At 37.5% G+C, this 72,089-nt stretch overlaps 1 long non-coding RNA gene and 1 other non-coding gene across 2 annotated transcripts; both read right to left on the bottom strand.

Moving 5' to 3' along the window:
* Positions 1–5,343: 5,343 nt before the first annotated feature.
* TRNAC-ACA (transfer RNA cysteine (anticodon ACA)) lies at positions 5,344–5,415 on the bottom strand. Its single transcript has one exon. It is a non-coding gene; the product is annotated as a tRNA-Cys (tRNA).
* A 15,543-nt stretch (positions 5,416–20,958) lies between these two features.
* Positions 20,959–52,745, bottom strand: LOC129653852 (uncharacterized). The gene is made up of 2 exons (XR_008715239.1): positions 52,486–52,745; positions 20,959–21,579 (listed from the first exon to the last, which is right to left on the bottom strand). It is a non-coding gene; the product is annotated as an uncharacterized LOC129653852 (long non-coding RNA).
* Positions 52,746–72,089: the final 19,344 nt, after the last annotated feature.

Below are 72,089 nucleotides of genomic sequence, written 5' to 3'. Positions count from 1 at the left end.
TTTCAAACAAACTCCTTGGTGACAGGCACCATATTTTATCTCTATATCTCCAGGTTCTTTGATGAAGCCTGCCAAGTATCTCTTAAATTGATGAATGCATATATCAATAGATAAGAAAAATCACATCCATGTTAATAGAGAAAACCTTTTCAGTAGTAATATAATAGATACACATGCTAAGTTGCTCAGTCATGTCTGACTCTTTGTGACCCCATGGACTGTAGCTCACCAGGCTCCTCTATCCATGGAATTTTCCTGACAAGGATACTGGAGTAGGTTTCCTCTTGAAGGGGATCTTCCTGAACCAGGGATTAAACCTGCATCTCCTGAACTGCAGGTGCATTCTTTTACTGCTGAGCCACCAGGGAAGCCCAATAAGTACACAATGACCTGAAAGAAAAAAATAAAAAAGAAGTTAAGATTGCCTGTAGTTAGAGGAATCCAGTAGCTTTGGAGCCTCTACTCCTTTCTCAATTTTCTAATATGTTCCTAAATACAAAGTGGTGCAGGCCATTTTCTCTTTGGGAACTCTTAGAATCAAAAACACAAGCAGAAAAAATAAAATAAAAAACACGACAAAACAGATTATAAAATTTCTTGGTGTTTACACTCAATGCATTCATATATTTAGACAAAACATAAAAGAACAAGTAGAAATGTATAAAACAATATTTGCATAAGCATATAAAGTATAATATATATTTGGAAAAGGAAAAAAGATGACTTTAAAAATGTTGCTTTATTTTCAGGATAGTCCTTTCAATAAATGTTCCTGCTTGAAAAATTATATAGTAAGTATAATAAATATATATGAAACTTTAAAGTGAAACAAAAAGTGTAAAACTTTGTTGCAAATTCTGTGGTAAAATTTTATGAATAATAAATTACATATATTAACATGTATATTATAAATCAACTATAGTCTGCACAAGAAAATGATAGAATTTGTGGAAATATTAATTCATAGAAGACTATAAAAATGTTATTCTAAATTAATACATACATATAAATATATACAATGAAGATATTATTTTATTCTGAAAACATGTATCTCTGACTACATATATAATTCCCTTGGAAAGAGCATGAATAATCCACATTTTAAACCACTATAGTGGTTTAGTGCCCTGATCATAATGCAAGAGTAAACCACAAGACATACAGAATAAAATCAGAAGTAAGTTTAATATCCCTAAGATTTATAGCCCTGCCAGATGAGAATTATATGGAAATAATTCAGAATGAAATAAGCAGTTAAAAAAAAAAGAGAGACGATCTATTCTACAAGTGAAGCAATCTACAATGGTTTGAGACTCAAGTAGAATTATGAAGAAATCTATTAGCCAACATAAATCTGGAGCATCTAAAAGATAGTATTATTTGGAGTGTGGACTTGGAATTGAAACAAAGGAATTATAAATGCGAGCTCTGTGTATCACTTATTGTCTTGAAAAGAACCATCCAGATGTCAGTTCTTCAAAATCTCTGTTTGATGTGCAACCTCAGCTAGATTAAGAATGCAACCCAAAATTTCTCAGGAAAATAATTCTGAATTGCTTGAAATAATATTGTTTCCTTGGGGTGTAAAATGTTTAATATTAAATGGATTATAAAAAAATTAGAAATAATGGCTTCTATAGTTTTAATTTTACTATGTTAAACTTAAGAACAATTTGTGTGTGTATATATTTACATATATAAGATTTTAAATACCCCTATTTAACATAAAATTATACATTAGAGTACTTAATAGCTTAGCTTTAGTATTATAGTGAAAATATTTTAGTAAATAATGAAAGGTTTGACTTTAAAGGTTAAAAATGACTAAATTTGACAGTATTAATATAAAAATTATCACATTTATGTTTAATAAGTTTAATCTATTAGATTTATGACTCACTTAAGGGCTTCCCTGGTGGCTCAGAGGTTAAAGCGTCTGCCTCCAATGCGGGAGACACAGGCTCGATCCTTGAGTCAGGAAGATCCCCTGGAGAAGGAAATGGTAATCCACTGCAGTATTCTTGCCTGGAGAATCCCATGGACGGAGAAGCCTGGTAGGCTACAGTCCATGGAGTGGCAAAAAGTCGGACACAACTGAGCGACTTCACTTACTTACTTGAGTACTTGGAAAGATTTTATTTGATAAGTAGTTTAAGTACTTAGACTTCCCTGGTGGCTCAGACGGTAAAGCGTCTCCCTGCAGTGCAGGAGACCCGGGTTCAATCCCTGGGTAGGGAAGATCCCCTGGAGAAGGGAATGGCAACCAACTCCAGTATTCTTGCCCCGCCCCCAAAAAAAGGGGCTCAAAGAAATCAGAGCTTTCCTGGTAGCTCAGAGATTAAAGCATCTGTCTGCAATGCGGGAGACCTGGGTTCGATCCCTGGGTCTGGAAGATTCCCTGGAGAAGGAAATGGCAATCCACTATCCCATGGACAGAGGAGCCTAGCGGGCTACACTCCATGGGGGTCTCAAAGAGTTGGACACGAGTGACTGACTTCACTTCACCTCACTTAAGTACTTGAGAAAACTGACTATGTTAAATTTACAAAGGCAGCTTAAAATTTTAAGAGAACTTAAGCACTATAAATGCTGATAAAATAATTGTTAACATGTTATAGCTTTATTAAATATGATGACAACATTTGCAAGTAAAAACTGAAGCTTAATTTGCTGTATGTCTCAAGGAACTCACGCTGGGGCTCTGTGACAACCTAGAGTGTAGGATGGGGCGGGAAAGAGGTTCAGGAGGGAGGGACATATGTATAAATTTGGCTGATCCGTGTTGATCTACGGCAGAAATCAACACAAAATTGTAAATCAATTATCCTTCAACTAAAAATAAATTAAAAATACTGAAAGCTTATGGATTAAAAAGTTTTTAAATTTGAATATGAAGAAAGTATTAATTTCAAATGTTAAAGGACCTAATTTTTATTTTCCTTGTATAGAATCTACACTCAAGCACCAAAAATATCAAAAACAAAATAAAAATCTCCCAATGACAATAATAAATATGAGATTTGACAAACTTCATAAAATGTTCCAATTGTAGTCTTAAGATGCTTATGAATTTTTCTCATTCTGAGTACCAAATTCTTGACTATGATTTAATCAAGTTTTAATAAAATTACCTATATCTTACAATTTTTAACTTGGAGGACAGAACCTATAATCCAAAATCTGTGATGAAAACTATATGTGCTTCCCAATACACACCTTTTATGGCAGAATAGAAAGAAAAATAAACATTAAAAACACAGGGAATTCCTGGATGGTCCAGTAATATTTATTTAAATATTAACATTATTTAATATTTAAATAACAGGATTTGGTGATTTCACTGCTGTGACCTGGTTTCCATCACTGGTCATTGGGGAACTAAGATCCATTAAGCTGTAAATAATGTTGCCAAACAAAAAATGAGGTAAAAATACAATTATTGCTGAGTGTTATTCTAGGGAACAAGCTGTATTACCAGGTAAATGGTTGTTCATTAAGAAAGCACCTAGATGGGTACTGACATCAGCAAGACGACCAAAGAAGAAGTCCCTCTCTTGTACCCCATTTTCAATATCACTTAATATCATAAATTGTTAGGAAATGCAAATCAAAACCACAATGAGTTATCATATCAATCAAAAAGACAAGAGATAAGGGTTGATGAGGACAAATAGTTAAGGGAAAACTTATGCACCTTTGGTAAAAATGTAAATGGTAAACCACTTGGAAAACTGTATGATGATTCCTCAAAAAATTAAAAATAGAACTACCATTGAAGAGGAATCCACTCCAGTATCCTTGCCTGGAAAATCTTATGTACAGAAGAGCCTGGTGGGCTGCAGTCCATGGGGTCACAAAGAGTCGGGCATGACTGAGCAACTAACACTTACTTACTTATTAAAGAAGAAAAGTTAAGAGTTTACCTAACCTCCGTCTCCTTCTGCCTCTGTAACTCAGCTTGGCCCTTGCAAAGTCTAGATCACATAGGTCACATAGTCTCAGAAAGTGGGGACTTACAATACTAGGAACTGGAGTTTATCTCACTCACCCTTGTCCTGCTCTTTGCAGTCACCCAGCCCCTGCAATCCTGCTTAATCATGCCTGTCCAGGTCAGACATCCCCCTCCCCATGTTGACCATTGTTCCTGCACGTGAAACCCCTTGTTTAAACCAGCCTATTAGCAGCTAGTGTCACCCACTACAGTCTGTCTATAAAAACTCTGTAACCCCTTTGTTCGGGGCTCAGAGCTTGGAGTGTTAACTCCTCTGTGCCTGCCAGAGTAATAAACCTGAGTTCTCCAACTCTCCAAGTATGGTGCTTGGTTTCTCGAGTACTGGTTTCTGCAACACCATGTGATCCAGCAATTTCAAGTCTGTGTATATATCAAAGGAAATGAAATTACTAACACTATACATCTGTATCCTCATGTTCATTGAAGTATTATTCACAATAATCAAGACATGGAGACTACCTAAGTTTCCATCAACAAATTAAAGTGGTATACATATACAGTGGGACTTTATTTAGTCATAAAAAGAAGGAAATCCTACTATTTGCAACAAATGTATTATGAAATAAGTCAAAGGAAGATAAATACTGTGTGATCTCACTAACGTGGTTTTTTTCAAAGCCGAACTTGCAGAATTAGAGAGTAAGTAGAGTGCTGGTTTTCTGGGGCTGAGGCGGAAAGAAAATGGAGAGACATTGGTCAATGGGTAGAAACTTCCAATGATAATTTCTGGGGATCTAATGTACACCATGGAGCCTATAATTAATAATTTTGTATTATAGATGTGAGAGTTGATAGGAGAGTACATCTTAAATATTCTTGCTGGGGGGAAAAAAAAAACTAGCAGTTATGTGGCACGATGCATGTACTAACTAACCTTTGTGGTAATCATTTCACATCAAATCACTACATTGTGCCTTAAACTCACTCTATGTTATTATGTCAATTTTTTCTCAATAAAGCTTCAGGGGAGGGAGACAAAATACACCTAGATGGATTGCTTCTTATTTATACAAAGTGATTATTTGTATATTATTATTTATCCTGCTCTGTCTCCTACAATGTGTGAAAGGGACTAGTGGCAGCAGAAATCAACAAATTATTGAATATAGCAAATATCAGACATTTAGAGGATAAGGGATAAAGAAGGATTGATGGAGCGCCTCAGGTATGGCTGGGAGGAAGTGAAGTGAAGTGAAGTCGCTCAGTCGTGTCCAACTCTTTGCGACCCCATAGACAGTAGCCATAGACAGTAGCCAACCAGGCACCTCCATCCATGAGATTTTCCAGGCAAGAATACTGGAGTGGGTTGCCATTTCCTCTTTCAGGGGATCTTCCCAACCCAGGGATCGAACCTGGGTCTCCCGCATTGTAGGCAGACGCTTTACCGTCTGAGCCACCAGGGAAGTCCTAAGTAGCCATGAAGAAGTTATCTATGACAATGTTGGACAAGAGGCTTCCTAGGTGGCGCTGGTGGTATAGAATCCACCTGCCAATGCAGGAGCTGTAAGAGTAAGATCCCCTGGAGGTGGGCATGGCAACCCACTCCAGTATTCTCGCCTAGAGAATCCCATGGACAGACGAGCCTGGAGGGCTACAGTCCGTGGGGGATCACAAACAGCTGGACACGACTGAAGCAACTTAGCAAGACACAGCACAGGTTGCACAAGACACTGCAGCAGGTATGGCCAAGAGTCCAAAGGATTGAGTTGCTTGATGATTCAATTTTAAGTTATGACTTGTTCACCAAATTAGTCTAGTCAATGACTCTGAGGTCTGGAGGAAAGGGGAAATATTTTGTGCTTAGGTATATAAAAGTAGAGAGAAGAAAACAACCAAAAAGTATAAAATTGAGAATTCAGTGGAAAAAGGAATTTGATCATGATATTATAATATATTGCAATCCATGCAAGATATTGGGGAGGTTGGCTAGATTTTCCACAAGAAAAGGCATGAGAACTCAAGACAGTTTGTATTTAAAGACCAAATGGACAACAGATAACTGGAGGACTTAATGACATTCAGGTGACAAACACATGAATTACTTTTACATGTAATAAAATATAAAGGATATACACTGGACCCTTCCTCTTCACCAAAAAAGTGGTGAGAATACTTATTGAGTACATTCAAGAAAATTCCTGTACTGGCCCACACTGTAATTTCCCAGTCTGGTTCAGGCCCTTGATACATTTCTGCTGATAGCCTATGAAATCTGCCGTGGTCACATATCTGTCTTGAAAAATTGCCAGGGAAGAACTTCTGCTCACTCTCTCAAGCTATGTTCCCTGTGTGTAGATTTATAGTTCTCCCCTTGATTTGGCAACTGACTTTTACTCCTTTGTCTAGGTAACTCCTATTTCTGCTTGTTACCTAATTTCAGTGTTATCTGGGACTTTGGGTGCAAATACTCTATTAGAAAGCCTTCATCAAAGTGCTTTGATGAAGCCTATTTTCACTCCACTGAGAGATAGGGTAAAAGCATCATTTTTATGTTTCAGAGCCATATCTTCTTTGTGTTCCTTATGGCTTTCTCTTTGCCTTCTCCTCAGATGGTGGTGGTTTAGTCATTAAGTCATGTCTGAGTCTTTTTATGACCTCATGGATTGTAGCTCACCAGGCTCCTCTGCCCATGGGATTTCCTTGGCAAGAATATTAGAGTGGGTTGCCATTTCCTTTTCCAGGGGATTTTCCTGACCTGGGGATGGAACTCTTGTCTCCTGTATTGCAGGTAGATTCTTTTACCACTGAGCCACCAAGGCTTCCAGAGCTCTATAAATTTTTGCTTACATCATATTTGTAACTATAACTATAAACTCGGGGCAGAACTGGTCAAACTGAAAAACTGAACCCTCAAAAATACATAGAAATATTTGTCATAAATTTTCAGAATCATAATTTCTATAAATAAGAAGTGTAACAAGTAGGACCCTCTGTGGCCCTCCTGGGACAGACCCCTCCCCCTTATACTCAACGTTAGTTCCTCAATGTTAGCTCCTCTCTGAAGTGCCAAGATAACAGTATTTGATGCACATTTCCTGAGTTGTTTTACAGACGTTAAAACCCCCCACCAAATGGAAGGTGTTAACTACTTGATGACTTGATGACCATGAGCACATAGCCCCAGGCCTCCTGGAGCCTAAGGACTGATAATATCAACCCCTGTGACAATGCCTTTTTCCCTCACCATCAGCCAGTCAGAACTGTGCACAAGCGACCACAAACCCTGCCACCTTCTTGGCGTTTAAAAATGCTTTGCTGAACCAAAACCCTTTAGGAGCTCAAGGTTTTTTAGAGCCTGAAACGCCTGTCCCCGTGCTTGGCCCGAAGTAGACATTGCTGTGCTCTGAACTCCTGTGTTTCAGTTGTTTGGCCTCAGTGTCCTCACACTTGCACTAAGAAAAGCATTTTTAAATGTCCTCCATTCAGAAGCTTCTAGCTAGAAAGCAGCAGTCTGGAAGAGTCAGCCGTTTGTTTTCTAACCTTAACTACTCCCACCAAGTTGCCCTACTGCTGTGTGTCCATGCTGTGCTCAGTGGTGTCCGGCTCTTTGCAACCCCATGAACCTGTCAGGCCCCTCTGTCCACGGGATTTTCCAGGCAGGAATATTGGAGTGAGTTGCCATTTCCTCCTCCAGGTTACCTTCCTGACCCAGGATCAAACCTCCATCTCCAGCATCTCCTGCATTGGCAAGCAAATTCTTTACCACTGAGCCACCTGGGAGAAGAGGGCCAAGTCACCCTAACTCACAATCATTAGTATTTATCTTGCAGATGAAAAATGTGAGGCAAATCGGCAGGGTTCCCTATTAAAACCTGAGGCAAAAATAGAGAATGTCATTAGAATAAAAACTTCTACAGAAATGTATGAACTAGCAACTACTCTTTAATTGTTAAAAAAAAAAAATCTGGATTGTAAGAATAATCAGTTGTTGGTATCTTTCGCCTTTTGTATAAGAAATTCAACTAGCTGTGGAAAAAGGTGGAGATGACCTTGCAGGCTGAGTTATTATTGAGAAAGAATCACAGATGGAGGGAGAGCCCCTCCCCCTTCCTCATCCTCAGTAAACAAAAAACCAGCAGAATTTCTCTGGTGGAATGAAGTCTCTTGTTTAATTAGACTAACAGACTTCTTACTAGTATGGACTTTATTCCCCTTTCTGGAAGAACTTTAAGTTATTTCAAATAATTTAACAAATCACTTGCTGATTTAAATCAATTAAGAGAGTATATTTTTCTAAAGAATGAGCTTAAACCAGCTGTGTGAGAAGTATTGTCTTGCAAAAAGAACCTAAAGAATGGGAATACATTTTCCCCTCAGTTACTGACTCTAATCAAATCAAGTTCCTGTATCCAACACTCACAGTTATATGGTGATTAAAATACCTGTGGGTGCTGCCTTGATGATTTATCATTAGTTTTGGGGCTTTTCATGTCTTAGTAAAAGAAAGATTCCCAATGTCCTTTTTTCCCATGTAAAAAAATTATGAGTGGATGGAGTAATATTCGTATCTTTGTCTCTTCATCTACCTTGCACTATTTCCAGTTCCCATAGGTAAGAGATTTCATAAGTATAACATAATCGTAGTTTGTCCTGTTAGGTAGGTAGAATAGGGAAAAGGAGTCCAAAATGGAGGTGGCTAAAAGACAAGGAAGGGAAAAGCCCACGAAAATAGAACAAAGGAAGGTCCGAGGACCAGAGTGAGGACCTCAGGTAAAAGAACCAACATTCCTGGCTGGCCCAATTTACATAGGACAGGCCCAGGGAGAGAAAAACATATGAAAAGAGGAGTCAAAGCTCGCTCTCTCTGTCTCTCTCTGTTTCTCTCTCTCTCTCTCTCTCTCTCTCTCTAGTGCGCTGGGGCGCTCTTTTCGCGTCTTTAGATCGACGTGCCCTCACGCCTCAAAGATGGATTTTCCTGCTCTCTTCTAAATAAAATAGAGCTGTAACACTGATTTGTCTAAGAGCTATAACACAGTCTGTCCAAGACCCGAGAGGTGTGACACACCTAGGGGGCTTTAATGGCCGTCACTCCAAATCTTTGTTGTGACGAGACAAAAACCGAGGAGCATACACTTGCGTGACAGTCCTAAGGGAAGCAAAAAATATACATGTGTATCTACTATATGTCTACTACTAAGCACTTTTACGTACATTGTTTTTTAACGTCTCTGCAAGACATTTTTACAGGTTATGAAACCAATGCTAAATCAAATTAAACAATTACTTGCCTAATAACTTGAAATGGAGTATAACCTATAGAAATACTGAATCACATTGTTGTACATCTGAAACTAATATACTATTATAAATCAACTATACTTCAACTGAAAAAAAAAGAAAATTATTTGCCAAAGGTCAAGGGGCTAATGCAGGACTGAATTAGGATTTAGAACTTGATCTTTCCTTGGATAGCTTGATAGGTTATTGAATTGGAATTTTCTTAAGGCGAGAAACAGGATGATGTTTTTAGTGTACATTGAAGTACACAAAAAGTAATCACTTAATGGTTGTACAATAAATCCCAAGTCATTACTCTTTTTGTTCCCCTTAGCCACCTCCTTTTGTTCCTAATCTGTCTTCTGACATCCAGTAGCAATCCTGTGTAGAGTGAGAGTTATAATATTTAGCTTGAAGATTTGTGAAAGTACTAAGTAGCATATTTCAAGAAATGCCACTTGAAGCAGTTAAATCCCTGAGGATTCAATATATCACTTAAGTTCGTTACTGGAAGTGACAAGTGACAACCGAGAGCATACAATTGAGAGGCAGGTCAAACACTATGATAGTCGAGTTCAGGAAAAATTGTCTACGCTGATGAGATCTCTACCCACTGTCCTCATTTATATTGGCTACTTATCAATTAACATTGACTACTAAATGCTAATGGAGTTGAATGCCTAAAGATGCCTGTCATTGGGATATCGCGCGCGCGCGCGTGTGTGTGTGTGTGTGTGTGTGCGCGCGCGCACGCAAGCGCGTGCACTCCATTTCTCAGTTGTGTAGGACTCTTTGCAACTGTATGGTCTGTAGCTTGCCAGGCTCCTCTGTCCATGGGATTTTCCAGGTAAGAATATTGGGGTGGGTTGCCATTTCCCCCAGATTATCTTTCTGACTCAGAGATCAAACCTGTGTCTCCTATGTCTCCTGCCTTGGCAGGCAGCTTCTTTACCATGGAACCACCTGGGAAGCCCCTGTCATTGGATTGTGTATTACTAAAACAATGACATTATATAAACACTTGAAAAATGCATTCCTAGAGCTGAGGTAACCCACTCCAGTGTTCTTGCCTGGAGAATCCCAGGGGCGGGGGAAGCCTGGTGGGCTGCTATCTATGGGGTCGCACAGAGTCGGACACAACTGAAGTGACTTAGCAGCAGCAGCAGCAGAGCTGAGGTAGCCTCATTATTTCTAGATATTATTTTCTCCTTTATTTTCCTTTCTTCACAAGGGATAACTAACTTATCCTGTGGAACGAGCAGAGACAAATCCAATTACAACTCAGCAAGCAATGTACAAAAATTTGGATATTCTTCCAGCCTTGTATCGCTGATAAGGATGTGTGTGGTTTCTCTTAGCTAATTGACAGCACAGGGCCAGACCACTTTATGCCAAATTATAGAGCTTTCCACAACAGCTTTCGGCAGCAATGCCAAATAATTTACATTGGAAAATTTATAATTCACTCGAGCTCCATGCATTTGCTGTATAATTTTTCTCTTAGTATTATTTTGGATTTGACAGTGAGGGAAAGGATTGGTGAGGGTTCCTGAAAGAGCATTTTCGTGAGAATAGTTTGCATCTTTCTAAGTTTCATGTTAAGTGCATGGAGAGTTTAAGATCTTAGTAGCCTAGCTGTGAATATTATATAATCTGTAGATACTACTTGGAGAAGGCAATGGCACCCCACTCCAGGACTCTTGCCTGGAAAATCCCATGGACGGAGGAGCCTGGTGGGCTGCAGTCCATGGGGTCGCTGAGTCAGACACAACTGAGCGACTTCACTTTCACTTTTCACTTTTATGCATTGGAGAAGGAAATGGCAACCCACTCCAGTGTTCTTGCCTGGAGAATCCCAGGGACAGGGGAGCCTGGTGGGCTGCTGTCTATGGGGTCACACAGAGTTGGACACAACTGAAGCGACTTAGCAGCAGCAGCAACAGATACTATTGGCACAGAAAGTGAATCATTTTTCACTAAAATGCGATGACTAATAAACGTTTGGGAATACTTCCACTTACTTATAAAAGAATGTACATTTCACAAAGACCTCAGACCACACTGATTACACCTAGACAATAAGGTTTCCCCACCCCCTAGGTGATACCACTGGTGTTTCTGCTAAGTACAAAAGGAAAATTGACTGTCTTTTCCAAGGCAATTGGTGATAGGGCTACAGTTACCTTGTATTTCTTTTCATTTTCAAAATAGCCAGAACCAAAGGGACAGACTGACCAGTTAACCTTCCTGCCCAATTACAGGGCCATGGTGATCACATATCTTTGGGGATGCCTCTGCCTCCCCAAATCCATTCAGCAAAGGTACCATCTTGTAAGGGGGATGACATTAGACAATGGCAGTCATTATAAGACAAGTGCAGGTATTGGGAATTGGAAACACTTTGCTGTCAGCTTCCTGGCTCAGAATGTTCTCAAGCTTATGATTATCTCAGAGCTGTAAACCTTGGAAGATACTGCTCTTTAGTTTTGCACAGCTAGGGTTTCTTCTCTAGAGTATCAAAGACTGGATGCCTGGCAAATTTCTCCTCTACAGTCATGTCAGTCTGTCCAATGAAAAAAGAAAAAATGGAAATGTCACCGCATTCAGTTCAGTTCAGTTCAATTGCTCAGTATTGTTTGACTCTTTGTGTCCCCGTGAACAGCAGCATGCCAGGCTTCCCTGTCCATCTCCAACTCCAGAGTTCACACAAACTCATGTCCATTGAGTTGGTGATGCCATCCAACCATCTCATCCTCTGTTGTCCCCTTGTCTTCCCACCTTCAATTTTTCCCAGCATCAGGGTCTTTTCCAATGAGTCAGTTCTTCGCATCAGGTGGCCAAAGTATTGGAGTTTCAGCTTCAACATCAGTCCTTCCAATGAACACCCAGGAATGATCTCTTTGAGGGTGGACTGGTTGGATCTCCTTGCAGTCCAAGGGACTCTCAAGAGTCTTCTCCAACACCACAGTTCAAAAGCATCAATTCTTCTACTCTCAGCTTTCTTTATAGTCCAACTCTCACATCCATACATGACTACTGGAAAAACCATAGCCTTGACTAGATGGACCTTTGTTGGCAAAGTAATGCCTTTGCTTTTTATTATGCTGTCTAGTTTGTTCATAACTTTCTTTCCAAGGAGAAAGTGTCTTTTAATTTCATGATTGCAGTCACCATCTGCAGTGATTTTGGAGCCCCAAAAAATGAAGTCAGCCACTCTTTCCACTCTATTGCCATGAAGTGATGGGACCGGATGCCATGATCTTAGTTTTCTGAATGTACAGCTTTAAGCTAACTTTTTCACTCTCCTTTTTCACTTTCATCAAGAAGCTCTTTAGTTCTTCACTTTCTGCCATGAGGGTGGTGTCATCTGCATATCTGAGGTTTTTGATATTTCTCCTGGCAATCTTGATTCCAGCTTGTACTTCTTCCAGCCCAGCATTTCTCATGATGTACTCTGCATATAAGTTAAATAAACAGGGTGACAATACACAGCCTTGACATACTCATTTTTCTATTTGGAACCAGTCTGTTGTTCCAAGTCCAGTTCTAACTGTTGCTTCCTGACCCGCATTCAGGTTTCTGAAGAGGCAGGTCAGGTGGTCTGGTATTCCCATCTCTTTTAGAATTTTCCACAGTTTATTGTGATCCACACAGTCAGAGGCTTTGGCATAGTCAATAAAGCAGAATTAGATGTTTTTCTGGAACTCTCTTGCTTTTTCCATGATCCAGCAGATGTTGGCAATTTGATCTCTGGTTCCTCTGCCTTTTCTAAAACCAGCTTGAACATCTGGAAGTTCATGGTTCACATATTGCTGAAGCCTGACTTGGAAAATGTTGAGCATTACTTTACTAATGTGTATGAGATGAGTGCAATTGTGTGGTAGTTTGAGCATTCTTTAGCATGACCTTTCTTTGGGATTGGAATGAAAACTGACAATTTCCAGTCCTGTGACCACTGCTGAGTTTTCCAAGTTTGCTGGCATAATGAGTGTAGCACTTTCACAGTATCATCTTTCAGGATTTGAAACAGCTCAACTAGAATTCCATCACCTCCACTAGCTTTGTTCGTAGTGATGCTTTCTAAGGCCCACTTGACTTCACATTCCAGGATGTCTGGCTCTAGGTGAGTGATCACACTCATCGTGGTTATCTGGGTCATGAAGATCTTTTTTGTACAGTTCTTCTGTGTATTCTTGCCACCTCTTCTTAATATCTTCTGCTTCTGTTAGGTCCATACCATTTCTGTCCTTTATTGAGCCCATCTTTACATGAAATGTTCCCTTGGTATCTCTAATTTTCTTGAAAGAACTCTAGTCTTTCCCATTCTGTTGTTTTCCTCTATTTCTTTGCATTGATCACTGAGGAAGGCTTTCTTATCTCTCCTTGCTATTCTTTGGAATTCTGCATTCAAATGGGTATATCTTTACTTTTTTCCTTTACCTTTTGCTTCTCTTCTTTTCACAGCTATTTGTAAGGCCTCATACAGCCATTTTGCTTTTTTGCCTTTCTTTTTCTTGGGGACGGTCTTGATCCTTGTCTCCTGTACAATGTCACAAACCTCCATCCATCGTTCATCAGGCGCTCTGTCTATCAGATCTAGTCCCTTAAATCTATTTCTCTCTTCCACTGTTACCACATTGACATTATTTTGTAAACTATCCCCTGACACACACTGCAAACCATATCTAAAGAAACCATATCTAAAGAGACAATGAGAACCAACATTATTGAAAGTTTACTAAAATGTCCAACACTACTTTATAAGTTACCTGATTCAATCCCCTTTTTTTTGTGGCTCCAAAATCACTGCAGATGGTGACTGCAATCATGAAATTAAAAGACGCTTACTCCTTGGAAGAAAAGTTATGACCAACCTAGATAGCATATTCAAAAGCAGAGACATTACTTTGCCAACAAAGGTCCATCTAGTCAAGGCTATGGTTTTTCCAGTAGTCATGTATGGATGTGAGAGTTGGACTGTGAAGAAAGCTGAGCGCCAAAGAATTGATGCTTTTGAACTGTGGTGTTGGAGAAGACTCTTGAGAGTCCCTTGGACTGCAAGGAGATCCAACCAGTCGGTTCTAAAGGAGATCAGCCCTGGGATTTCTTTGGAAGGAATGATGCTAAAGCTGAAACTCCAATACTTTGGCCACCTCATGCGAAGAGTTGACTCATTGGAAAAGACTCTGATGCTTGGAGGGATTGGGGGCAGGAGGAGAAGGGGACGCCAGAGGATGAGATGGCTGGATGGCATCACTGACTCGATGGACATGAGTCTGAGTGAACTCGGGGAGTTGGTGATGGACAGGGAGGCCTGGCATGCTGTGATTCCTGGGGTTGCAAATAGTCAGACATGACTGAGCGACTGAACTGAACTGAACCGATTCAATCCCCATACATTTTTTTTTAGAAATTATATTATTATAGCCATCTTCAAGAAACTGATAATTTGACAGATTAAAAATTTTGGGTAACCAACTCTGTTAGTAAATAGGAGAATTGGGGGACTGAAAACTTATTCCACTTGTTTATTCAACATTTTAAACCTTTTTTGTTTTATATGGAAGTTGATTAATGATGTTGTGAGTGTGTGTGTGTGTGTGTGTGTGCTTAGTAGCTTGTCATGTCTGACTCTTTGTGATCTCATGGATTTTAACCCACCAAGCTCCTCTGTCCATGAGATCCCCCAGGCAAGAATATTGGACTGGATAGCCATCCCCTTCTCCAGGAGATTTTCCCAATGCAGGGTTCGAACCCAGGGTCTCCTGCATTGCAGGTGGATATATGTAGATAGATATATATGTAGTTATACATTTATCTATTCTTTTTCAAATTCTTTTCCCGGTTATGTTATTACAGAATATTAAGCAGAGTTCCCTGTGCTAATCAGTAGATGATTGTTGCACATTTTTATGGTGCCTTTTATTCAATATCTATTTAGTTAATACTGGTTTAAAAAAATTCTCTTTTATAGAAAGATTAATCAGCAATAATTAAATTGAATGGCCTTTATGTGCCAGACTTTATTTTATATACAAAAATGATGAATAACTGTTGACTCACCACATTTTAGAGAAATGACAGGGAAAAGGAAAAAATCACAGTGGAATTGCTGAAAATTCTGAAATACTGATGGAAGTGTGTGGGGGGTTGCTTGTTCATTTGGAATGACAATAAAGATATACATTAAGAAGGTGACGTCTGATGAAAGGACTAACAGGGGTGAAAGGATCAGCCAGGCAGATAACTTAAAGAGCATCCTCACAAGCAGAGGGAACAGTGAGTGTAAAGATCCTGGGGAAGAAGTATGCCTGTACTGTGTTGTGGTTCAGTCTGTAAATCATGTCAGACTCTTTGTGACCCCACGGACTGCAGCACGCCAGCCTTCCCTGTCCTTTACTGTCTCCGGGGGTTTGCTCAAATTCATGACCGTTGAGTCAGTGATGCTATCTAACCAACTCATCCTCTGTCACCCTCTTCTCTCTTGTGGTCAATCTTTCCCAGCATCAGGGTCTTTTCCAATGAGTCAGCTCTTCACATCAGATGGCCAAAATATTGGAGTATGTAAAGAACAGCCAATGAGAATTGGGTGACTGGCCTATGGAAAAGAGAAGCAAAAAGTGGAAGATAACATCAGGGAGTGATGACATAATGAGTGAAGAGAAGGCACATGCAGTTTTAAAGGCTATTTGAAATACCTTTCCTTTAATAAAACCATTTGAGAGTCCTGAAAATAGAAATGACCCATTTAACTTACACTGCAACAGTATCATTTAACTGCCCTGCTATCATTTATTTAAACATTTAATTGCTGTGAGTAAAACGTAGAGGAGTCAGGGAGGTAGCAGGAAGAACAATTAAGGGCTAATAGTCATACTGACCTGGGTAATAGATGATACTGGCTTAGATGATTAGGCCTACAATGGTGACATAAGGATAGTAAGGTAGAGAGAAATAGTAGACCTTTGAAGGTAGAAGGCATGGATTTCCTAATGATCGAGGAGAAAGAATGAAGAGAAAAATTAAGGAGGGGCTCATGGGTTTTGACCAAGAAACTGTAAGTGTATAGTTACCATTCATTGAGATGGAGAAAAATGTTGGATGAACAAATATAGGGGAGATATCAGGAGTTTGGCAATGAATATTTGGATGTTTAAAATTAAACTTGTAAGTTTGGCTTGTCTATTGAATACCCAATTGAAGACATTAAGTGGTTCAATAAATGAGTCCAGAGTTTAAAGTAGATGTCTGACATAGAAATAAGAAATTTAAAATAATCAGCATGGATATGATACTTTGGATTATTGAGAATGTGTGAATTTCTTTTTGTCATAACATGTCATGTTTATTTTCAGGGAGCAAATTATAATCCATTTGCCTTATTGGAAAACAATTTTCCTGTTACACAGGGAAAATGGAATATTTTAAAAGGAAATGAATATGGCAGCCAAAAAAAAAAAAAAAAAAAAAAAAAAAACCTTGGCTGAAATAGGCAAACTTGTTTCTTATTTACTTTTTTTTAAAATTGGAGTATAGTTGATTTACAATGTCATATTAATTTTTGCTATACAGCAAAGTAATTCAATTATGCATATACATACAAGAGAATGTATGAGATTTCTATGGATATAAATGTAAATAGGAAAAAACAAGAACTCCAAGAACAAATCCTGATGTATTCCAATATTTAGAGAATGAGAACTAGAGAAAGAATGAACAAGATTATGAAACATATCAGCCAAAATGTAGGTGGAAAACCAGGATCTGCCTTTTCCTGAAAGTCAAACAAAAAGATAATCTTTCAAAAAAGGAGGGATGATTAACTCTGACAAAAACCAGTGATGATCAATTAGTAAGATGTCTGGGACTTGACTATTTTATTTAGGAATGTGAAGATCATTGGATAGCCAGGATGTCTGTAGAGACAAAAAAGAAAAAAAAAAAATTTAATGGGATTAAATTTAGGAAAAAATTAAGGAAAGAAATTGAGATTATAAGACTGGATAACTCTTCTGAGGAATTTTGTTTGCTCTAAAAGGAATGGGATCAAAGGGGTGGTGGCTGACATGGGGCATTTATGAGGGTGGTAAGATGGTTACTGGTAGACATTACCTGAAAACAGTTTTACTTTCTTAACACAGTAAAGAAATAATAGGATCAAGGTAGATAGCCATCAATTCGCTCAATTAAAAAGTACTTATTGAATGCCTTCTTGTATTATGTATTGGTAGATTCCCAAATCTGCTTTCAAGTTAGATTATTCTCTGGAAGGACGTGCTGAACTGAGAAAAGCCATCATCTTTATGGCTATAGTTTATTATAGCAAAAGACACAGACTAAAATCAGCAAAAGGAAAATTTACGTAGGGTAAAGTCCAGAAGATAATAGCACAGATTTAAAGTTGTCTTCTCCCCAGTGGAATCATGCAGACAGCACTTAATTTCTACCATCAATGATGTGCGGTGATGTTTGTAAAGTGTTCTTGATCAGGGAAGCTCACTCAAGTTTTGGTGTCCAGGGGGTCAGTCACATCAGCATGGCTGACTACCTAAATGGCTGACTTTAGTTAACTCAGTCTCCAGCCCCTCCAGAGGTCAAGCTGATACCACCTGGGCCAAGGCTCCATCATAAACAACACTGTCAAAATAACATCCTATGGCCTAAGACTCCAGGTAAAAACACACTGATGAAGCAGAAAATTCTAAAGACTTAGAGGAAGCCTCTCAGGTGCAGGTCAAGGGTGAGACTTTTCTTTGGAAGCTGTTCTCTGGCACTGCAATGAAAAATGTTAATGTTTTTTATGCTCATATTCATATGTCAAATACTTATTGTTATCTTTAAAAGAATCTGATATTGTCTTGCTTAACTCTTTGAGCTAGCTTCCAGAAGCACAATTAGACTATCTGAATATTTTAGTAGTTTAATCTGATTCTTTTGTTCCTTTGGCTAAAAAACTAGTTTATATTATTTGATTTCAAGAAGGCTCTGGGCTGAATCAACTGTGTCCAAATTGGCAATCAAATTATTTTTAATTACTGAACAGCTTGAAGTAATTTAACAATTTCATTCAGAAGACGAAAAAGATGAAATCCATTTTGTGACAACTAAAACCTAATTTTATCATATCAGAAAATCTGAGAACAAAAAATAATCATTAACAGACATGAGGCTATTGAATTTCAACCCATTGTTTCTCATCATAGAAATATTTCAAGTCACAAAAAAATAAGAGGTTTCATAAAACATGCATTCATTGTGGCTCAAAAAGAGATGACTAAAATGCATAAAATAAAAAACTTACAAGGTATAATCCATAACTATCTTCACGATATTTCAGGGAACTCCTAAAATTACCTCACCATAGCAACCCACATGTATATTCCTGCATAAATTCTAAAGTTTTTGTTTTTGCCATATGACTTTTAGCAATAAACAATGTGCTAAGTCGTTTCAGTCATGTCCGACTCTATGCGACCCCATAGGTGGAAGCCCAACCAGGCTCCCCCGACCCTGGGATTCTCCAGGCAAGAGTACTGGAGTGGGTTGCCATTTCCTTCTCCAATAAATGAAAGTGAAAAGTGAAAGGGAAGTCGCTCAGTCGTGTCCAACTCTTAGCGACCCCATGGACTGCAGCCTACCAGGCTCCGCCATTCATGGGATTTTCCAGGCAAGAGGACTGGAGTGGGGTGCCGTTGCCTTCTCCAAATAAACAATGTAGTGGTTCCATAATTCAAAGATGTGCTATTCCAGCCTTGGGACAGAACACCTGCTTTAAACTTTGCTTACAAGCACATGCTTAGAGGTCAAAACATGAAGGGAAGGGCGGATAATTCTAATTATTTAATCTGCAAAAGAAAATGTCCTCTTCAAAGAGGAAATTACTCATTATAGTTTGGGAGGAGTTAATTTGAGGGAAGGTAAGAGGTGGAGGACAAAGACTGGACTTAAATACTTGACATGGTACCTAGAACTGAGCTATATTTTCAGAAATCCTTCATTAATGCAACTTGTTCTTTATTTCTAATAAACATTTTTGAATATTTTAGTATCATCTAGTAGGTGTTTCAAAAAAAACCTGTAATTATGGCACTATGATGCCCATTGTACAGAGAAATAAATGAGGGTTAGAAAGATTAGGCATCATCCCTAAAAATATAAGGATATTAAGGAGCAAGCTTAAATTAGATCCATCTAAAAATATGACGTGAAATTGTGAAGATATTTCTTTCAGGAGCAGAGATTCAAAGGGTCAGATGAAGAAAGGTCATCTATGAACCCACAAAACAAAGAATTAGTATAATTGTGCATTAAAAACAATCACTGAATGAAAATAAATATGTATCGACAATTAGAACTCTTTGCTGCTGGGGTACCATAAAAAATTTTTTTCAAGGGATACACAGTCTTGTCAAGAAGAAAAGATTCTCAGATCAATAATTATAACCCACTTTGATTGGTGGTATAGACAAGAAGGAGCTGAGGAACCTGGAAAAGAGCACATTATTCTACTTGGGGCCTAAAGAGCGAAATATGAGAATTGTGCTTAACACATGAACTCTCCTGGGAGGTCAACTATGGAAGGATATTCCTGGCAAAAATAACATGTATGAGGAAAGGTACAGAAGCATGAAAGGTTGCAGTCTGGTTAAAGAAGGAGAAACTTACTATTTTGACCACAGCATGCCATGCACACGGGGATTTAAGAGAAGATAACATTAAGGACAGAATATGAGGACCAGATTGCATATTTTTAAAAATCTGGAGTGTATCGCATAGTCAAAGGAGACGATTGCTAGGAAATGTTTGAATAAATATATGCATATTAGAGCTTTTTAAATGCTTGTTTTATGCCTTAAGGAGTAGAATAGTTTCTGTCTGGAGTAGGTGGTTTTCATTTAGAAAAATAATTTGATAGGTCACTTTGAATGTGAAAGATGAAGGATGCCCTTTCTCTCCTGACTGCCTCCACTGAGACATGGTTTGGAAAGAGGCAGTATAACAAATTGCATGTAAGCTGGACTGCAAAATAAATTTACAGGAATATCAGTATACAGAAAACTAAGTAAGAGAAGAAAAAGTGTTATGAAAAATTGCAATTTGTGAGTATAGAGGGGGAAAAATCTCTATTAAGAAGATTATGAGCACTGAGAATGTTTGAGATATTCTTAATAATAACAACATCTAACATTGAGTCTTTTGGTGCTCCATTGTGATTTTCCAGAATACCTCAAATGTTGGTAATAATTTACATCTATGCTTTATATAAGTGTACTTGAGAAAAAGCCTTGTAAGAGGAATGTGTCCCATATCACAGTGCCATGTGCCAGAGAAGAAAACAACCGGGGGAGGAAAAATACATGCACTCTAAATGTATACATGAACTCTAAAAATACATGAACTCTAAACCAGAGTCCATCAGGTTTACAAACTAAGGGATAGAAAATATTATAAAAATTGAAATCTCGCACATATTTGCAGATATCCTGTAGAAAGATGTTGGTTACCATCTGCATGCAGGGTAGGGATTTTTAAGAAAATTTTGTTTAAATACCATAGAACATTGATAAACAGATAAATAGACATTGGTAAATGATACCTAGTTAAGTGGTCTTACAGAATCCTATGTAAACAGTGAAAATGATTGAATTGAGATGTTAGTGGTGTAGACAGAGAATATTAGATGGGAACAGGTAATGTTTGCAAGTTAAATCAGAAGGACTTGACAATGATTTGGAAAATTTTTTATTCTCTGAACAACAGAATAGATGATTGTACTATTTACTGAGATAGAGAAAGTTCAATTCAGTTCAGTCGCTCAGTAGTGTCCAACTCTTTGCGACCACATGAATTGCAGCATGCCAGGCCTCCCTGTCCATCACCAACTCCTGGAGTTTACCCAAATCCATGTCCATCGAGTCGGTGATGCCATCCAGCCATCTCATCTCTGTCATCCCCTTCTCCTCCTGCTCCCAATCCCTCCAAGCATCAGGGTCTTTTCCAATGAGTCAACTCTTCGCATGAGGTGGCCAAAGTACTGGAGTTTTAGCTTCAACATCAGTCCTTCCAGTGAACACCCAGGACTGATCTCCTTTAGGATGGATTGGTTGGATCTCCTTGCAGTCCAAGGGACTGTCAACAGTCTTCTCCAACACCACAGTTCAAAAGCATCAATTCTTCGGCGCTCAGCTTTCTTCACAGTCCAACTCTCACATCCATACACAACCACTGGAAAAACCATAGCCTTGACTAGATGGACTTTTGTTGGCAAAGTAATGTCTCTGCTTTTGAATATGCTATCTAGGTTGGTCATAACGTCCCTTTCAAGGAGTAAGCATCTTTTAATTTCATGGCTGCAATCAGAAAGGTAGAGAGAAATAAATCAGTGGAATTAAAATAAGAGCTGTTTGACTCTGTTGAATTTGAAATATGTATTAATAACTAAATGAAAATGTTGCAACCACCTAAGTAAATAGTATATATGAATAGCAGTGGAGGACGTTAGATAGAACCCTCATGTACTGTAACATTTAGAGGCCTAACAGAAAAAGAGAAGTAAGGGAAAGAGCCTAAAATAAAAAAGCCAGTAAGGCAGGAAAAAAAAAGTTGTGTGTTATGATGAAATCAAAATAAGAGTGTTTCCAGAAGGTGGGAGAGTTATTTGTGCCAAATGTTGTTGAGAATTTGGCTAAAATCAGATAAGCAAATCTTTGAATTGAATGTTTGGAAGTCACTGGTAATGTTGACAAGAGTATTTTTAGTGGCATGATGCAGACCGAATAGTCTGAGTATACTATGGAGAGTGAGGAAGTGAAGCCAATTACTACTGCAGCCAGATTTTCTGAAATGAACAGTGAGATCCCAGAAAAAAAAAGTTGAATAGTAGTTTCAGAAGGACTATTATATAATGCAAGCCTTATTTAATGTTAGAGACAATAGGGAGTGTTTACATGTTCCTAGGACGCTTCCAGAATGGAGACACAAATCATAGACAGTAGAAAATTAAAGGAACTGAGACCACAAAAAAGGTTATGAGAACACCCTCCAATTGCCTTGTAAAGGCCTACTTAACACTGTTAACATCTGCTGTTACCAGATATAGGAGAAGGCAATGGCAACCCACTCCAGTACTCTTGCCTGGAAAATCCCATGGATGGAGGAGCCTGGTAGGCTGCAGTCCATGGGGTCATGAAGAATCGGACATGACTGAACGACTTCACTTTCACTTTTCACTTTCATGCATTGGAGAAGGAAATGGGAACCCACTCCAGTGTTCTTGCCTGTAGAATCCCAGGGACGGGGAAGCCTGGTAGGCTGCCATCTATGGGGTCACACAGAGTCGGACATGACTGAAGCTACTTAGCAGCAGCAGCAGCTTACCAGATATGGAAGGTCTCAGGTCCTAAAACTTTGCAGTTGGCTCAATAATATCCTGGTTCACAAATCAATCCTTTTGCTTTTATTTTCTTTCTTTAATACATTTTTATTTAAGAGAGTGTCTTAATTAAATTTCTAAAGTTACTAAGATGATACAGAGTATCTGACCCATATTTCTGCTTTTATTAACACTTGACATTAGTATGGAACATTGGTTCCAGTCAATGAACAAATATCAATTACCTTTGTTTAGTTGCTAAATCATATATGACCCTTTTGCAACTCCATGGACTGTATCCCGCCAGGCTCCTCTGTTCATGGAATTTCCCAGGCAAGAATACTGGAGTGGGTTGCTATTTCCTACTCTGAGGATCTTCCCAACACAGGAATCGAACCCAGGTCTCCTGTTTGGTAGATGGATTGTTAACCACTGAAGTACCTGTGGTTTATTCAGGTTTGCCTGATTTTTATCTAATGTCGTTTTTCTGTTCCAGGAACCTCATGTATCCTAGGGTTCTCTTGGCTGTTACAATATCTCAGAATTTCCTCCTTTTACATAACCTCATAGGTTTCAGGAATACTGGTCAGATGTTTTATAGCATAGCCCTCAATTGTAATTTTTTTGATGTTTTTCTCATGATTAAGTTAGGTTTATATTTTTGGAAGGACCCAAAGATAAAGTGCCAATGTTATCACATTGTATCAAGAGAACATTTTATTGATATAAGTTACCTCTCTTGTTAAGTCTGATCATATGACTGAGGTAGTATTTGACAAGATTCTCCAATATGTTTCTCCCTTGCCCTTTTTCACCTCTGTAAGGAAGTCATTATGCACAGTTCACAGATAAGGAGGAAGAAGCAGTATCCACCTCCTAGAATCAGTATCTACATAAATCATTTGGAATTCTTCTGCAAGAGATTAGTCCCCATCTGTTTATTTCTTCACTTATTTTTATTTTTCCACTTACTTAACAGTTTCATGAATATTTATTTTATGCTGGAGTTGTAACTCAGTACAAAACCATTTATTTTGTTGCTCAAGTTGTTCCAGCTTTCAGCCACTGGGAGCTCTTTCAGTTGGCTGTGTCTCTTTGACATACCCCCATCATGTGGGGTTTGTTTGTTTATGAGCACTTTTATACTTTCTGGCACTGCAGAATACTCTAGGCGCATCTTGTAAATCTCCTGCTCCAGTCCTATAGTCAGCCATTTCTCCAAGGAGCCCTGGTTTCTCGTACGGGAAATAGTACAAGAAACCAAGATACGGGCACTTTTTTTACTGGAGTGTTCTCTTCTAGACCTTCTCAATTGACATAACAGGGAAATATATGTGTATGTACTAACCCATGCACATATCTATGTATATTTTTAATTTTCAAGTTCTACTTGCTCATTGCAGTATATAGTGCAGCTGTTGATTTTTGTCTATAATCTTGTTTCCTGTGATCTTCCTATACTCACTTATTAGTTTCAACATTTTTTTTCCTGTATTTAATTTCTTTCTAATTTGTACACCTTTTATTTCTTTACCTTGTCATACTGCACTAAGTAGGAGTTTTAGTATGATGTTGAATAGTAATGAGAAGAAAAACAACCTTGCTTTGTTTCATCTAACTGCAAATTTATCAATTTAATTGAGCTTTTCAAAGAACAAGCTTTTGGTTTCGTTAATTTTCCCTAATGTTTGTGTGCTTTCAGTTTCATCAATTTCTGTTATAATTTTTGTTATTTATTTTCTTCTGCTTGCTTCAAATATAAATTGATCTTTTTTCTCTATCATCCTACATGTGTAAACTGAGATTATAAATTGTAGGTATTTTCTCATTCTGAAATATCCTTTGTCTGAAATTTATACAGCTCCATACTTTATCTTTCTCCATTTATTTTTAAATATATATAGATATTTCTATTTCTACTCATGCATAAGTATCACATATATATATAAAACACACTTATAAACATACAGATATATGTGTATGTATGTGTGCATGTGTATATTTAAAATCATTATTCAAACATATCACATTATTTATTATATACACAGCAAAGCTTTAATTTTGTCCTTCAAAGTTCTATGACATAATGGCAACATGTACATCAATGGTGTTAAAAGGCAGATTCTCTTCTTTTTCTATACAGACCTGGTATTTAAATAAGTTTGATTTATTTCTAAGTGTCATGATTTTGTAAAATAAAATACAAACTTTAAACTTTCCTAAAATAAAATAAAAATTTCTAGGAGAGATTATTTGCTGTTCTTCAGTCATTAAGTCATGTCCTACCCTTTGTAACCCAATGGGCTGCATCACGCCAGGATTCCCTTTCCTTCACTATACCCCAGAGTTTGCTAAAACTCATATACTTTGAGTCAGCGTTGCCATCCAGCCATCTCATCCTCTGTCGTCCCCTTCTCCTCCTGCCCTCAATTTTTCCCAGCATCATGATCTTTTCCAATGAGTTGGCTTTTCACATCACATGGCCTAAGTATTGGAGCTTCAGCTTCAGCATCAGTCCTTCCAATGAATATTCAGGGTGATTTCCTTTAGGACGGACTGGTTGGATCTCCTCGCACTCCAAGGGACTCTCAAGAGTCTTCTCCAGCACCACAATTTGAAAGCATCAATTCTTCGGCACTCAGCTTTCTTTATAGTCCAACTCTCACATCCATTCTTGACTACTGGAGAAACCATAACTTTGACTATATGGATCTTTGTTGGCAAAGCGATGTCACTAGTTTTTAATATGCTGTCTAGGTTTGTCATAAATTTTCTTCCAAGGAGCATGCATCTTTTAACTTCATGGCTGCAGTCACCATCTGTTGGGGGCCAGAGTGAGGCACTCGGCCCGTGGCAAAGGTCATGAGGAAGGAGGCTCGACATACGCAAAGGTGGGATCCAAGCCTCAGGAGTCCCCCTGGAAATCCTCGAGCATCTACCCCCATAACCAGAGCCTGCCTACTTTACTACTTTGTGCTCTCACCTACACCTCTGACTTTACAGGGGGCTGTTCCCCACCACCTCTTTTGGAGAAGGAGTTAACTTAGAGCTCCAGTTAATAATAATTCCTGGGTGTGCTAGGAGTGTTTTAACCTACAAACTCCTCTGAAGGTTCTCTGGCCTGCCTGACAGGCTTGTCCGGCCACATGTGATTGCTCACAGCCTCCCATCCGTGAGAGGCACAAGATGCTTTAAACCTTCTAAAAACAGGTTCCTTAGAAAAGTTAGAAAACCGTTAGTATAAGTATAGTGGGCTGATTAGAAACTGTATTGGTGAAGGGTTTTTCATTTGTTGAGCCAATGTTTGTTGCTAAGTCTCCACATCCCCTGCCCTTACACACATTAATGAATATATAGAAGAACTAAATATTAACCTTTGATATAAATCACGTTAGGCCTTAGGCTAAGTAAATTCTTTCCTTAACTAAAACCCACTATACCCTCACCCTATAGGAATGTAACTTTATTTGGGTGGCGTCGGTTTTAAAAATAATCACCCCTGGAGAAATAAGTGTCCTGGTTGACTGACCGCTGTCACAAGGAGAGGGTCATAAATTGTCAGCAGGCCCCCTGCCCAGAAGATGATGTAACACCCCTAAGACCTCTGTATACATTTGTATGAAGCACCGGACTTTGATAAAAGTCAGGACTGCTGACCCCACGTGACTTTTGCATAACATCTCAGTGTATAAAAGTAGACCATGGAAAATAAAGAATTGGGATCAGTTTCTCGCAATACTGGTCTCCCCATGTCGCTCTCTCTCTCACTCTGGCTGAGTCTCCATCTGGAGCGCGGAACCCACCAAGCTTACTAATTTTGCCTGGGCTTCTAAGATCCAACCGGGGAGGCCTCAGTGTCTCCTCTCCTTTGGGAGAACGGAAGGATGCCTGCGGCCTACGTAAGTGGTGCAAGCTTCTTCTCTTGAAGTTTTGTTGGTCTCCCACGTAAACCAAGCTACTCAGCTTCTTTTCTCCACTGAATTTTCCTACTGAGCTATCCTCATTTTATTACTCTTTACATCTTTAATTAATATCTAATTGAAGCTATTGTATCCTGATCCTCACCGACGCCGTCTATGCTTCGAATACCCTGGATCAGCCGGGGCTGGACCCCGGCAACCATCTGCAGTGATTTTGGAGCTCAAGAAAATAAAATCTGCCACCGTTTTCATTTTTTTCCCATCTATTTTCTATGAAGTGATGGAACTGGATGCCATGATTTTAGTGTTTTGGATTGAGTTTGAGTTTTAAGGCAGCTTTTTCACTCTCCTCTTTCACCTTCACCAAGAGGTTCTTTAGTTCCTCTTTGTTTTCTGCCATTGGGATGGTGTCATCTGCATATCTTACATTGTTGATATTTCTCCTGAAATCTTGATTCCAGTTTTTGATTCATCCAGCCTGGCATTTTGCATGATGTACTCTGCATTTAAGTTCAATAAGCAGGGTGACAATATATAACCTTGACATACTCTTTTCCCAATTTTGAAGCAGTTCTTTGTTTCATATTAGTATTATATTGCAATGTTAAAAAAAAATACTAAAATAAAAAGGTCTGGGTCCTTTGAGAAGATGCCAGAGCAGAAGGACTTGAGCTTGTTAGCGAAGCTCAGGCTCTCTGCACCCAGGTGCAAAATCACATCTTGGATAGAGAGTTTTAGGTGAAATAGAAATGGATAGCTTTATTTCTTTGCCTGGAAGAGGAAATGGCAACCCACTTAAGTATTCTTCACTGGAGAATCCCATGGACAGAGGAGCCTGGCGGGTTACAGTTCATGGAGTTTCACAGAGTTGGACACGACCAAAGTGACTTAGCACATTGCTTTGCCAGGCCAAGGGAGACACATCAGGCTCCTGCCTTGAAAAACTGTGTCTCAACCCCAGAGAATTTGATGAAGAGTTTTATAACAGTTGTTCAAAGATGGGTGCTCACCAGATTAGTGAATGAGTGGGGCTTGAAAGTGAAAGTCAAATGTTAGTCACTTGGTCCTGACCAACTCTTTGTGATCCCATGGACTGTAGCCTGCCAGGCTCCTCTGTCCATGGCATTCTCCAGGCAAGAATACTAGAGTGGGTTGCCATGCCCTTCTCCAGGGGATCTTCCCAACCCAGGGATCCAATCTGGGTGTCCCACACTGCAGGCAGGTTCTTTACCTCTGAGCCACCAGAGAGAACAGGGCTTGCACTCCTTTAATCTTGTCTCAGGTGGTCAGGCTCCTTATCTCGATGAGGTTCTCTGTCCCTTTAATCTCAACTCCGGTGATTTCTTGGCTGCTCCTCCGTTGATTAGCAACTGTTTTGGCCCACCTTTTGGAACTCAGGGAAAGTCATGGAGGCTGGAGTCCTGCCTACCAGAAAGTGGGGACCAAAGGGCCCCCACCCCTGGGAGCCCTATAGGGCCCCACTTGGTTTCAAGCTCACTCCCTTCTTACAGAAACACCAAAATCACAACTAATTGCTGAATAATCATCAATAAAAACAAGCCAAAAGCTACCAAAAAAATGATATCCAATATACAAAGACAAACAGGAGGCCACAGCTCTCTTCAGAAAGAAGGCAGCTCCAGAAATAGAACACTGAAGAGATATGAAGACCCCCGATGCGCACCTGAAATCTTCAGCTGAGTACTTATCAAGCTCATGCACGTACAGACCAGGAACAGAAACACTCAAGAAGAGCAGAACTGGACTCCCCTAGAACTCACAGGTGATACAGTGGCAAAGAACCTGCCTGCCAATGCAGGACACATAAGAGATGTGGGTTCCATCTCCGGGTTGGGAAGATCCTCTGGAGGAGGAATGGCAACCCACTTCAGTATTCTTGCCTGGGAAAGCCCATGGGCACAATGAGCCTGGAGAGCTACAGTCCATGGGGTCACAAAGAGTCAGACATGATTACCCACTGAGTATACACACACCCAGAACTCACAGAGGACGATAAATAGCCAGAGTGAAATAAATCACTACTAGGGTGGGTATTGGTGCAAAACTAGGCAAAATTATTTCTAGACTAACGGTTGATGTGGTTTTACTTAACAAAGCATAAGATCAAAACTATACAGGATAAAATTTTTTTCGTATAAGTTAATTATATACCATTAAAAGGCTGAAGAATATTTAAACAATTTTTTTAAAGTCCAGTATTCAACTGCTAAGACTCACAATGTATTGAATATAGTAAAAATAGCTAGGTATGCAAAAAAGTAGGAAATACAATTCATAATGAATAAAAATATTGTTAAAAGAAATGACAGATAAAATATTTGTAAAGAAGAATATTAAAACAGAAATTATAACTATTCCATATGTCCAAGAGTGTAGATAAAATATTGAACAAAATGAGACCCAGAAGAAATAAAACAACCCAAAACCCAGCTTCTTTAGATGAAAAATATGTCTTCACTGAAAACTATTATTGATGGAAATAAAAGAAGACTAAATATTGAGAAGAAAAGAACAGTTATTTAAAGCCATAGTAATAGAAATTACCTAAAATAAACATAGAGGGGATAAAGTTTGAAGAATAAAACAAACACACTAGTAAACTTTGGGTCAATTTCAAGCAGCGTTAAGTGTAATTTGTATCCAGAACAAATGGAAAGAGCAGTGGCTAGAAAAAATATTTTAAGAAATGCATCTTAAATTTTTCAAAACTTGATAAAACTATAAACTCAGAAGTTCAATGAGACCCAATAATAAAAAATATAAAGAAATCTAAAGGCAGTTCTTAATCAAATTGATTCAATCAAATTGATTTAGCCTGAAAAACAGTTTGAGAAGGCAAATTATGCAGGATAGCAAAGATAAGAATGATAGCAAACTTCTTTTCAGATACATTGAAAGCCAAAAGAGCAGTGTCACTTCTGAAATTCTGAAAGAAAAAAAAAATTCAAAATAGGAAATACCCATGAAAACTAGAATATCTTTCAAAACTGAAGGTAAAATACTGGAAGAAAAAAAAGAAAAGAAACCAACTCTGTTTTTATTATGGCTCATCAAGCCTTCTTTTTTCATTAAATTGCCTCTGAAAAGTGTTGTTTCATCTTCTTTCCATGGTTTTAAAAAAGTCTTTATTGAAATATAATTCACATCCCATAAAATTCACCCATTTAAAGTGTATAATTAAATGGATCTAGCATATTTACAGACTTGTACATACATCATCACAATCTAAGTTTAGAACATTTTTATCAACCCCAAAACAAAGCCCACATCTAGCACCCTTCAGCCCTCTGGCCCAGCCCTCATGCATGTGTGTTCAGTTGTATCTGACTCTTTGCAACACCATGAACTGTTGCAGCCCAACAGGCTCCTCTTTCCATGGGGTTTTCCAGAAAAGAATACTGGAGTGGGTTTCCACTTTCTACTCCAGGGAATCTTCCTGAAACAGGGATTGAACCCATGGCTCCTGTACCTCTTCCACTGGCAGGTGGATTCTTTACCACTGAGCCAACTGGAAAGCCCAACCCAGTGCTAGGTAGGCACTGGGCTAATTTTTTTCTATATATATTTTCCCACTTCATATGAAAGGTATCATAAAACATGTGGTATTTTGTGACTGAATTTGTTTACTTAGCATAATGGTGTCAAGGTTCATCCATTCTGTAGCACGTATTATTAGTTCATTTCTTTTTATTGCAAAATAACATATCATTGAATGGATATATTAATAACATGTTGTATTTATTCATTCTTAATCATTGTAGCATTGGAGTAAATTGTGAAATCAGAAAATGTGAGTCCTCTAACTTAGTTATTCCTTTTAAAATATGTGATAAGGCATTGCTATATGATCAGCTGAACAATTTATGCCAAAAATAAAAAAGAAAAAGGTAACTGGATGTTAATAGGGATTCTATTTAATCTATAGATCAATTGATGGAATATTTTCACTTATCAATATTAAGTCTTTCAATCCAGGAACAAAGGATGTCTTTACATTTATTTATATCTTCAAGTTCTTTAAACAACGTTTTGTTGTTTTCAGTGTACAAGTCTTGCACTTCTTTTGTAAAATTTATTTCTGAAATTTTTATGATCTTTGAAGATTTTGTGAATGCAATTGTTTTCTAAATTTCGTTTTGGAGTGTTCATTGCTAGTAGAGAGAAATAAAAGTGGCATTTGTATACTGAGTCTGTATATACTGAAACCTTACTGGACTCATTAATTCTAATAGTTTTTATCAGTTTTTTTTTAAGCAGTTTCTTTATGATTTCCTATAAAAAAGATCACATCATCTTCAAATAAATATATTCACATTTTTTTTCACCTAGGATGTCTTTTCATTTCTTTTTCTTACCTAATTTCCCAGAATAGAATCTTCAACATAATGTTCAATAAAATGGTGAGAGGATATCATAGTCTTCGTCTTGGTCTTATGGTGAAATCATTACCATTTAGAATATTATTAGCTATAAGATTTTCAAACATTTGATATAGAAGAGAAAAGCAGGAGTAACATTTGTTCCTATGTAGATTTGATGTTGGTACATAGTAGGAAACCTCGAGATGATTGATATTTGGTCTCGATTGCAGAGTGCTCATTTAAAATGCTGAATTATGTACAAACTACATTTTACATAGAAATGTATCTCAAGTAGTTCCCATTTGTGTTCTCTTCCATTAGAGGTCATTTCTATGTAAAACCATCAAAATTTCCTTTATAGGTCATGTCCATTTGATGGCCTCTAAACCCTTCAGTTCAGACGGTAAAGCATCTGCCTGCAATGCGGGAGACCTGGGTTCGATCCCTGGGTCAGGAAGATCCCCTGGAGAAGGAAATGGCAACCCACTCCAGTATTCTTGCCTGGAGAATCCCATGGACGGAGGAGCCTGGAGGGCTACAGTCCACCGGGTCGCCAAGAGTCAGACATGACTGAGCGACTTCACTTACTCACTCACTCACTCACTCATAAGATTTTCAAAAGTACTCTGTACCATATTTAGGAAGTTTCGTTTTATTCCTAATTTGTTAAGTGTTTTCATCATGAAAGAATTTTCTGTTTTGTTCCTTGTGCTTTAGTGTTATATCTAAGAAATCATTGTTAAATTCATTGTCAGGAAGTTCTTTCCCCAAGTTTGCTTAATTTCTCTCATTTATAATTTTGTTTGAGTCCTTTATTTTCCTTGTTCAATCTAAAAAGTTCATCAATTCTGCTTGTCTGTTCAAAACATGTCTTAGTTCCACTAATTTTTTTCCCTATTGCTTTTCTTGTCTCCATTTCATTTATTTCAACTTGTTGTTATGTCCTTCCATCTACTATCTTTGAGCTTCTTTTATTCTTCTTTTTCTAATTCTTGAGGTGTAAAGTTTAGGTTGTTCGAAATTTTTCATTTTTCTTAATGTAGGTATAGGTGTTTATTGCCATAAATTTCCTTCTTGGAAATGCTTTTGCTGCATCTTTTAAGTTTCAGTATTTTGTGCTTCCATTTGCATTTTTCTAAAAATTATTTTTGCTTTAATTTACTCTTTGACCCATTGGTTGTTCAAAAGTGTATTGTTTACCTGTCATCTATTTGTAATTTTATTTTCTTTTTCATTGCCATTAATTTTCAGTTTCATATCCTTACAGTAAGAAAAGATATATGATATGATGTAAATCTTGAATTTGTTAGAATTAGCTTGTTGGCCAACATATTAATCTCAGAGAAGGTTCTGTTTGTTTGCACTTGAGAAGAATTCTCAAGTATTCTTCTGGTGGTGTTGAAATAAATGTCTGCATATATTTGGTATGTCCTATTGGTTTATAGTGTTATTCAAATTCTATGTTTTCTTATTAATTTTCTGTCTGAATAACTTGTCTAATGTTGAAAGTGATGTATTTAAGTTTCCCACTATTGTTACATTGTTATACAGCAAAACAAACAAACAAACAAAAAAAACAGCACTTTAAAATACATGGATCAAAAATTACTAGACTGCAAGAAAAAGTAGACAAATTCACAATTATATAACAAAGTTTCAAGACATATGAAGTAAAAATTAATATGAATAAGAAGAAGAATTTTAAAATCTGCAAGTCCAATCAGAAATTTCAGTATCTTTCTTTTAAAAAAATGATAAAACAAGTAGAATATCACTAGGGATATAGAGTACTTGAGCAACATTTTCAATCAAATTGACTTACCTGATATTTAAAAAAATTATTTCCTCAATAAATGAAGAGTAACCTTCCTTTTAGGTACACTTTGAGCATTTACCAAATAAATTATATTTTGAGCCTTAAGGTAGATGTCAAAAAAGTTGAAAGATTTAAAATGACACAAAATATATCAGTGATCTAAAAGAAAACATTCTCTTTGGCTTAAGCTAAGTGAAGTTGAGTTTCTGTCACTTTTAACCAAAAGATTCTAGAATACTTAAATTTCTATTTCTATCAGAGCTGAGATTAATATACAGGCTTATCAATTCCCAGTATCTTTCACTGTGCTGTGATTACCAGTTAATTTAGTTTTCTTATGTTTGATCTTTATATCTAAACTTTTCTTTTTATTTTCTCCATTTCCCTGAATACTTACTGCCTTTTAACCACATTCTATCCTAAATTCAACAGGCAAAAAATTGGAAGAATGACTTTCTTAGTCTTATGGGACTGAAAATCATGTTTCTGTATCATCTTTAACTAATTTCATAATTTTCTTCCTCTATCTCACATCCTGAGAAAAGAAAGCAGGTATTGGGTAGCTTAGTTGTTTCAAGTTTACAGAACAGTGGACTTCATACTTTAAAGAATTGAATTAAAAATACGTATTCTCCACTTGATCCACTGAAGAAGGGAATACCACTCCAGTATTCTTACCTAGGAAACCCCATGAACAGAGGAGTGTAGCGGGCTGCAGTCCATGGGGTCACAAAGAGTAGGATAGGACTTCGCAACTAAACATACCTACCTACCTAAGTGTACCTGGTGGTGATCATTGCTCGTGTGTGAAGGTATTCTACAGTGTTCACTTGGTTCTTTCTTTTACATAGTGCCCATGGAGGATGTTGGCTTTGTTTTGTAATGGTAAGCACAGTAGTCCATGGGCTATTGTAGTTTATGACTCCATATTTTAAAAATTCAGGAGAACTGGAAAGAGCTATCCTAGTTATTCAGGGGCTCACCATTGTCCAGTGCATTTTGGCAGAGGCATTGAGATATAACAGAGAGTCTGTTTATGTATCTTGAGGATCTATAGCTGAAAACATAAAATTTGGACACATTATTTTTAAAATTTATGTAAGTGCTATGTAAACAATAAAATCAAAATTAATATAAAATTAAATCTTAATTTCTAGTAGCTTCTGTATTATATTTTCTTTGCATAAATAAAATGTAAATATGTAATGATGAATGATGAAATTTTATATTAGAATGTGGTCTTTCTGCTTGTAAGAGGAATTCTTAACCTGGAATCTATAAAAGTCTGCAAAATAGTATGTGGCATATGTGTGTATTTGTTCTGGATTCTGTGGAGAATGAAATTGAAAGTGTTAGTAACTCAGCTGTGTCCAACTCTTTGCAACCCAAGCTATCTTCCTGACCCAGGGATTGAACCCATGTTTCCTGCATTGCAGGCAGACACTTTACCAACTGAGCCACCAGAGAAGCCCCTACATTTTCCAATTTGCTTACTTAACTCTCACAACAGCCTTATGAAGAATAGAGGGTTAATTTATTTTTCTTGTTTTATTAAAAAAAGTTACAATGTTCCAAGAGATCTAAGTAGTTTCCACCCTAGTTTTACAGTTATGGTTTACTCATGTAAGTCCTAGTCATAAACACAAAAATTTGAAATGAAAAGCATTTATAAATCCGACTTGTATTTTTGGTACATACATGACATAAAGAATGGTTTAAAAAGAGCCAAAGAGAATACCAAACATAGAAATCCTTAGGTTATTCCTAAAACAATAAATATAACATAATGCTCTTAATAGAAAAGCATATAGACACAATTTTTGTTATCAAATAAGCTATCTCCTCAAAGTTATCCATTTTTTTTTTTACTACCACTTGTGGGAAGGGAATCTTGGCACATCAGAGATATCATAAAATAAACCTACAAATATAAAATTTAATGAGAAATCAAATAACATAAACCAATTTCATAAAATAGAATGAGGAAATGAAATTAAAAAAAAAAAAAAAACAGGAAAAAAGTCTGACTTTAGTACTCTTGATGGTTTGCCAATTCACAGCCTTCTATAAAAAAAAAAAATCACCATTATTAATGGATCCAAGATTGACGTATTTGGAGAATGTAAGGAGAGACTGCAATGGTTACTATTTTGCTGGGTTGATTATATAATTTATGGCACAGGATATGTAGAAATACTTCCACCATAATATAAGAATTGACCTGATTTTCAGTATTTTATAATATATTTCATTGCAAAAAGTAAAATGCAATGTAGTAATGATACAAATTCTGAGCAGAAGAATATTTCAGATGATATACCATGAAGTCCTCTAGTATAGTAGTCAGATAATTTGAGTTTGTATCTGTTTTTCAAGAGATTACCTCTAGTGTGATCTCAGTAAGGTTGTTTTACATTTTTGGCTTTATCTTCCCTCATCTAAATAAAGTTCATACCAACAAATTAATCATGCTAGTAATAATTATAGATTAGTAAGCAAAATATTAGAGATATTTTGTAAGCAAAATAAGGAAAGTTAGACATACCAAGGGAACATTTCATGCAAAGATGGACTCAATAAAGCGAAAGTGCTGCACTCAATATGCCAGCAAATTTGGAAAACTCAGCAGTGGCCACAGGACTGGAAAAGGTCAATTTTCATTCTAATCCCAAAGAAAGGCAATGCCAAAGAATGCACAAACTACTGAACAATTGCACTCATCTCACACGCTAGTAAAGTAATGCTCAAAATTCTCCAAGCCAGGCTTCAGCAATACATGAACCGTGAACTTCCAGATGTTCAAGCTGGTTTTAGAAAAGGCAGAGGAACCAGAGATCAAATTGCCAACATCCGCTGGATCATGGAAAAACAAGAAAGTTCCAGAAAAACATCTATTTCTGCTTTATTGACTATGCCAAAACCTTTGACTGTGTGGATCACAATAACTGTGGAAAATTCTGAAAGAGATGGGACTACCAGACCACCTGACCTGCTTCTTGAGAAACCTATATGCAGGTCAGGAAGCAACAGTTAGAACTGGACATGGAACACAGACTGGTTCCAAATAGGAAAAGGAGTACGTCAAAGCTGTATATTGCCACCCTGCTTATTTAACTTATATGTAGAGTACATCATGAGAAATGCTGGGCTGGAAGAAGCACAAGCTGGAATCAAGATTGCCAGGAGAAATATCAATAACCTCAGATATGCAGATGACACCACCCTTATGACAGAAAGTGAAGAGGAACTAAAAAGCCTCTTGATGAAAGTGAAAGAGGAGAGTGAAAAAGTTGGCTTAAAGCTCAACATTCAGAAAACGAAGATCATGGCATCTGGTCCCATCACTTCGTGGGAAATAGATGGGAAAACAGTGGAAACAGTGGCAGACTTTATTTGCTGGGGCTCCAAATCACTGCAGATGGTGACTGCAGCCATGAAATTAAAAGACGCTTACTCCTTGGAAGAAAAGTTATGACCAACCTAGACAGCATATTAAAAAGCAGAGACGTGACTTTGCCGACAAAAGTCTGTCTACTCAAAGCTATTGGTTTTTCCAGTAGTCATGTATAGATGTGAGAGTTGGATCATAAAGAAAGCTGAGCACCAAAGAATTGATGCTTTTGAGGTGTGGTGTTGGAGAAGACTCTTGAGAGTCTCTTGGACTGCAAGGAGATCCAACCAGTCCATCCTAAAGGAAATCAATCCTGAATATCCATTGGAAGGACTGATGCTGAAACTGAAACTCCAATACTTTGGCCACCTGATGCAAAGAGCTGACTCACTGGAAAAGACCCTGATGCTGGGAAAGATTGAAGGCAGGAGGAGAAGGGGATGACAGAGGATGAGATGGCTGGATGGCATCACCAACTTGATGTACATGAGTTTGAATAAGCTCCGGGAGTTGGTGATGGACAGGGAGGCCTGGCATGCTGCAGTCCATGGGGTCACAAAGAGTTGGACACAACTGAGCGGCTGAACTGAACTGAACTGAGATAATAAGGTTTGTAGCATTTATTGATTTATCACCTCATTATATATTGATTTCACCTTATTTTATGAACAAGATTTGTGTCTTTTATACTAACCCTCCCTCCTCTTTCTTCTCATACATATACTGCTGTTTTGGTTTTCTACTGCTGCCATAAAAAATTATCACAAATTTAGTGGCTTAAAAAGCACAAATTTATCACCTCTGTGTAGGTCAAAAGTCTGATGGATCAGCTAGTTTCTCCTCTCTGGATCCCACAAATTCGAAAAGAAGGTGTTGATCACCATGGATTCTCATATGGAGCTCTTTGAAGAAAACCCATTTACAGCTCTTTCAGGTGAATGATAACATTCAGCCCCATATGACCATAATCTCAAGTTCTCATTTCTTTATTTGATGTCAGCTGGAGAAGTTCTTAACATTTGAATGTTTCTTTCCAGTCTTTTTAAATGGCCCCCTACATCTCAGAACTAAAACAAAAATGTGAACTTCTCTTGAGGCAGGAGACTTTGTGGGTTATTATAGAACCTACCTGCCATAGTCTATCACCCAGGCCACAGTGATTCACAATCCTCCCACTTGCAAAATACATTTACCCTCTTTCAAAGTTCATACAGTCTCTCACCCCAACAGCATTTCCTCAAAGGTCCCAAATAATCTCATCATCTGGATCTGGTCCATGTACTACCGAGGCTTCTGGGAATGACCTCTTAAGTACAGCTCTTAGAATACAGTTCTTCTCCACTTACGGACCTTTGAAACTGAAGAAAAAGTTATCTTGCTCAAATGCACCCAGCATACAATAGGGGAACAGGTATAGTGGCTTCCCTGGTGGCTCAGATGGTAAAGAATCTGCCTGCAATGCAAGAGATCCGAGTTCAATCCCTGGGTTGGGAAGATCCCCTGGAGAAGGGCATGGCAATTCACTCCTTTATTCTTGCCTGGAGAATCCCATGGACAGAGGGGCCTGGCGGGCTAAAGTCTATGGGGCCACAGAAGAGTCGGACGTGACTGAAGCAACTTAGCATGAACAGTTTTCCTGTGCATTCAAAAATGGAGAAAAGTAAAATGGAGTCACTGGTACATTTCTGACATCTGGCCAGGCAAACTCCAACCATAGTTCTTGATTAGTTTTCAAAGCCTAGGAATAATGCTTCCTACCTCTGAGTTCTACAGTCTGGGCTCTTGGTGTGTCTTTGAGTCACATATACTTTATTTTTGATGAAAGGTAGCAGGTGTCTTGGAGACGCTTATCAGCCTGATTGCTTCCAGTAGAATTCTGAGACTTCAGACATTTTCATTCTGTTCCCTTACAGCCCTTTTCAGTGAAAGCTAGCAATTCTGCACTAAAGCAAATTTCTCAAAATCTTTGTAGGTCTCCCCTAGATTTCACTGGGATTCACTCAACTAGGCAAATGCTACACCCACAAATTTTTTTTTTTTTTTTTTTTAGGTAACACCTTCTCTAATGAGGCAAAATGCCCTTAAGCTTCCTAGAGGCCCTATACTTTGAGAGTATATATGAGACATAACCTCAACCTCGTGAGATCCTTTATGTGATTGAATACTCTGAACCTTTTCATCTTTCTGAGGTATGCAGTTAACACCTCAGCCTTTTCTCTAGAGTATACTTTCTTTTTTAATTAATTTATTTTTTAATTGAAGGAAAATTGTGTTACAGAATTTTTTTCATTTAATTTTTATTTTATATTGGAGTTCCATTGATTTACAATACTGTATTAGTTTTAGCTATATGGGAAAGTGATTTCCTTGCACAATTCAGGTATCCTTTCTTTTTCAGATTCTTTTCCCATAAGGTTACTACAGAATATTAAGTAGAGTTCCCTGTGCTATTCAGTTGTTCCTTGTTGATTACATTTTTTAATTTATTTTTTTATTGAAGGATAATTATTCTATAGAAGTTTGTTGTTCTGTCAAACCTCAACATGAATCAGCCATAGGTATACATATGTCCTCTCCCACTTGAACCTCCCTCCTATCTCCCTCCCCACCCCACCCCTCTAGGTTGATACAGGGCCCCTGTTTGAGTTTCCAGAGACAAAGAGCAAATTCCTGTTGGCTATCTATTTTACATACAGTTGGAGAAGACTTGAGAGCCCCTTGGACTGCAAGGAGATCCAACCAGTCCATTCTAAAGGAGATTAGTCCTGGGTGTTCTTTGGAAGGAATGATGCTAAAGCTGAAACTCCAGTACTTTGGCCACCTCATGCGAAGAGTTGACTCATTGGAAAAGACTCTGATGCTGGGAGGGATTGGGGGCAGGAGGAGAAGGGGACGACAGAGGATGAGATGGCTGGATGGCATCACCGACTCGATGGACATGAGTTTGAGTGAACTCCAGGTGTTGGTGATGGACAGGGAGGTCTGGCGTGCTGCAGTCCATGGGCTCGCAAAGAGTCGGACATGACTGAGCGACTGAACTGAACTGAACTGAATGTAAGTTTCAGTGTTACTCTCCCCATACATCTCACCCTCTCCTCCCCTCTCCCCATGTCCATAAGTCTGTTCTCTATAGAGTATACTTTCTTGATATGCTCAGTTACTCGGTTGTGTCTGACTCTTTGAGACCCCATGGACTGTAGTCTGTCAGGCTCCTCTGTCCATGGGATTATCCCTGTTAGAATACTGGAGTGAGTTGCCGTTTCCTCCTCAGAAAAGGATAATTTTCTGATAGTGAATCCTTTAATGTTAGCATCTTTTTTTCCATCTGAGATAGAATTTTCAAAACTGTTAACTACCATTTTCTTGTTGTTTAATAGTCTTCCTTCAGTATCTTTCACCTTTCTCAATTTACTATAAGCATTAAGAAAAAATCAGGTATCACCTTCAACAACTTTTTTGGAAATCTTTTTATTTATATACCAAATTCATCACTTAAAAATTCTGATTTTCACATAACTGTAGGAGATAATTTTGCTAAGTTTTCTCCCACTACATAACGATCCCCATTCCTTGAGTCTCCAATTACCTGTTTCACACTTCCTTGTGAGCCTTTAGCTACAAGTCTAAATTTCTACTAAAAACCTGTTCAAAGAGATTTCAGCTCCATTGCTTAGCTCCAAAGCACTCACATATTTAGTTATTTGTTATCATAGCATCTCACTTCTGGTACCAAAAAAATCTGTTATCAGTTTTCTATTACTGTATACCAAATTATCATAAACTTTAGGAACTTAAAGCAATACATATTTTTTATCTCACAATTTCCTTGGTTTAGGGTTCCAGACATGCCTTAGCTGGATTACCTGCTCAAGTTCTCAAAAGGCTACAATCAACATATCTGTTAAAACTGTCTTTAGCTTTAGGGAACTGATTTGACAGAATTGTTCAACTATAACACTTTCTGGAGCATTGTGTATTTGAAATACATTGATCCATATGGACTCACTATTGTTATAATATTATGTATTATTCTTATGAAATCTCTTGATCTGAATTACTTGGTGTTAAAATAAATTATTTTAAAAAATTGAACTTAGATTGTATTTCATACCATGGTTTAGTAAAGCTTATCATTTCATGAGTCATATTTCATTTTGAATGTTTGTGGTTTCTGTCTCATTTCTTAAATGGATCAGCATGATATTACCTGGAATAACAAGGCAGGATGGAGCAGGATAGAAACCCAGATGACAGTACTAGTTGAAGCCTTTAAAGCTATATATTTGGCTTTCCTATATAAATTAAATTATTTCTGATTTTTTTATTGTGGGAATTGAAAAAATAAATGTATACTCTAAATCATTATGTACAGGGCCTCTACTGATTTTCTTCAGTGTACTTATCACATCCAGAATCACAGATAAAATTGATACCAATAATTGGATTTTTTTTAATTTTCTACCATTACTTTCCATAACTCTTTTAACATTTTTAATGGCCAAATAGACAAGTTAACGGGGATGTGGTAAAAATCACCACATATAAGTTAATGGCAGTAGTCTTAGCAATTTTTCAAGAGATATAATATTACTTTTAGTTTGACATCTTGGGAGGACATTCATATGGAACATTTTCATACCTTTATTATCATAATTAGAATTTTATAATCTTTCCATCCTCACTACAAAGTTTAATGACAAATGCAAAGCTCCTGCCAGTAACTAAATGCATTTATTTCCCACTGTACTTTCTGGGACTGGGTAAATAACCACAGGATACATTCATGGTCCTACTAAAACCCCCATTAAACTGACTTAAGTCAACTTTTCAACTGTCACTTGACTACACTAACTCATGGCTTATGGCATTTAGGGTCTTTGAGGATAAGCACCTGATCTAAGTCAATAACAAGCAACCCCAGGAATGCCTGGATGTTTTCTTTTTCCAGTGTACAGTTAACCTGGTATTGCTTTTTTTTTTTTTTTTTTTTTTTTGAAAAATCAAGGTGAAGATTAAAGACCTAATCATACAACTATATTGAAGGGATTTTCCTTAAAGGGAATGAGTCTCCTTCTCTAAACAGTGCTATATTTGTGAACTGGCTTAAGCCTTGACACAAGAAGAAAGTACCTAAATCCCCATAATATTAGCTATATTAAGATTTCTGAACAGAAGATCTAGAATTTCTACCTATATATGAAAAGGTGAACCATATACTCTGTCCATTTATTTTATTTGAAGAATCCTGGATTGATTGTCACAAGTCTCTATGTGTCGAAATGGTCTGTTTCCCTTGGAATTGTTGTAGTTCATTAATTGCTTTCACTTCAACTGTGGTATTGAAGCAATGCCATCAAGCTCTATCATTCTGAAATTCCATTTTTTTCCTATTACAATCATGGAATTCAGCTCCATTAGTATCCTTCAACATCATCACTCTCATTTTATTTTTTAATTATAATGAAAATATGGGATTTCCCTGGTGGCTCAGTGCTAAAGAATCCACTTGCCAAACAAGAGACATGGGTTCGATCCCTGGGTTGGGAAGATCCCCTGGAGAAGGGAATAGCAACTCACTACAGAATTCTTGCCTGGGAAACTCCATGGACAGAGGAGCCTAGCAGGAACTGGATCACAGTCCATGAGGTCACAAAGAGTCAGACATGACTGAGCAACTAACATTTTCACTTTTTCACTTTCATAAGCACTAATCTATAATCGCTAATGTTGACACAATGATTAGCTGCCAAGTGGTCTCCCAAAGGCCACGTGCCTGGTTCTCTACTTGTACTTCATCCCATACTGACATTAGAGATAAGGGTTAGGTGAATCTTAATTCTCTTAGGCAAGAAAAATACTCTCCTATTACTTAAAAATATGAACTAAAACAATCTCCAAATATATATTCAATGGTTTATTTCTTCTGACCACTTGCAAGACTAATTTCTTAATAATTAGGATTTTGTTAAGAAGCAGATGGTATATTTAAGATGTTGATACACAAGATAATTTGAGAAGGGTTTCCTTGTAAACGTACAACAGTCGTAATGCAAGGGAGTCACAGGGCTATGACATTAATTTCAAGTATAGCTGTTACAGTTTTGGGACCCAAAGAGACATAGGGGAGAAAAATTTGTTAGTTTCCTAGGGCTGCCATAATAAAGTAGTGGGAAGTGGGTGATATTTTAAAAAGGCAAAAGCATATTCTTTCACACTTCGGTGGGTTAAACATCTGAATCAGCTTATCAGTGGGGCCAAGTTCTCTCTGAAGGCTCTAGAGGAGGCTCTGTCCTTGCCTCCTCCCATCTTGTGGAGGTTATTGGCAGCCCCTGGAGTTTTTTAGCTGGTAGATGCATCACTCCAACAATCCATCTCCGTCTTCACATGATCATCATCCCTATATTGAGTCTTTCTGACTCTATATCTCTTCTCACCTGCTAATAGACCCACTAGTTATACTGGATTTAAGGCCCACTCCATTCCAGTATGACATCATCTTAACCCATTACAAGGACCCTAACTCCAAATGACATAAATTTGGAATGGACACTATTAAACCCAATACAATTATAAAGAATATGCACTTGATAAAAACTTTATCCTTTAATGTAGATGAAACAACTAGCATATTAGAAGTGATGGAACTAGAAAAAATAAGTATGTCAATTTCATTTTTTCCCCTTTCATCTAATCTCCTGCAAGCCCCTCCACTGGCTAGCACTAACTAACTGGAATCTAAAAGACATGAACCCATATTGCTCAAACTCCCAGCCACAGAGCCAGGCAGAGAAACGTAGAAAGCAAATCATACAAAGCAAAAAAATCTCTAGCACATGCTGTAAGGAACTCATAAAAAAACTAAATAAGCTAAGTTTTCAAAAAGAATATTCTGAAAAGTGCGCCAAAAATTAAGTACCTGATATAATGAAATAATGAAGTGAGTGAATATAAGCTAAAACAAACAGAGCAATAATAAGTTGCTATTGATAGATTTGTCAATTTTTACTCCCGAGTTAATTTGTATTTTAACTTCTCAAGAAGCAGAAACTGTTCAGTACTGGAGGAAAATAAAAAATGTTTGAGAGATGATTATTAAATTCACCTGTTTTGAAAATTGAATCCTATGGGAGGTCAGTAAGCTTATATGCTAAACTGAAAAAGGCAATTAATTTCCTAAAGATGCTTGCTGCTGCTGCTGCTAAGTCGCTTCAGTCGTGTCCGACTCTGTGCAACCCCATAGATGGAAGCCCACCAGGCTCCCTTGTCCCTGGGATTCTCCAGGCAAGAACACCGGAGTGGGTTGCCATTTCCTTCTCCAGTGCATGAAAGTGAAAAGTGAAAGCGAAGTTGCTCAGTCCTGTCCGACTCTCTAAAGATGCTTAAGAGTAGAGAAAAGACACTTGAAAACTTATAATATGAGAGCATCTTAATGAATTCTGATCTTCTAGTTAACTAAAACAATCTTTGTGGAGTCTGTTCAAAATTATGTTTGGTGAGGCTTAAAAAAACATCTATTATCCAAAGTGAAAAAGCATTTCTTGTAAAAAAAAAATTCATTAAACTAGTTATTCTTTAACAGGAAAAGCAGTAGTATATCTAGTTTAAGATAATATAGGTGCAACATTATGTACTGTACCATCTCCCTATATCACACTAAATTATCAGAAATACTGTGATGAAACACATTAGCAGGGAAAACAGGCTAGCTGTTATTAATTCATCAATGTCAGTGGAGAATGTCTACTAGAGGAAAGATTTAGTGACCTCTTTTTGCATATTTCAACTTCTGATCTAGAACACCAGTCAAGAAAGAGGTAAGCTTCGGTTTTGTTGTTTTTGTTTAGTTGCTGGGCTGTGTCCCTCCCCATGGACTCTTTTGTGACCCCATAGACTATAGCCCACCAGACTCCCCTGTCCATGGGATTTTCCCGGCAAGAATACTGGAGTGGGTTGCCATTTCCTTCTCCAGGAGATCTTCCTGACCCAGGGATCGAACCTGTGTCTCCTTCAATGGCAGGTGGGATTCTTTACCACTGATCCACCTGGGAAGCCCAAGCTTTGGTTTTACTCATCCCAATCCTCTTCCCTTTACTAAAAGATGTATTTCTGAATCAACCAGAAACACTCTATAGAAATACTACTTTCTTAAGTAGCAACTGCCCCATTTCCCACCCGAGGATCCCCTTTCTTTCTACACACATCCTGGTACCACACATCTCATTACTGTGGAGAAAAGAAAACATATTGAAACTTAGCCTTCTCATGTGAAATCCCATCACCTGCAGCTGGAAGGGACACAGGAGGAAATGTCATTCTTGTGTATGCATGTGCTCAGACATGTGTATATTTATTAATGTTAATGCTCTGTGAATTATTGAAGGAAAGTTATCAGGAGGTCATCCAGAAAATCAATTATCTTCCTCTTTTTCAGAAACTGTGTAAATATTCTTAGTTAAATGCAAAACTTATAAGTAAATAAACCAAAAAACAACCACAAAGGTTAATACAAAATTGTATGTTATTTTTAATTTTTATTATAAATTTCTGGATTTTCTAAATTTTCTACACTGCACCTATTTAACATTTGTAATTGAGAAGAATGAAACACACTTAAAAAATAAGGGAAATGGACAGAAAAGCAGAAAAGATAAAAGCAAAAAGTAAGGAACAGATAAGAAAGGAAAACCTCTTGCCTGAACAATGCTATTATTAATTTTTGTAGCCGTTTGGAAAAAACTCAAGATTCTTGAGTTTGTGCCTTAAAACAATATTTATTTAAGTGCCCCATTTATGTCTTAACTCTCTGATGTTTTTGCTCACAAGATAGTGAACGGATTCTCTCTGCTGCACCAGGCATAGTTCTTTCAAAGATTTTTAATACATACCATTGAAACATACATTTAAAAAACTAATTTAAAATTATTTCAAATTTTCATAGTGCTTATAAATATCAGGTCAACAGATTTCACTCTGTACTAGTATTGGACACTACAAGTGCTTAATATTAATAAATGCTTATTATTCATTGAATTTTTTCTACTTGAGATACTTACCAGGAGTTTCTCTAAGAGGTAAAATACATATAAATTCCTGTAAGTCAAAAAGCTCCTAATCTTAAGGAGTTCATAATCTAGTGAAAGAAGAGACTGGCTTATACACAGCAATACAGTGGATACTATTTTGGATTTATTAACAAGGATCAATAGAAAAACAGATGAATAGTAACCTCTAGCTCTAAAGGGGGAGAAAAGATTTCACCAAGAAAATAATATTCAAATTGACTCTTGAAAAATTCATAAGCTAATTTATTTATCTACTCTCTTTTTATGTTTTTTTGAAATCCTGTGTTCCAGACACTGGGCAAGGCAATAGGGACATAATTTTTATCTACATATTCAATTCCTGATCCACTATAACCTAATATAGGAGACAGAAGTGATTTAAATATAAATCAAAGAAAATATATATATAATTTCAAACTGAAATATATTCTATGGAGGCAAAGAATGAAAATCTATAAAAACATATAAGACAGAACCCAAATTTACCCTGCTTACACTTGATAGGGTTAATTAGACAAAGTGAAGGATAAAATCAGGAAAAAGTATTGTAGGTGGAAGATCATCTGGTAAAAGGAAGTAGAATACAGTCAACCATTCACAGCAACCAAAAACTTGTACCAGAGCAGAGTACTGGAGGAGAGTAATGTAAGATGAGCCAAAACCCTTGTCAGGATCAGATAGGCACCATTTTTAGGCCATGTTAAAGACTCTATACTACATCTTTAGAGCAATGAAAAGAAAAAAAAACCTTTGAAGAGGATATTGCCTCTCAAAGAAGAGCATTTTGTTCAATCCTGACCTTAAAATTAGATGGCTAGATGATAGGCAGATAATATTAAGAAAAGAAAAAGAAAGAAAGAAAATAAGAAAAGACAGCATGTAACATATTCAGAGAATGATAACCAGATGAGCTTAAGTAAGGCAAAGTGAGGATTTAGAGGTAATGAAGACATCCTTAACATTTCTGTCAGGTTGAAGAAACTTGAGACAGTCTTCCAGATGCTACACCTTTGACCTCCCTTTTCTTACAGCTTTTACTTTAGAAACTTATAATTGTAAATTCATTCTCTGCCCCTTTGAAATGTAAATTAAAAAAAAAAAATCTTCTTGCAAGCTTTTCAACTAAGAAATGTCTTTCTCGGAGACCTGGGAATTGCCCCTTTGAAATGCAATCATCAAGAAAGATAGCTCCTCTATCTCCCAAGTTCTGTGGAAGGGTAGATAGGAACCTAATATTGACAGGTATCTTCCTCCAAGTTGTAAAAACATCTTCAATCTTGAAGATACCACAAAATTTACTCTTCCTTTGGGTAAAGTCAGTTAGCAACATAGATGGCCCTTAAGTACTCTGACTCCAACTATTAAAAACTGCAGACCATTTTTTTCAGTAGAGTTGAACTCACACTGAGTTCTGACTTTCTCCTTTATTACAATAATCTTAAATAATTTCTCCCTTATCTGTTTAACTCTGGTGCAATTTTTACCTTGACAGAGGTGAGACCAGAAAAATCAAATATGCTGAGGTTTTTTCATTCTATCATTAGGCAATGTTGAAGTATCCAAGGATTTTAAGCAGAAACAATGATCATATAACTTGGAAAGGTATCCTTTAGGACAACATAGATGGAAAAAATGCTTCTCGAGGACCTCAAAGATGAGTGAACACATTGATCCCCAGGAGTGCATGGAAACAACCCAGTTTTGGAGAACTGACTGTTTTGGCTCAGTTTCAGAATTGCATTAAGCTGCAAAGAAAAGAGGGGACTTTTAGGAGAGGTTTGGCCTAGGACAGTGACAACTACCTTTTGTTTAGAGTCAGAAATTGTAGTCAGGAAGGGCTAAATTAATGGTATCTCAAAAAATGAGGTTGAGCATTGCAGAATTTTCTAAAGGAGATGACTTCAGCTGCCAAATAGAGGGGGGAAAAATTGACATCTGTGCTGGAAATATGAGCTTCTTAAATATTTTATGATGGTCCTTTCTTACAATATCCTGGAATCTCAAATTATAACCATGTGTGTATATATATGCTCTGTTGGGTCGACTCTTTGTGACCCCCTGACTATATATAGCCTGCCAGGCTCCTCTGCCCACAGAATTTTCCAGACAAGAATACAGGAGGGGTTGCCATTTCCTCCACCAGGGAATCTTCCCAACCCAGGCATCAAACCCGAATCTATTGTACCTCCTGTAAAGGAAGGCGGATTTTTTACCACTGAGCCACCTTGCAAGCCCCTATAAACCATGTGAACTCAACATATTAGAAGTTACTTGGTAAGGATCTGTTAATGTGAATTAAACTGGCACATACTCTAAATACTGGTGTTTTATTTTATAAACATACTGTCAGTCTTGGTAATACTAATTTAATCAGATTTCAAAGTGAAATTTTTCCTATATTAATACTAATAAACAATTCAAGAATCTATCTATGTGCATAAAGGGAAAATAAACTAGCACAACGCTGACACATAATAGGACTTAAAAATATTAGTTTCCTTGTTTGTTCTTCCCTAATGAAAACACATAAGGAAACAACCAACATGCTATAATACTTTAAAAAATATTGAAATGAAATATAAGGTACCTGTTGATAATTTAAACATATGAACTAAATAAAACCTACTTCAGAGAAAATAGCATTTAAGAAAGTTGAAATTTTGTAAATATATACACATTTGATCATAGAAGGGATATGTATGGTTTCTGTTTTAATATAATGGAGAAGACTCTTGAGAGTCCCTTGGACTGAAAGGAGATCCAACCAGTCCATCCTAAAGGAAATCAGACTGATGCTAAAGCTGAAACTTCAATACTTTGGCCACCTGATGTGAAGAACTGACTCATTGGAAAAGACCCTGATGCTGGAAAAGATTGAAGGCAGGAGAAGAAGGGGATGACAGAAGATGAGATAGTTGGATGGCATCACTGACTCGATGGACATGAGTTTGAGCAAGTTCTGGGAGTTGGTAATTGACAGGGAGGCCTGGTGTGCTGCAGGGGGTCGCAAAGAGTTGGACACGACTGAGTGACTGAATTGAACTGAACTGAACAACTTTGAAATTACAGAAGTTACAGATTTTGAGCAAACTAAAGCAGAAACAATGTACTAAATGATATAATGTTTGAATCTGCAGAAGTTGCAGTATCTGAGCAAAATAAAACATATTCAATAAAAAATATATACTATATAATATAAAAATGAAATAATCCCTGATATAATATATTTAATATAATTTTCTAAAAATATTATTAAAGAACAAATTGTTGCAACATTTTCTACATTTGCATTTTTAAATTATTAGAAATTTTGGGTGGCCTTTCATAATAGACCTTTCAGAAGAATTGATGCCTAATCTTCCATGGTTTAGTAGAATTATTTGCTTACTCTCATGAAAATAAGATGATTTTCTTATATTGACTTAAGACCATTTCTTTATTGTTTTGGTGACTTTCCCTTAGTAAAAGGAATTCCATTAAATTTTGTTAAGCCTTTTACAGCAATTAATTTATTTGATTTCCCTTTTCAAAAAAAAATCTTGGTATAAAATTAACATCTCACAAGTGTTTTGCTTGAGAAAGATATCATAAAACAAAAACCTTGTTTTTACTATACCCGTAGGTGTAGTATAATAGATAATGAAGATTAATAGTGTATGTAATGGCATTGTACTTATGATGAACATGCTCATCATTATAAACTAAACCACAGTAAAAAGAAATAGTTCAGTCGGATATAGTTACAATTAGAATATGGGAATTTAAAGCTGAAATGACACTTCAAAGTCACCCAATTAAACTCTTCGTGACACAGAGGAGAGTGTTGCATGCTTTAGAGCTTAAGTGACATGTACAAATTTTCAAAGCTAATAAAGGGTGTAGGCTAGCTTATATCACAGGTTCCCACACTATTCAGGTTTTACTGTCTCTGAGCCCCAATTTTCTCAACTATAAAAACAGGATAAAAATAAAACTAGACAATGACATAAGGAGTCAGTAAATGGTTGTTGCTGGTGTTATTATGCCATCTGTCCCAAATTAGTATTGTCAACTCCCAACCCCACTGAGGGTCTGAATGAAACAAAAAAAGTGACTGAAAACCTAATTCTCACTCTCTTCTTCATTCTTTAGTCAGAGAATCAAGGTAGATATTAGAAAGCAATGGAGCCAATTGATATGGTCAAAAATATTTTGGCTCCAGGGGCATAGATCAGAGAGAAAAGTGATAACACAATAAACACACTCGTGTATTCAACTTAAATAAGAAGTATATTCCAGGTTCTTCATTGTTGTGATGGAGACAAAAATGTGGTACACACAGGTTTTTCCCTATATTTCAATGAGAGAGATGTAGAACAAATATGTGCATTAAAGTGAAGCATATGAAAGGTGCTATGAATGCATAAAGGAAAAAATGAATTAATTTTGGGTAAGGAGCACTAAGATTTCACAGGTTGGCTCTTAAAGAAGGTGTAGGAATTCACCACATGAAGAGAGAGAAAAGGGCATTAAACAGGAAGGAAATAGCTTGGATAAAGGCTGAGGGGTGTGAAAATGTGTGAAAAGAAAGGGTGGGTAGTTTGATCCAGTGGTATTTTGAAACACATAAGTGGGAATAACTGAGAATGTGAATGAGATATCCTCTTAAAATGTACCTTTAAAATGTATTAAGAACTTTAAATTTTATCTTATGTGCAATGAGAAAACATTTCAGGTTTCTAAACATCATCTGTGTTTTGGAATTTTATTTAGACTTTCTCTGAAAAGTTACTTTTAGTAAATTATAGTGCCTTCCTTTGGCATCCATAAGCTGAGCAGGTGGAGGCTATAAAAAAAATTATATGAACTACATCCTGAAAGACAACTTTTTGGCATGGAAATTGTAGATAATAAGTTAACCCAGCTTTTTCACATTTTCTGATAACTCTTTATCACCTGAGAGATTGATTGTATGGAAACCAAGAGTCAGGAAAGTCAATCTAGTGTGTTAATGTAGTCTAGAAACATTTCCTTAATGCCAAAGGAAATTCAGAATCTGCCTTTCATTTGATGCATTGAAAAGGAGCCAACTTACACATTACCACATTGTTATTTCTCCTTTCCTCGTGATAAGAAATGAGGTATTATGTCAATATATTGGCAATGGAAAACTCCATGTCATGTGGTTACCTTGAAAGCTGTTTTCACTTGCTTTTGTTTTTTTAGAAAAATAAGCTGGAGTAACTGACATTGAGAAATATGAAAGTCAAGATATTCTACTCAAATTGCATCTCTAGTAAAATAATTTTATGCCAATATACTTTGTAATACTGTAACTGAAAGTGGGGACCAAATGCTTGCCTCTTGAAAGCCAATAAAAAGACAAGGCTGGTGAAAAGGAAAGTTTGCCTTATTTTGGATGCTGGCAACTGATGGGGCGGGTGGACTCCTGTCCAAAGGCTGACTCCCTCCATGAACAATCAAGGGGCAAGAGTTCTCATAGGTGAAGGGAGGAGGCTGCATGCAGAAACAGCACAGTTATCTCTGACAGTTGTCTTTAAATTGGTCATGCGGTGGTCTGACCAATATCATCTTGATTGTTTTAAGTACAATTAATTTTCAATTCCAGGGTAGGTTTATTCCCATTTCTTGAAGGTCAATTCTCAGAATAGTGGCAGCTTATGTCATGGCGATTGTACTTATCACCTAGTTAGCTTCATCCACCTTGGTGGGAGTTTCAGTATCCGTAAGACAGCTCTTAGGATATGGCACAGAATACTGACTATAGCCTTGCTGCTGCTAAGTCGCTTCAGTCATGTCTGACTCTGTGCGACCCTACAGAGGGCAGCCCACCAGGCTTCCCCGTCCCTGGGATTCTCCAGGTAAGAACACTGGAGTGGGTTGCCACTTCCTTCTCCAATGCATGAAAGAGAAAAGTGAAAGTGAAGTCGCTCAGTCGTGTCCGATGCTTAGGGACCCCGTGGACTGTAGCCTACCAGGCTCCTCCATCAATGGGATTTTCCAGGCAAGAGTACTGAAGTGGGGTGCCATTGCCTTCTCCTGTCTATAGCCTTGAGGAGGAACTAAATGTCCTTGACTGTGCTTAGTGACTACGTTATCATTACTTGGTCTCCTTTGACTGTTTTCTTTTGTTTCTGTGTTTTCTCACTTCTCTGATTCAAATTGTTTGGCTAAAGTTTTTGCACAGACAATAGGCAGACAGGGACTTGCAGGGCAAGGACCTCAGGGAACTGATCCGTTTAATATTGTGTCATAAGAAAGTTCTTACATCTTTTCCTGCAGAGTCAATAGTCACTGTTTCAACTGTAGATTTTTAAAAAGACATAAAGGCTTGCATGTTTTATTTAAAATTACAAAATTCATGCTTTAAAAAACTGTAAACCTAAACGTTATCTTAAATAGAGGGAAACAAAACTTTGTTAAATGACAAGAAAACTACAGATTCAAAACAAAGTGATAGCAAGGAAAACAGAAAACAAATCAAGATGACGTATTAGGCAAAACATTTATTATACAAATAAATGCAAACGGTAAAAACATATATTAACAGAAGAACATAATGTTGCATTGAAAATAAAGCAACTACATGCCACGCATGAGACATTTGAAACTAGTGCCTTAGAAATATCAAAAGTACAAGGATGGATAAAGATATATCTGAAAAATATCAGTAATAAAATGAATAGGACTAAAACAGGTTTAAATATGAATTTGAAATGAATTTCAATCTATGGAATATTATTCAATCTATTATAGATAAAAATAGAGATGATTTACAATGAAAAGAGCTACTGTGAAAATGGGAGATGTAGCTGTGTGGGAGAGTAAATGGTGTAATTGTCAAATCAGATTCACATGAATCTCAGTACCAATTTTACTAATAAATGAAAAGACACAGCAAGCACAAGGCAGCAAAATTCTTCCCTGGGAGAAGTCACACTGTGATACTCAGTACCCAATTCAAGTCCTTCTTCTCCCTCATTATCATACATTCTGGTTTCAGAGTTAACGTACACAGTTTTTATTTTGAGAAATGTATGTGGATGTATTGTTTACATAGGGGAATAAAATTTGCTTATAGACTTCTCCGTTTTATAATCCCATTCTCCAGCCAATTCTGCTCCCATAATTCTACAATTTAAAATTAAGCAACATAGATAAGCCAGGTATGTTAGCTTTCTAATACTGTGGTAATGAAGTACTCCAAATTTAGCAACTTTAAATACAAATATATTATCTCACATTTTGTACAGGTCAGAAATCTAAGGGTCTACAGGGCTAAAATCAAGGTGTCACATGGACAAGTTTCTTACCAGAAGCTCCAGGGAAGAATCCTTTCCAAGCCCACTCAGATGGTTGGTCAATTTTAATTTCTTGTGGTTGTAGGACTAAGGTCCCCAGTTTTATTTGCTCTCTGTTGGGAAGGAATATCCCATAGCTCCCAGAGGCAACTCTCCAGTCCTCCCACATAGCCACCATATTTCAAAACTCACAATGATGCATCATATTCTCACACTTGAAATCTAATTTTTGTTTATGTTGCATCATAACTGCCTCCTTCTGCTGTATCTCTCTGACTCCAGCCAAAGGACAGTTTTCTGCTTTCAAGGGCTCCTATGATTAGATTGGGCCCACCCAGATAATCCAGACTAGGTGCCTTATTTATAGCCTTAACTATGTGATTATTAATTACAATTAATGTGAGCCCCTTTTTCTATGTAACATAACCTATTCATAGATTCCAGATATTAAGACATGAATATCTTTGACGAGCCATTACTAGGCCTACAAGAACAGGTATATCCTCTTAAAATCATTTCATAGAAAATCACCTTCTATTATCTTTTCACTGGTAATCACATTACTGTGTCAATCAGATCTGGTTATCAGCTTACAGGAGACTTTTGACAAGATACTTCCTCCTTTCTGAGCATCTCATTAGATTCTGTTAACCATTGTTTTTATTTTCTTAAACTGACATAACCTTTCAGGTGCCAAACAATACAGAACCAAAATATATAAAGCAAAATCTACCAGAAATTCATATAACTATTATCTTAAAAATATAATTGATAAGGCTATTAATTTAAATTTATCAAAACCATCACTGACAAAAGAGTACACTTTTCTTTGAATAGTCCATCAATTATTTGCAAACATTACCAAATGTTGACACTCTAAAGGAAAACTCAACAAATCTTTAAAAAGGAGAAAAAGTAGATCCAAGGAAGATGAAGAAGGAGAAGAAGGTAAAAGTGAAAGAGGAAAGACAAGGAAGAGAATGAAAAGGGAAAGCAACATTTTTAAGCTCTTCTATATACCAGGAACAGTTTCAAGTACAATTGAATCCTCTAAAACCCAATGAGGCATTCACTGTTATTATCAATATTTTATGATAAGAGAATTTGAACACAGCGATATTAAGTGAAATATTCAAGTAAAATGCACAAATAGTAAATAGTACATCAAAACAGCTTAGCTCCAGAATTTGTCTTTTTAACCACCATTTTATATTTACCCTGAAAAAAAATAAAAATTAATAATAAACATGCATTCATGCTCACTTGTATCTGACTCTTTGCGACCCCATGAACTGGAAACCAGGCTCCTTCATCCATGGAATTTTTCAGGCAAGAATACTGGAGTGTGCTGCCATGTCCTACTCCAGGGGATATTCACAACCCATGGATTGAACCTGTGTCTCTTGTATTGGCAGGCAGATTCTTTACCACTGCATCACCTGGGTACTTTCCATGTTATGAATCAAATGTTTTCCAAAGGTCATAGACTGAAGTTCACACCCCCAGTTTATCTATATTTGGAGATGGGCTCTCTAAGGAAGGAATTAGGTTAAACAAGGTCAGAAGGTGGGACCCTGATCCTATCCTTATAAGAAGAGACATCAGGGAACCCATATACCTCTCACTTCACATGTGCCACACACACCAAGGAAGACCATGTGAACACAGAGACAGAAGGCAGCTGCCTACAACCCAACAGCGACTTAACCAGTTATCAACTCTCTGGCAGCTTGACTTTTGTCTTCCAGTCTCCAGAACTGTAAGAAAACTGTTATTGTTGTTCAGTCACTCAATCATGTCCAACTCTTTGCAACCCCATGGACTGCAGAATGCCAGTCTTCCCTGTCCTTCATCATCTCCTGGAGCTTGCTCAAATTCATGTCCATTGAGGCAGTGATGCCTTCCAATCATCTCATCCTCTGTCATCCCCTTCTCCTCCTGCCTTCAGTCTTTCCCAGCATCAGAGTCTTTTCCAATGAGTCAGCTCTTCACATTAGGTAGCTAAAGTATTGGAGATTCAGCTTCAGCATCAACCCTTCCAATGAATATTCAGGGTTGATTTCCTTAGGGATTGACTGGTTGGATCTCCTTGCAGTCCAAGGGACTCTCAAGAGTTGTCTCCATCACCACAGTTCAAAAGCATCAGTTCCTTGGATCTCAGTCTTCTTTAGGGTCCAGCTCTCACATCCATACATGACTACTGGAAAAAACATTGTTTTGACTATATGCACCTTTGTTGGTAAAGTAATGTCTCTGCTTTTTAATGCACTGTCTATGTTTGCCAAAGCTTTTCTTCCAAGGAGTAAGTGTCTTTTAATTTCATGGTTTTCATGGCTGCAGTCACAATCCACAGTGATTTTGGAGGCCAAGAAAAAAAAATCTGTCACTGTTTCCATTGTTTGCCTATTTGCCATGAAGTGTTGGAACCAGATCCCATGATCTTAGTTTTTTAAATGTTGAGTTTTAAGCCAACTGTTTGATTCTCCTTTTTCACCTTTATCAAGAGGCTCTTTAATTCTTCTTCACTTTCTGCCATAAGGGTGGTGTCATCTGCATATCTGAGGTTATTGCTATTTCTCCCGGCAATCTTGATTCCAGCTTGTGCTTCATCCAGCCCAGCATTTCTCATAATGTCTCTACACATAAGTTAAACAAACAGGGTGGCAATATACAGCCTTGACGTACTCCTTTCCCAATTTTGAACAAGTACATTGTTCCATGTCCAGTTCTTACTGTTGCTTCTTGACTTCCATACAGGTTTCTCAGGAAGCAGGTAAGGTGGTCTGGTATTCCCATCTCTGTAAGAGTTTTCCACAGTTTGTTGTGATCCACATGGTCAAAGTCTTTAGAGTAGTCAATGAAGCAGAAGTAGATGTCTTTCTGTAAACCTCTTGCCTTTTCTATGATCCAATAGATGTTGGCAATTTGATCTCTGGGTCAAATTGCCTACAGTAAAGAGTAAGAAAAGAGTGAAAAAAAAAAAAAAAAGTCTCTGTTGTTTAAACTGCCCTGTCTTTGTTGTGGTAGCCTGAGCAGACTAATATACCACACAACCTGGATATTTTAAAACTCTTAATAAATGCACTTTGCATTAGAGAGAAACAAAAACCAAAAGTGTAAAACATATTGAAAGCAATATAATTAAAATACAGCTTATAAAAACATGTAAGATAGAGCTTTCATGAATGTATGCCCTTTTGGCAACTGAGCATGTATTCCCTATTCTCACGGTGACTGTCACCACTCCTATATTTTTAGTCCATGACTTTTGAAGAAGTTGAAACATAGCTTCAGAAATATGTCCTTGTTAAGTTAAACCCATCTATATTTTACATTCTTCTAGCCAGGGCAACTGTTTCAAGAATGTCCATATGATTGAATCAAAACCCTAAGACCAAGGAGGTTTTTGCTGAAACTTATGAAATAAAACCAGACAATTTTTTTTCTGCAAGACTTGAGTGAAGTGAGTATGGGCTAGAGTTGATGAGACCATGAGCCCAAGCTGGTAGGACCAGAAGGCTCACTTACAGAGGTGGGTAGAGAAGTAATCAAACAAAAACTAGGTTCTTTGGAAAATGTTTGAGCCCTACTCAGGCTTCTTTGAATGCAACACCACCCTTGGGACTTAACAGTAACATAAGTCAAAAGACTAGTTTTTGGCTGAAAGCAGTTTCAGTTGGATTTTCTGTCACATTTGACCTAAAGAGCTATAAATAATATAAAGCTGAAGTAGTGCTCAGGGAAAATTCTATGGCTTTTGGACCAAATGTTATATTGTCAAGTCTTTGATTCAATCTTGATTAAAAGTAAAGTAAAAACATGAAAGGGTTTCTATTGAGTTAAAGAAGACAATCCACACCATTTTGGAGAATGCAATTCTCAGAACAAATATAACCCTTTGATAAAATGGATGAAAACCTGAGAGATTTTGAAAGAGTCTCTTTGATCTTGATATGAATGCATATTTTTATTCAGAAGTTTAAACATCATGTTAATTACTATTACAATCATGGAAAATATATGAGTTCTAACAACACAACTATCATTTAAGTAGTTCTTACCCACAGATAAAAGATAAAGGTAAACTTAAAGCAGTAGCTATAACTAGATTAAATACGCAAACTAAAATAAAAAAAATAATGGTTTTAGATTTAGAGAAAAAAGACTTTTAATCTCAATGAAGTCTCTAAAGCCTTGGTTTGGTTACCTAAAGGAATATTTCATAACAAGACAACTTAAAGAGTTTAAGAACATCAACTCAGAAATATAAAACTCTGACATAAGACATGAGGTTTCAGAGCAAGAAATACTGGGCAAATATTTTAAATATAGGTTTTGTAAAAATAACAATAAGAAATGAGGAAATACATTTCCAATCTTCATTCTCTATTCTATTTTTTTGATAGGCTACCTTTAGAACAGGTCTTCACTGAGAACTACTAAATGTTTTTGGGCATGTTAAATGTCTATTGTTCTGTTCATCGATTATTTTCTACATTAGGCATCTGCTAATCAGAGGCTTACAGGCACATGCTTAAAATTTTAACAAGATGAATGAATATGCAAAACTATGTTCATCTGACATTATTCTTGAGTTATTTTTTAATTTGAAGACCATTTTCAAGATTACTATCTTCATTCTTTTTTTCTTTTTAAGCCTCAGGCAATCTCCATGTTAAGTAGCTCTGAGCATATAAATTTAACTGAAAAAAGTTTCTTACACTCCCCAAAATTGCTGAAAATCGAAACTGCAAATTTTGATATACATTTGAAGAGAAACTCATTTTTTATTATGAGCTGAAAAAGCTTGTCTCCTGAATGCTTGAGGCCACTCAGTCAACCAGCTTGCATAATTCAAATACGTGGAAACCCACAAATAATCTAAGGCCAAACTCCAACTGCAGAAAATAAAACAGGAAAACCCTTTCTTGCATATTTCCAACACTTATGGTGAATTGCGTTTTCTGCTGGTACAGAATATTTTAACTCTGATGAGTTTGAAATTATATGCAACTAATTAGTACCATTTAGAAAAGAAAAAAAAAATACTGCCCTTTCTTTTAAGAAGAAAGGAAATTCTAATCTTCCCACAGTGACTACCATTTTTAGTATATGTTAGAAATTATTTTTAGAGAGGAATTTAAGCAAGGGCAGTTAATCAATATGCATGAAATGAGGGTCACAAAGTATGATGCCAATCCGCTTTAGCCTGTCTTGAAATCAGAATCCATAAGTTGGCAAAACATTTTCTGATTGACATTTTGGTTGTGTGAGGACTCAAATCTGTCTCAAAGTTAGTACAACTCTGAGAGTTCAAGTGTGGACAAATCTAGATAGGAGGTTTTTTGTTTTGTTTTTTTCTTTTTCGCTCTTCTTCTAGTTCGTAAGTAGGGCTGCAAGTTTTAAGATGTCATTTGAAAACTAGTACTAATATTTCTGCCCAAGAAAAGTGAAAGTGTTAGTTGCTCTGTTGTGTCTGACTCTTTTTGAGCCCATGGACTGTAACCCGCCAGGTTCCTCTGTCCATGGGATTCTCCAGGCAAGAACAGTGGAGTGGGTTGCCATTTTCTTCTCCAGGGGACCTTCCTGACCCAGGGATCAAACCTGGGTCTCCTGAATTGCAGGTGGATTCTTTACCATCTGAGCCACCAGAGAAGCCAAATATTTCTGCCCAATGCCTTAGCAAAGCCAGGGAAGAGTGCCTACATTGCAAAAAGGGCATAATAGACATGAAGCATATGGTTAGCTCCTCACTTGTTCTGCTGAAACAGCAGCTAAAGTAATTCCAGGCAGCTAATGCCTCTCCCCTGCTGCTTCTAAGTCGCTTCAGTCGTGTCCAACTCTGTGCGACCCCATAGACGGCAGCCACCAGGCTTCTCTGTCCCTGGGATTCTCCAGGCAAGAACACTGGAGTGGGTTGCCATTTCCTTCTCCAATGCATGAAAGTGAAAAGTGAAAGTGAAGTCGCTCAGTCGTGTCTGACTCCTAGCAACCCCATGGACTGCAGCCCACCAGGCTCCTCCATCCATGGGATTTTCCAGGCAAGAGTACTGGAGTGGGTTGCCATTGCCTTCTCCGACCTAGATCTTTGGAAATACATTGATGTCCCCACTGACTAGGTAGTGTTTCCTTTAATAGTCTCTTCCCTTGCCCAGTCTCTTTCTGGGGGTAGGTGGGGAGTACATTGGGTGGAGGAGGACTGTTACCACTCCTTCAAGACACAATATCCTCAGTTTTCTAACTTCTCTTTCCTTATCAAAATTTGTTCTCAGAGAAACAGCCATTATCGGTCACTTAGGTATCATTGTGTTATCTTAGCCTTGGATGAGAAAGTCTGGTCTCACATGAAAGGACCTGAGTGCAACAGAAAGTGTTAGAGAAATTTCCTCTGGGGAAAAAGCTGTTCAAGCTCTTTTTGTTGTTCAGCTGTTCAGTCATGTCAGACTCTTTGCAACTCCATGGACTGCAGCACTCCAGGGTTCCATGTCCTTCACCATCTCATGGAGCTTGTTCAAACTCATGTCCATTGAGTCCATGATGCCATCCAACCATCTCATCCACTGTCATCCCCTTCTTCTCCTGCCTTCTGTCTTTCTCAGCATCAGTGTCTTTTACAATGAGTTGGCTTTTTGCATCAGGTGGCCAAAGTATTGAAGTTTCAGCATCAGTCCTTCCAGTTATCATTCAGGACTGATCTCCTTTAGGCTGGACTGGTTGGATTTCCTTCCAGTCCAAGGGACTCTCAAGAGCCTTCTCCAACACCACAGTTCAAAAGCATCAATTCTTTGGCACTCAGGTTTTTTTTGTTTTTATGGTTCAACTCTCACATCCATACATGACTACTGAAAAAACCATTGCTTTGACTGTACGGACCTTTGTTGGCAAAGTAATGTCTCTGCTTTTTTTTTTTTTTTTTTTAATGCTGTCTAGGTTTGTCATATGGACCCTGGTGACTCAGTTGGTAAAGAATCTGCCTGTAATGCAAGAGAACTGGGTTCAACCCCTGGATTGGGAAGTTCCCCTGGAGAAGGAAATGACAACCCATTACAGTATCCTTGCCTAGAGAATCCCATGGACAGAGGAGCCTTGTGGCTACAGTTCATGGGGTCACAAAGAGTCAGACACAACTGAGTGACTAACACTTTAACTTTCATTTAGGTTTGTCATAGCTTTTCTTCTAAGGAGCAGGCGTTCTTTTAATTTCATGGCTGCAGTCACCATCTGCAGTGATTTTGAACCCAAGAAAATCAAGTCTATCACTGTTTCCATTATTTCCCCACCTATTTGACGTGAAATGATGGGACCAGATGTCATGATCTTCATTTTTCTAATGCTGAGTTTTAAACCAGCTTTTTCATTCTCCTCTTTCACCTTCATCAGGAGGCTCTCTAATTCCTCTTCACTTTCTGCCATAAGAGTTGTGTCATATGCATATCTGAGGTTATTGATATTTCTCCCAACAATCTTGATTCCAGCTTGTTTTCTTCATCCAGCCTGGCATTTTGCATGATATACTCTGCATATGAGTTAAATAAGCAGGGTGACAATATACAGCCTTGACGTACTCCTTTACCTATTTGGGACCAGTCTGTTGTCCCATGTCCAGTTCTAACTGTTGCTTGCTGATCTGCATACAGGTTTCTCAGGAGGCAGGTCAGATGGTCTGATATTCCCATCTCTTTCAGAATTTGTCCACACTTTGTTGTGATCACACAGCTCTTTTTCATGCTCTCCTAATCCCCTATGGGCAATAGGACCCTACTGGCCTGAAAAGGTTGGCAGCAACCAGCAGGTATATCATCATATTTGTAATATCAGTATGCTTACCAGGAAAAGTCCCATGGACAGAGGAGTCTGGTGGGCTACAGTCCGTGGGGTTACAAAGAGTTGGATATGACTGAGCATGTACACAATGCAAGGATTAAAACAGTATGCATTCATGATATACAAATTAAGTGGCCCAGATGGTAGAGTTTGCCTGCAATGCAGGAGACCCAGTTTCGATCTCTGGGATGGGAAGATCCCCTGGAGAAGGCTAGTTACTTCATTACAATGAGTAATGGATACCCACTCCAATATTATTGCCTGGAGAATTTCATGGACAGAGGAGTCTGGTGGGCTACAGTCCACAATGTTGCAAAGAGTCAGACACAACTGTGCCGCTAACACATACACACATACAAAGTTAAATGCCATCTTAACTACTTCAGTCCTCACACTAATCACCATTTATAGCTCAGAAAATTTAAGTTCAAGTCTTAATCTATAAATTTGATATTTAATATTTTGTCATTAAAAAATTGAAGCAGGATCCAAGAAACATCTAATCCAAATTGACATGGTTGTCTGACTGACCCTCTAATATGGATCGTGTATCATCGTACTGTTGCCTTTGCTATTATGAAATAATCCCATTTCCCTGCAACTGATAGAGGCCATTTTGCCTTTGTGTGTATTGAGCATAACAGAGTAATTCCTAGCTCTAAAATCGTTTATTTTCCCCCATCAACCTGGGGTAGTTTTCATATTTGGGTATGTATAAAGGGTGTCAAAAAATTTAAATGATTTGCCCAAATCAGTACTGCTGGAGGAGTTTGTCTGCCCAGCTCCAAAGTTTGATGTGTAACACCTACCACCAAATAGGCCTCTGGCCCTTCGTGAAAACCCCTCTGCCATCCATGGTGAAATATTAGAAACTGCCAGTCTCTACTGGCTTCTTGGACTTCCCAGCAGACTGAGTGGCTAAGGAATCTGCCTGCAATCCAGAAGATGCAGGTTCTATCCCTATGTCAGGAAAGATCCCCTGGAGGAGTATTCTTGCCTGGAAATCTCATGGACAGAGGGGCCTGAGTAACTACAGTCCATAGAGTCACAAACAGTCGGACACAACTGAAGCAACTGAACATGCAGGCATTGTCTTCTTAGTTTTGGTTTGGCTTATTTCACTCATTTGTTTTCTCCATATGAATTAATCTTTTTTAAAAATCTGAGCTAATACTCATAGAGCAAACCTAAGTTCCAATGATAATTATTCCTGCATCTATCTCTTGCCATCTAAAATGAGTATATTGTTATATTTTTGCACAGATTTTTAACAGTATTTGGCAATGATTTAACAACTATATTCTCATCGATAGATCCATCCAAAGTTTTACTAGAAAGAAAAACTAAATTAGATGTTTATTGATAATTGAAAGTAGGGTGGGTGGAAAGAGAGCACGCCACTAGTAGTCACATGAAGTAAAATGAGATGTAAAAAAGTTCAGATTCATCAAATCTGTCCCAGGAAATAAGCTCTTCTATTAATAAGATAAACAGAACAATTTTAAAGCGCCTTGACACTAATGAACCTCTATTTCCTCCAGGGATATTCCTAGTGAATCCACAAACTGTCGTCCACAACAAATATCCCCATTCCTGTCAAGCTCCCCATTCTATTCTTCTGCCACATCCAACCTCCATCCCATGTACAGCCAGCCAGCATCTCCACATCACACCAAAGAGCCACTCCTCACAACTGCCTCAAAAATACTCCCTAACTTTTTATGTGTCATTCACGTTTTATCTGTCTCAGCAAAAAGACTGCTCTCATATTACCTAAATTTAATCTCCCTTCCTGTATCCTGTTTTCATTTTTTGATGAATGTTTACTGAGTGTCTTTTATGTTTGTCATACTTGGTATCAACCTATGCAGGTATCCTGTGTCCTGCAGAAAAGTGGTTAGGAAAGAAACTGAGAGCCAGGTCATCTTTTTGATCTGGGATACCGAATGTGAACATTTCTGTAATCTCTTGTGGCATCAGCAGCAATATTTGCTTATTAAATTTTAAAAAATTATTCTTTTTAATTAAATTATTTATTCATTTTATCTTTGGCTGTGTTGGGTTTTGCTGCTGTGCAAGGGCTTTCTCCAGGTGCAATGAGCAGGGGCTACTGTTCTGCTGCAGTCTCTGGCTTCTCATCGCACTGGCCTCTCTTGCTGCAGAACACAGACTCTGGGACACACACACTTCATCAGCCGTGGCTCACGGACTCTAGAGCACGGGCTCGGTGCTTGCTGTGCACAGGCTCAGTTGTCTTGCAGCATGTGGAATATTTCTGGCCAGGGATCAAACCCATGTCACATGCATTGGCAACTGGATTCCTGCATTGGCAACTAGATCACCAAGGAAGTCCAATAGTATTATTCTTTTTTCCAAACAATTCTCTCCTCTCTTCCTGCATTTCTCCTTTTCTTTCACTCCTTTTCTTTTTTTTAAGTTTTATTATGGAAAATTTTAAACATATACAACAAAAAATAAGATTATATACGTGTATACCTGTGGCAGATTCATGTTGATATATGGCAAAACCAATACAGTATTGTAAAGTTAAAAAATAAAATTAAAAAAAATAAATTAATTAAAAAAATAAAATTAAAAGATTATATAAAGGAATCCTTGCAATCCATCACTCAACCTCAACACAATATCCTCATAGCAAATTTTATTTATTGTTTCCTAGACCCATTTTCCCCATTTCCTAGTTGTTCTGATGCAAATCCAGGAAATTGATCATATTATTTTATTGGGCTGGATGAAGCACAAGCTGGAGTCAAGATTGCCAGGAAAAATATCAATAACCTCAGATACACAAATGACACCACCCTTACGGCAGAAAGCAAAGAAGAATTAAAGAGCCTCTTGATGAAAGTGAAAGAAGAGAGTGAAAAAGTTGGCTTAAAACTCAACATTAAAAAAACTAAGATCATGACATCTGGTCCCATCACTTCATGGTAAATAGATGGAGAAACAATGGAAATAGTGACAGACTTTATTTTCTTGGGCCCCAAAATCATTGCAGATGGTGACTGCACTCACAAAATTAAAAGACACTTGCTCCTTGGAGGAAAAGTTATGACCAACGTGGACAGCATATTAAAAAGCAGAGACATTACTTTGCCAACAAAGGTCTGTCTAGTCAAGGCTATGGTTTTTCCAGTAGTCATGTATGGATGTGAGAGTTATACTATAAAGAAAGCTAAGCACTGAAGAACTGATGCTTTTGAACTGTGGTGTTGGAGAAGACTGTTGAGAGTCCCTTGGACTTCAAGGAGATCCAACCAGTCCATCCTAAAGGAAATCAGTCCTGAATATTGATTAGAAGGACTCAAGCTGAAGCCAAAACTCCATACTTTGGCCACCTGATGCAAAGAACTGACTCATTGGAAAAGACCCTGAAGCTGGGAAAGATTGAATGCAGGAGGAGAAGGGGATAATAGAGGATGAGATGGTTGGATGGCATCACTGACTCGATGGACATGAGTTTGAGTAAGCCAGAGCTTACTGGAGTTGGTGGAGGACATGGAAGCCTGGTGTGCTGTAGTCCAGGGGGTTGCAAAGAGTCAGACAAGACTGAGTAACTGAACTGAACTGATTATTTCATTTGTGGATAATCCAGTGTTTATCTCCATATGATAACACTTAAAAACAAAAAGACATCATTATCACATTTTAGAAGTTTGGCCATCTTGTGTTCATCTAATTTCCATTATCTCTTGAAAGTCTTTATTTTTTTTAATTTGTATGTCTGAATCAGGGTCCAAATAAGGTTGATGCATTGAAATTGGTTAATCTGTCCTTCGTGTCTCTAGATCTCTTTTAATCTACAGCTTTCCTGTAGAGTTTCCAGAGTGTGAAGTTTGTTTATCATGTCTTCAAGATGAAGTTTAATGTGTTTTTCTCTCCTCCATATTTCCCATAAATTGGGTATTTGCATATAAAGGCTTAATTTGATTTCACTTCTTTTTGGCAAGATGTCTTAATAGAGGATGTGTATTCTTCTTTCAGGAAGTGATTCTATTTGGTGTATTCTCTTTATGTGCTGTTAGAAGCCATCAATGATTATGAAAGGTTGCTGCTGCGAGCCATGAATGACACCAGGATCTGTGGCCTCCAGAGGAGAGAAATTCGATCCAGAGGCGAGGCTTGAACACTCGGAGTTTTTGTATAGCAAAGTTTTATTAAAGTGTAAAAAGAGACAGAGAAAGCTTCTGACATAGACATCAGAAGGGGACAAAATGAGTGCTCCCTTGCTATTTTTTAGCAAGGCTGCTAATCAGACAAAAGAAATATGTCAAGCCTGAGAGAGTGGCACCAGGCCCCTCTCCCACAACGGGCATTCTGAGATAGAAAGGCACAAGGGGAGTCATGGGCCATAAAACAATTGACATGAGTCTTAAAGAAAGGCAGATTTCCAAGCAAATAGGGTTTCGTTAATATAGCTTAAGAAAAAAAACATTTCCATAAGAAAAACACATTGGTTAGCTCAAGGTTTGAGATAAAGTTCAGGCAGAGCCAGGTGTCGTCATGGCAACACAGGATTAGAAGAGAAAAGAAAAAGAGAAAACTCTGCCACTTGCAGTTCATTTCCCCCTGCCACTTGGGGACCTCTGGCCTTCCTACCGAGGCTGTTAACCCTCTTGGTTAGATCTGCAAACATTTGCAAAACACAATTGTTCTATCATTCTTTTTGTATCTATTAACTGGAGTAAGTCTATGAAGAGAAACTACTATCAACAGCTATTTTGTGTCCAAGTGATATGGTTCAGCAGTTATCAAGATAACTAGCTATATCCCTGGATATACCAATGATAACCAAGTCCATTTTCTTTTGGAGGAGAGAGATTCAGGTTTATTGAGAAATGCAGTGGAGTTCACCCTTTCAAACATATAGCTCTATCAGTTGTGGCGAATGCCTGAACTCAGGGAATCATCTCTACAATGAAAATATAGATCATTTACATCATCCCCTCAAATTCTCTTGTACCCTTTAGAGTCAACACCTTTCCACTCTCAGCCCCTGGCAACCACTGATCTGTTTTGTTTGTTTTTTTTTTTTAATTCACATATTTTTTGTCAGAATGTCATACAAATGGAATCATGTTATGTGGCCTTATGAGTATGGCTTCTTTCACATACCATAATTGGAGATTTATCTGTGATGTTGCATATCAGTTTGTTTTCATTTTATTTTGTTCATTTTTCTGAGCAGCCTTCCATTAAAGGATATGTTACTGTTTATCCATTTATCAGTGGAAGGAACTTGAGTTGTTTCCGGTTTTTGATAGTCATGAATAAAACTGCCATAAGGCTCATGTACAGGTTTTAGGATGATCACAACTTTTCATTTCTCTTAGTTAAATACTTGAATGTAGGATGGATGGGGTATATGCTTAACTTTATGCAAAACTGCCAAACTCTTTTCTAAAGTGGCTGTGTAATTTTTATTTATACCAACAATGTATGCGAGTTCTATTTATTCTACATTTTCATCAGCTTTATGTATTGTCTGGTATATTTATTTTATCTAATTGGTATGTAGAGATATCTCATTTACATTTTTGTAATGACTAATTGTGTTTAGCATTTTTTTTCATGTGCTTATTTGCCATTTGTGTATTGTTTTGGTGAATGTCTGTTCAAATTCTTTCCCATTTTCATTATGGGTTTTTTGGTTCATTTTCTTATTATTATTTTGGAGTTATCTACCGTATATATATTCTGCATCAGTTCATTTCAGTCTCTCAGTCATGTCTGACTCTTTGTAACTCCATGGACTGTAGCACACCAGGCCTCCCTGTCTATTACCAACTCCCAGAGTTTGCATATTCTGCATAGAAGCCCCTTATCAGATATAAGTTGTACAAATACTGTCTTCTAATCTGGGCTTGTCTTTTTATTATACTAGCAGTTACTTTATGAGTAGATTTCTTTTTTACCTTTGATAAGGACTGATTTCTTTTATGGATCATACTTTGGGTTTGGTGTCTAATGCACCTTTACCTTAGCCAAATATACAAGGATTTTCTCCTTTGATGTTTATAGTTTTAAAGTTTTACACCTAGGTCTCTGGTATTTGGGGCTTCCCAGGTAGCACTAGAGGTAAAGAACCCACCTGTCAATGAGGAAGACATAAGTGATGCGAGTTTGATCCCTGGGTTGGAAAGATCCCCTGGAGGAGGACATGGCAACCCACTCTAGTATTCTTGGCAGGAGAATCCCATGGACAGAGGAGCCTGGTGGGCTACAGTCCATAAGATCATAAAGAGTTAGATATGACTGAAGTGACTTAGCAAGCACTCTGGTACTTGGTATTTCATGATAATTTTTAATATGGTATGTGGTATGGGTCAAGGTTCATTTCTTCTCTACAAATGTATTTTTCCAGCATCATTTGTTGAAAGTCTAAATGTACACTTTAACTCTACTCAATATCCACTGCAATATTATTCCATAAATTAGCTGAAATTAATTTTATATTTTGGGCTTCCTTGGTGACTCAGATGGTAAAGAATCCACCTTCAATACAGGAGACCTGGGTTTGATCCCAATCCAGTATTCTGACAGAGGAGCAGGGCAGGCTACAGTCCATGGGGTTGCAAAGAGTCAGACATGACTGAGTGACTTTCATTTTCACAATTTTATATTTATCTTTTTGTTATTGTTCAGTGGCTTATGAGTAAGCTTAAAACAAAACTCTTCCAAGATTTATCTATTTTCCCTATCTCCATTTCCTCTTTTGCTATGCTCTTCTAAACACTTAATAGTTATGTGTTAAATAGTTAAACACATAAGAGTTAACTACTAGAGATGGTTGATTTCACTTTCACTTTTCACTTTAATGCATTGGAGAAGGCAATGGCAACCCACTCTAGTACTCTTGCCTGGAAAATCCCATGGACAGAGGAGCCTGGTAGGCTCCATGGGGTCGCTAGGAGTCGGACAGGACTGAGCGACTTCACTTTCACTTTTCACTTTCATGCATTGGAGAAGGAAATGGCAACCCACTCCAATGTTCTTGCCTGGAGAATCCCAGGGACAGGGGAGCCTGGTGGGCTGCCATCTCTGAGGTTGCACAGTTGGACATGACTGAAGCAACAGCAGCAGCAGCAGCAGCAGAGATGGTTATTTAAAATAGCTATCTTTCTAATAGTAACAGTAACAGTTTATGCACAGGGGATCTGAAAGTGAAAATGAAGTCGCTCAGTTGTGTCCAACTCTTTGCAAATCCATGGACTATGCAGTCCATGGAATTCTCCAGGCCAGAATACTGGAGTGGGTAGCTGTTGCCTTCTCCAGGGGATCTTCCCAACCCAGGGATCCAACCCAGGTCTCCAACATTGCAGACGGATTCTTACCAGCTGAGCCACTGGGGAATCTCTTTCTATTGGTACCAAGTTCCTACAATGAATAGTGTACATTCCATATATGTATGACTTCATGCAATATTTTACATAAAATTCATACAAATATCTGTGACTAAAAATGCTGAAAGAATACATGAAAAATTGCAGCTACATATAGTTATTGTCATGAAAATGTAATAAACTATATGTTGAGATTTTGATCAATGGAGCTCAAAAGTATGTGGGATGTTTTTCACATTATAAAATGTAAATTTCCATTTAAATCAAAACTTGACTGGGGAAAAATAACTTTAGGTCTGAGTACGGTCAAAGTGAAAATGTTATGAGCAATTATAAGTACTGATCTGGTTAGGCATGGGATTTCATTTCTGTCATTAACAAGTTTACAGCTTGATATTCTCATTTCTCAAAGGAAAGCTGTCAAAATATTTTCTTATAAATTTCTGAAAGGCATTTCTTGCTCAACTTTATTCCAGAACTAAGTCTCCATGATAAATTTTCTGGCCCAGCATGAACAACTCAATGACTAATCAATATGCTGTTTTTCAGTTTAAATGTGAATATCTGAGAGCAGTTGTTCTGAAAACCTCCAAAGTAACAAGGTAAAACTGGAGACCTCACACTCATTTTGATCGCTACAAATCTGTATGTAAATCAATTTTAAATATTTCTTATTCTTGAATATAATCATTATCTACTGCCTGCCATGAAACTTAAAAACTTTTTTTTTAGAGTTTTGTGGCAAAATAATGCAAGTGCAGAAGAGATCATGATGGTATGATAATAACTTTTAAATAATGGTCTCTGGATATGACTGGATATAGTTTGTTACTTTATAGCAAGCACTGTACAACTCTGTCATTTCTTTAAGTTAAATAATTACTGCTTTTCTCTACTTCAAATATCCATATATACTTCATGTCATAGGTCTATATATGTATTGTTAGTAGTTTTAAAAATACACCACTCAGATGTGACAAGGCTCTTCAATAGACCATATGAAATGAAATAAAAATAAAGCTTTATTCTAAAGAAACTTTTTTTTCTTTGGTGTCCTCGAGTGATTGTCAACCAATTTTGAAGAGTACTGTCCAAAAGAGCCTTTCTATTATGGAAGGTTATTTCTAAACTAGATCTCCCTGTACATAATTTATTTCACGGTGATAAAAATATCATTTCTATCAATTAAATTCTCAACTGTACCACTTGACAACATTTAAACTAAGGCTGTCATTATCATTGCTGTTATTTCATTGTCACCAAACAAATCAAAACATCTCACAGAGACCAACATACTAGAAACAAAAATGACAGTATGGGTGCTTGCAATCTCATCAGGCCAAGAAAATAGACCTAAAGCATAGAAAAACATACGGAAAGCAAAGGCAGCAATGCATGTCAGACCTCAGGACGGTCATCATTTCTAAACCGGAAACTTTAAGCAGATATTTCTCTAGTTAAGGGATATTTTCCATTTTTTAAATTGAATTTCCATAAGTGCTGAATCCATACTATAGAAATCCCTGGAAACTTCAGTTACATCTTAGCTGCCCAGCCAAGGACATTATTTGCCTTTGGAGATTTCGACTAGCCAGAGTGAGGGGAAAAGAACAAAAGAAAATTCAAAGCATCACTCTCACAGAAAAAATTCTCTAGAGGCTGTAAATCTCTCAATAAATACATGACAAATAAATTTATTTGGAGTTATAAGACAGCTGCCAAATAAGACTTGTCCCTTGTGTATCTTATAATACCTAAGCATTCCTACAATGGAAATAACAGAAATATACTTGTATATCATTGTACAGTTAGAAGAATTTGCTTTGCTTAATTTAATCTTCACATTGCCCTTGAAACATAGCTATTATTACTTGCATTCCTACTTTAGAAATGAGGAAAACAAATGAGAGGTTAAGTATAAGGGAATGAGCTATAGTGAGAGAGAGAAGAAAGTAAACCCACGTAAGATTAATTCAAAGTCATACTTTAGAAAGTAATAATGAAGGAAGCACTAAAGATATTTTTTCTCCCATAGCTACATGATGATTCTATAAGCATATTCTTTCAGAAAATGAAAACATCCCTTCAGTTCATAAACATAATAAGTATTAGCCTCAAAGCTACAGTCCCAATTCATTCGGTTTATTCTGTTTGCTATACTATTCCTATTACCAATTCTAATTTTATAATTGGTAATATTCTTTCAAGTGGAGATGAGGTTGAGAGAAAAAAATAACAAGATATCATAATGATTTGACATCACGAAAAAAAGAAACGTCTATATTAAATGACTTAGGATGGGGAAAGTGATGTACATTCAAGACAAAGATTATTTATTATCTTTTTATTTTTAGATTCCAATAATAAATATAATTTCAGTTAAATGAAGACAGCTGTGTATGTATATTTAATAACTTATGAGTTTGACAAGACTATGAAAAGAAGCCAAAGAATATAGTCACTGAATGAATAAAGGAACTGAGCAGAAGAAAATATGAAATGGGGAGTGTTAAGATTTGGTGTAGGGACAATTAAGATTCTCTTGACCATAATAGTCAAGAGACCAAATGGATTATAACAGACTACATACCTGGTCCTGTGAAACGTGCTTGAGAATAAGCAGTGAGGCACGGTTCATCATTGAGTGGGCTGCCATGTACGTAAATGACTGTAATACAACATGACCTTCTATGAGTGAACCAATAAACTGAGCCTGACAAGACAGCTATTCCATGTGAAATACTGACAAGGACTGAGGGGGTCAGGTTGAGTGTTATGAGTGGATTTCTTCCACCAAGTTAGGAAAGACATACTGGAAAGGCACACACGTTCATTAAGGTGCCCAGGCCAACCTCCTCACTTGACGTCCCTTCAAGAAAATATTACTTTGTAGCGAGCTATTAATTTTTGGACTGTGAAGAAGGCTGAGAGCCGAAGAATTGATGCTTTTGAACTGTGGTGTTGGAGAAGACTCTTTAGAGTCCCTTAGACTGCAAGGAGATCCAACCAGTCCATTCTGAAGGAGATCAGCCCTGGGATTTCTTTGGAAGGAATGATGCTAAAGCTGAAACTCCAGTACTTTGGCCACCTCATGCGAAGAGTTGACTCATTGGAAAAGACTCTGATGCTGGGAGGGATTGGGGGCAGGAGGAGAAGGGGACGACAGAGGATGAGATGGCTGGATGGCATCACTGACTCGATGGACATCAGTCTGAGTGAACTCCGGGAGTTGGTGATGGACAGGGAGGCCTGGCGTGCTGCGGTTCTTGGGGTCGCAAAGAGTTGGACATGACTGAGCGACTGATCTGATTTGATTAATTCTTGGTCTCAAAACTATCACAGGCTATGGATAGAAATTTGACTGACAAAACTTTGAAATGATATTTGGTATGAATTAGGGATCAATACTCTATTTTGACCAGCTTTTTTTTTTTTTTTTTTTTTTTGGCTGCACCACACCGCATGCAGGACCTTAGTTTCCTGACCAGAGATTGAACCTGCGTCCCCTGCAGTGAAAGTGTGGAGTGTTAAACACTGGACTGTCAGAAAAGTCCCTGGAGTTGTGTTTTACTGCTGCTTTTACAAGGGCTAGTAGATTATTACTGCTTTTGCAGCTGAGCCTCTAAATAGTTAATCCTCCAGCTTCTTGAGCAACTCAGACTCCAGATGCTAGCTAATCTCAAAATAATTAGTTCTACAACTAACAGGCTATGTAAGATGGAGGTTTTGCTAACTGTTGAAATGGGACAATCTGAGAAAACTGGACTCTATTCATTCAATATCAGTGCCTTTGTGAATATGTATCTCTGTGTATGTGTCACTCATTTATGTGGCAAAAAGCATTTGAAACTTTACTTCCATGCTAGAAAATACATTTCTAACTAGGTTAATAGACTCCATCAAGAAACCAGGAATAAAAGAAATTTGCAAGGAGACTCAAGTAATCAGAAAATCGCTCCATGTTTATAAATAGAGAGAGGGAATATTAATATGATAACTGGATTTTGGAGTTATTATTATATGATAGTTGTAGTTGTGGGATTCTATGGCAATTATACTCTTAAAAGTTCAAACATTAACTCTCTGTGCTGTGAAAGAGAATAGGATTACACTTGAATAGTGAGGTCATACTCTGTGCCAACATCCTGAAAATACGAGTTTTCTCAAGCTGGAACCCAGAACTGAAAGGGAAGGCTCAAAGGAATAGCAGACAGTCACCTTTATTTTCTCTTAACTTTGACCATGAAGTTGCCAAGGTATTTTGAAAGTAGTTCCTGAGTAATAAATATGATGTTGTCCTTCAAAAACTGGAAGTAATAAGTACATTTTTTTTTTCAAAATAGAGTCCCCTAAGCATGACTAAAGAGACTATTTTCCTAGTAACTCAACATTCTTAGAGAAGCTACTGAGAGATTTAGTACAACTGAC

This window comes from Bubalus kerabau, chromosome 5 (assembly GCF_029407905.1).
Source record: "Bubalus kerabau isolate K-KA32 ecotype Philippines breed swamp buffalo chromosome 5, PCC_UOA_SB_1v2, whole genome shotgun sequence".
In the NCBI taxonomy this organism is placed as follows: Eukaryota; Metazoa; Chordata; class Mammalia; order Artiodactyla; family Bovidae; genus Bubalus; species Bubalus kerabau.
Note: the sequence above shows the minus strand (reverse complement) of the source record. Positions and strands in the feature narration are given on the sequence as shown.